The 69662-nt window shown below is 52.7% G+C and overlaps 2 protein-coding genes across 4 annotated transcripts; one reads left to right on the top strand and one right to left on the bottom strand.

Annotated features, from left to right (window-relative positions):
* Positions 1-11862: 11862 nt before the first annotated feature.
* On the top strand, positions 11863-40284 carry VPS37C (VPS37C subunit of ESCRT-I). Of its 3 annotated transcripts, XM_082845423.1 has the most exons (6): positions 11863-11893; positions 13149-13238; positions 33186-33284; positions 36302-36473; positions 37219-37301; positions 38101-40284. In XM_082845423.1, the coding sequence occupies exons 3-6, from the start codon at positions 33192-33194 to the stop codon at positions 38788-38790; spliced, it is 1038 nt and encodes a 345-aa protein (XP_082701549.1). In that variant the 5' UTR covers positions 11863-11893; positions 13149-13238; positions 33186-33191; the 3' UTR covers positions 38791-40284. The 3 variants fall into 3 exon arrangements, with proteins under 3 accessions (XP_082701549.1, XP_082701548.1, XP_082701550.1); XM_082845422.1 differs by lacking the exons at positions 11863-11893; positions 13149-13238 and adding an exon at positions 12734-12976; XM_082845424.1 differs by lacking the exons at positions 11863-11893; positions 33186-33284 and having other exon boundaries at positions 12886-13238.
* Positions 40285-46305: 6021 nt separating this feature from the next.
* CD5 (CD5 molecule) lies at positions 46306-66576 on the bottom strand (the record flags this gene model as incomplete). The annotated part of the gene is made up of 10 exons (XM_082844472.1): positions 46306-46394; positions 46929-47048; positions 47983-48036; positions 48739-48864; positions 49522-49815; positions 51828-52160; positions 52407-52469; positions 52946-53257; positions 54991-55038; positions 66525-66576. 10 exons carry the CDS (start codon positions 66574-66576, stop codon positions 46306-46308), a joined length of 1491 nt encoding a protein of 496 aa, XP_082700598.1.
* Between the last annotated feature and the right edge of the window lie 3086 nt (positions 66577-69662).

Below are 69662 nucleotides of genomic sequence, written 5' to 3'. Positions count from 1 at the left end.
TGCAGCAGGAGGAAAGCAATGCTGGGAGCTGGCTCTGCTGGGTGCCGGGCAGAGTGGGGGCGCTCCCAGCTGGAGTGGCACCGGCAGGCAGTCGTACAAATAACGCCCAACTCACACCCCGCTCAGCGGCCCTCGGGCTCCCGCTTCTCGTTCACACAACACAGACCCTCGTGAGATTGGATAATATTGAATTGCGTTCACAGCGAGGAGCATTTTCTGCTCAGCCCTTTGGCAACTTAGATGCAATGTCTTACTCTTTCTTCAGGGAACACCTGGCTGAGCGAGGCTGGGCGTGCTCAGGCAAGCTCGGATTCAAGGGATTTGTTCCCTCTTTGATGCTCAGGAAGACCTTGGAGCTTCGAAGGCTTTGACAGGGGATGAAACCACTCCTGTTCTATGCGGACTTTACTATATGGATCTGGTTGGAGAAAAAGGACAGATGCACGGGGCAAGGCTAGGCATCCCTGGGTACCAACTGACTGTGAGTTGAGTTCCAGCCACCAGGCTTCAGGGTCAGGTGCTGATTCTGGTCCCCGTGGCCACCTCTCGAGAAGGAATGGAGGAAACAGATTTTGCCCAGAGAGCAGTGTGGTCTGGGGACACCGTGATCACACAGGGGAAGGTTAGACAAGAGCATTTACTTGCCTCTTGGCTCTCTCAGTGCCCTGGAGATTCCACCAAGGAGGACGAGCAAACGGAGGGGGTCAGAGTCACTGCTGGTACCCCTGGCACCTGATGCCCCTGGTGATAACCGTCTCGTCTACACAGCCCCCGGGCCCAGAGCTGACTCAGCCCCACGACAGCTCTGGGGTTTCCCTTCTGGAGAGGAGGGAGAAGGCTTGCTGCTGGTAACTCACAAGTGAAGTGTGTGATGAGGTCATGGTTGGTGACCTTTGGCCTAGGTCCAACCGTGAAGGAAGATTGAAGGTGGAAAAGTAACCATTAATTAAGCTTGGTTACCTTGGGCCTTTGCAGTGACTATTTCTCCCATCTGGAATGTTCTTCTCCCAGCTCTTTTCATGGTTGGCTCCTTCTCAACATCTAGTGTCATTTCATATGTCCCCCCCCACCACCCCCTCCGGCAGAGAGGCCTTCCCTGGCCACTCCATTCTCCCAGGCACAGAGCCTGATCCGTTCGAGGAGCCCATAGACACTGACTGCATTTCCCGTGTGCTTTACGTGGGCACCTGAGAGCTTGATAGTGTCCCCAATTTACAGATGAGGAAACTGAGGTTGAGAGTGGTTAAGCATCTCGCTGGGGCACACAGGGCCTGTGAGTGGTAGAGCCAACATTTTAATCCAGGTCTGTCTGACTGCAAATTCCAGCCGCTCTTTAGTCCTGGGCTTGGGGGACCAGGAAGCGATGCAGAGGAGACAAGAGTGTTGGGGATGGAGGGGGTAACTGGGAAAGGATCTCATCTACTGGGAAATATTCATTCTTTCAGTGAACCCTTCTTCACAGTGCTCTGAGCCAAATCCAGAAAATCCTCGCTGCGTAGGCGGAGCCTGGAGGGCAGGGACAGCGTGTGGACTGTGCCGAGAACACAGATGCTGGGCCCAGGGGGAAGGTAGCCTGAAGCCTAGTTCGTGATCTTTTGCCACGAGCCAGTCCCCTTGGGAGCTTGTCCATCTGGAGGGCCAGCTTTTTCTGAATGGGCTCGCAGGGGCCTTGTGGTTTAGGAAACAAAACTTCAGAAAAGAAATGTGACCAGGCTGTAACGGAGACATGCTCTTGGCATCCTGGGAAGTGGATGCCTAATGTTGCCTTGGGTGGAAAGTTAGGAAGGCTTCCTGGTGGAGGTGGCAACTGAGCTGTGTCTCGATGGATAAAAGGACTTTGCTGAGTGGGTGTGGGGAGGAGGGAATGCCCATCAAAGAGGGCGGCACTGGCACTGTACTGGACTCCAGGGATTGTCAGTCACCTGGCAAGCTTAGCCCTATGGGATACATTATATTAGTCTGGGCAATATGGGCAGTAACAAGCAATGCCCAATTTAAAAATAATAACTTTTTTCTCTTACCCTCTCTGTCTGTCCATCATAAGTTGTCTGGGGCTCTGATTGGAGACATCTTCTCTCGGGGATGCAGACTGATGGAGATGTCACCGTCTGCCAGGTCACTGTTTGCTGTGGCAGGAGGAAGGGCGTGTGCCAATTCATGTGCTGACTATCACGAATGAAAAGTGTTGCCTGCCATATCAGTAAACAAAGGATGCTGCAGCCATCCAGCCATCACATTCCAGCTGCCCCCAGTGGTGAGCCTTGAGGGAACTCAGGATGGAAATAGGTTGCCACCATAGAGCCCTCAGCTACTGCAGCCAGCCCCCAGTGGTGCACCTAGAGGGGACTCAGGAGGTGAAAAAACAGCATACTTGCCCTAGATAGCTAAGATGCAGATCAAAGGAATGAATTCAATGAGTCCAGACTCTTGCATCTTCCCGGACATCAAAAAGCACAAAATTCCTCAACTTGAGATGTTTGGCTTCCTTTCATTAACAGTAATCCTTTGATGTTCCAACTACCTGGCTTTTGTTGCAAAAACTCCTGTATGTCCTGGCTCCTCCTGTACCTCTCCAGAGTGATCCCTCTGAGCCATCTGAGAGGCTGCCTCCTGGGTTTGAAGTCCTCAGAAAGTCTGCCAAATAAAACAGAATTCTCAACTTTTAGGCTGTGTATTTTTTTTTTTTCAGTTGACATAAGAAAAGCATTTGCCAGGAGTGACCTGTGTCACTGCTACCTACATTTCACCGGTGTGAACAAGCCACATGGCCACACTGAATTTTGAGGGAGTATGGAAGTGTAATCCAGCATGAGTTTAGGACAAAGACTTGAAAATCTGGACAACGGCACTAATAATGCACTAATAATGCCCAGAAAAGGAGAACAAAGAGCAGGTCCCAGGGTCGGGTGGGGGCTTGAATACCATTGTCGAGAGCATGGGATTTATCCTGTGGACGACGGGGATCTTTGAGTAGGTGGGTGAAATGTTAGACTGCAGAGAATGGAGGAGAAAAAAGGAAAGAGAGGCTAAAACATCAGAAGGATACAAGAGATGAAAGACGTTAAGAGGAAGGAAGTACATTAAAAAAAAAACCCCAGAAGCTGTAGAAATGGGGTAGGGGGAGCATTTGGACACTGAGTGAAGGTCATGGCTGCTAGCTTCCAACCCTCCATTTTGGTGGGAAGAAGGGGCGTAGACAGATACTTTGGAGGGTTGTTTGTGCTGGAGAGTCAAGACTTTGGTGGGGGCATAAGGAACCACCTCAAGACTCTTTAGTTTTTCTTGAAAACAAAGGACTAGACTCACTCTATGGTGAACTTTCAGAGTAGAACAAGGACAAAGGGTAAATGGGAAGAAGGCAGATTTAACTTTAATTTGATAACAACTTCTGTCTTTAAGTTACCATTGTTATTCCAACGATTTGCCAAGCACCTTGCAGAGATAGGCGTGTGTGTGTGTGTGTGTGTGTGTGTGTGTGTGTGTGTGTGTGTGTGTGTGTGTGTGTGATGTTTGGAAATGTTAATTTCCTTCCTGTTCTCACAGGGCAGGAAAGAAGCAATGGAAAGGTAATACTCTAGGCCAGGAGGAGGGTGGTAGTTAAAAGCTTTGTGGTGTTCTAGAACTACACTGAAGGAAGCTCCCACCCCTGCTGGTGTTTGGAAGGCAAAGTTAAATGAAGTTAAAAGGGGAGATAGGCAGAAAGAGTAAGTAGCAGGGTGGAAGGGAGGAAGAAGCTCTCTCTGGGGAAAGAGGGGTGGTCCACCCTGAGGCTCGTTCTCCTCCTGTCACGTCTGCGGGATGGGGCAGAACTTCTGACCAGAGGTCGGTGCGTACTGTAGTCTGATCACTGAGCATGTGGCCTTCAGAGGAGCTGGTGTGATCCCCTAGGACTGGTCCTTGCTCCGGCCCAGGCCTTGGGCTGTGACCTGCCCAGAGACAGAGGGCACTGGTGTGTCATCTTGCGGCGGGGGGATCTGATGGTGACACCACAGTGCCTGCACAAACACACCCCCCCTTCATTTTTTCTTCTGACACCACAATAGTCTGGAAATCTCAAAGGATTCTATGGAGGAGTGAAAAGAGTGGGATATAAGTTCTCTCTGGCCTGGAGGGGAGAGAAAATTGGACTTGAGTTAAAGATAAAGGTATATGGCATGGCTTACAAAAGGAAAATGAGCAGAACACAGCGCTTAAGAATGCAGTGCTGGAGCCCGATGGCCTGGGTTTAAGCCCAGCTTGACCATCTACTAGCTGTGTGACCTTGACAAGTTACTTACTCTGTCTATGCCTTACTTTCTCCATATTTAAATAGGGGATAATAACAGAACCAAATGAGTTAATATGTGTAGGGTGCTTTGGTTCATGGTAAGTGCTATATGAGTTTTATATAAAGTCGTCGACTGAAGAAAAAAAGCACGATGTGAGAGCTGTGAGTTAAGTTTTATTGGGGGCAAAGTGAGGGCTACAGCCTGGGAGACAGCCTCTCAGAGAGCTCTGAGAAATTTTGCCGAAGAGGCGTGTGGGGGGAGGAGGTCAGCATATACGTGATTTTGGTGAAGGGGGTACGTGCAGTCAAGCACACATTTTGGCAGACACTTGCTGCTTGTCACGAGGAGCAGGTGTCTCCGTGAATGATTTTAGTGCTTTTCTAGACATGAGAAGATGCAAGAAATAGGGCTCATAAAATCTTGCCCAAAAAATATTTATCCGAAGGCTTGTTCTGTCAATTTTCCCAGAGCACAGAGTGCCTCATTCCTGAGCTCCACCCTGAACTCCTTCCAGGGTGTGTTGAAGGTCAGCGACTTCAGTGGCTAGTGACGCCATCCTTGTAGTGCCAGATGGCGAGTGACAATCTTTAGTTGGCAAAGGTAAGCATGTATTTTGGACTCAAATTCGTACCTGTTACACCTGCTTTATGTGGGGAGCTTGTCTGGGAGTTAGCAGCTGCCACAGTGTCATGTAATGATTTGGAACGTCTGGTTCCATCTCTGGCTTTGCAGATGAGGAATCAAGGCCTAGAGAGCAGAAGGCACTTGGCCAAAGTCACTCTAGGCCAAGGAATGTAGTGACAAAACGGGGACTGGAACTCAGGCAAGTTGGAGTCGTGAGTCAGCTTCTTGCCGGCTGTGGGATCGCTGTGCGGGGCTGTCCAGCTATGGGATGAATGGGCTGCTCTGTGGGCCTCCAGGCCCGAGTGGGAGCCGGCGGAGGCTGTCTGACCTCCAGCTGGTCTGGAGGCTGCTTGGAGGAAAGGCCGTTTTTTCCTTCTGACATCTAGCTGGCCTGAGGGGTTGGGGAGCTTTGTCTGACCTCCTGGGGCCTTATCACAGCTGATGCCAAGGTCAGCGGGGATGAAAGTGGGGGGCAGCTGTGGTGTGACACGAACGGGGACCCAAACTAGAGATGGAGCCTGGCCTGTCTTGACTAAGCGCTTTATCAACGATCACACCAGTTCCTGCATCTTGCTCGTAAAAACCTTGTGCGCGTGTGTGTGTGTGTTGGGATGGGGTGGGGTGGGCAGGGATTTAAATGCCATGGTGAGATGCTCTCCACTGCGGTGAAATGCACCACTGCTCCAGCTGGTGGCTCACCCTGGTTCATCAGAAATGGTTTCCTCGAAACAGAAACAGATTCACAGTCTTCGAAAACAAATTTATGGTTACCAAAGAGGAAGGGTGGTGGCGGGGGTTGGGGGAATAAATTGAGAGTTTGGGATTAACATATACACACTACTATATATAAAATAGGTAATGAACAATGACCTACTGTATAGCACAGGGAACTCTACTCAATATTCTGTAATAACCTATACAGGAAAAGAATCTAAAAAAGAATGGGTACATGTATAGGTATAACTGAATCACTTTGCTGTACATCTGAAACTAACACAATATTGTAACTCAACTATACTCCAATATAAAATAAAAATTCAATTTAAGAAAAAGAAAAGGCTTCCCTGGTGGCGCAGTGGTTAAGAATCCGCCTGCCAATGCAGGGGACACGGGTTCAAGCCCTGGTCCGGGAAGATCCCACATGCCACGGAGCAACTAACCCCGTGTGCCACAACTACTGAGCCTGCGCTCTGGAGCCCATGAGCCACAACTACTGAGCCCACGTGCCACAACTACTGAAGCCCGCGCACCCTAGAGCCCGTGCTCTACAACAAGAGAAGCCACCGCAATGAGAAGCCCGCGCACTGCAACGAAGAGTAGCCCCCGCTCACTGCAACTAGAGAAAGCCTGCGCGCAGCAACGAAGACCCAACGCAGCCAAAAATAAACAAAATTAATTAATTAATTAAAAAAATGAAAAAGTAAAGATTTCCTCTAGAGACCAGAAGGGGCTCTTTCCCCTCGAGGGATTCCTGGTGTGATGCTGGAGAGGGCAGAGCGGGGGCAGAACACCTTGACGTTATCTGAGATTGCATTTTCCCCAGCTTTGGTGTGCTTTTGCTTCTAGTGGCCCCTTTGACTTGTCTTTGGAGGATCTAATACAAGGGCCGCTAGACACTGCGTGGCCATTAGTTGAAGGCTGAGAGGTAGGGGCCTGTGGGAGTGGGAGAGCCTTGGGTTAGGGCATTTTGAAGGCACAACTTACGTTCTAGAGTTTGCTGGGGGAGCAGGCTGGAGCTTCCCTCTCCAAGACTTGCATGAAATCATATCCAGGCTTGGTTTCATCCCTTTTCCTATTCTTGCCTCCTCTGTGCCCTCACTGGTTTCTCTGGGAGCAACTTTGAAATAAATCACTTGTACATGAAACCTCGCATCCTGCGCTACTTCTGGGGAGGCTGACCTAAGATGGTCCCTTCTTCAGGCAACCCACTGAGACCCCGACTGATATAGGTTCCCCGCCCAACTGTTCCTAGAGCATCTTGAAGCTGTTCCTACCATGTGGCTTTGCCCTTGCTTGATTTTCTGAAACCCACACTGGACCACGTGTTTCAGAGGGCAGGAATCTCACTTGACTCACTTGTAAGTCCATGTAAGTAGATCTTGTCTCTATCTACCAGACTCCAATTGTCAAAACAAGGCTAACACACAGGTTAGTTATTAGGTTATGGGTGTTGTTAGGTTACAGGTTCAACTGCTGTAATCAAAGTCTAAATAACACTGTCTTAAATATAATTTCATTTCTCCTTCATGTAATAATAGTACAGGTAGCTCCACAGTGATGGGGACCCGGTTCTTCCCTGTTGCTTTGCCATCTTCAACATGTGATGTTCACCTCTGGTCTAATATGGCTGCTCCGACTCCTGTCATTACATCTGCATTCCAGCTAGCAGGACAGAGAAGGGGAAGCAGGATGTGCCCCTTTCCTTAAACGGCATAACCAGAGGTTATAAAATTACTTCCGCTCATTTGTCATTGGCTACAATGAAGTCACAGTGGCACTTTTAGGTGAAAGAGAGGCTAGTAAATGGACTTTTTAGCTGGGTGGCCCTAGACTAGGGGTTTAATTACCAAATGAAGAAGGAGACAATTAGGAGTGCCTGTTATACCCTCCCGTTTCAGTGAAGATAAGCTGAGTTACACTATGAAGACATAAAACCCCCAAATCTCAATGGCTCAACATAACTAAGGTTTGTTTCTCACTCACATCTCGGGTGGGTGGGCAGAGAACCCTGCTCATCGCAGTCTCTTGGGGAGGAAAGCAAATGGAGACTCCCTCTGGATGCAGGGGAAGGGAGTGTGTGGCAAATTGGACTCTGGATCTTAAAGGCTTCCACTTGGAAGTGACATATCACCTCTACTCACATTCCATTGGCCAAAGTAAATTCCATGGTCATAGTAAAGCTGGGGGTGGTGGGTACATAGAAGGGCAGGGGCAGTGTGATCAGAATATTTATGATAAGTAACAATGGCCACCACCCTTCATTCTTGTGCCTATATTTTGTTCTTCTTTGCTTCTCCCCACCCTGCTCCTCAGCCTCTTTTGGTCTGTAGATACGGATTTGGATGAGATTATATGAGAGGACATATACTAGGCTGTTAATTAGTGGGAAAACGAAGCCAAGAAAGAAAGAAAAAAAAAAGTCCAAAAACTATAAGAAAGCATGTTTGTAATCACAATTCTCCATTTATACAAGATTAGGTGTATGCGTGGTTTATGCATAAATTTAATAAAATAATAAAGGAAAGAAAAATTTAAAATATAAATTCATTTATCAAACCCAACAAAATAATAATAATAAAACTGTACCAGAGTAACCACATAGTAGTATCGGGTTTAAGTTTGGATGCACGTTACAAAAAACCTAAAAGAACCATAACTTTAACAAGATAAAACTTGATTTTTTTTTTCTCCCACTTAAACAAATCTGGAGGTGGGCCATCCAGAACTTGACTGGTTTCCACCTCCAAGGTCACTTCATGGTCCAACACAACTGCAGGGGTTCCAGCCATCGCATCTGAAATCCAGACAGCTGTTTAAGAAGAAGGCGGGGAAGTCAAAGAGACTCATCTCCCAGCTGAATCACCTCCTTTAAAGCAGCCTTCCAAGAAATCCCTCTTATACATCTGCTAATATCACAAAGTCACTAGTCATGACTAAGAGCAAAGGAGATTGGGAAGTGCAGTCTTTAAGCTACTGGACACATTGCTATATAACAAAATACATTCGACTCTTGAGGAAAACCAAAAAATGGCTAATTCTGTAAGCAGCTACCAGCCTCTGCCTCAGAGACACAAAACCTTTCTGGATTGATCAGGCCAAACTACTGGGCATAGTGTGGGAGCCAGGAGGAAGGAGTAGGAGTGAGAAACCAGCCAGATGGATCTGACTTGTGAGTCAAAAAAAAAAAAAAAAAAGTCTTCACTGGAGATCTCCTGAAGACTGAATTGGGGGTTATACATACCACATGGCCAAACTTCTTTCGAAAACTGCTTTTCCAACTCAGTTCCCAAATCTCTCTCAATATCTTAGCTTCTTAAATATCTTGTTTTTGTTACCTCACATTCTGACCTACCTGTCTGCCATCCTTACTTTTGTTCACATCACTTCTCCATCCAGTCCACCAGCATAACAAAATCCAGTACTGAGGAGCTAAACAAACACTATTTAGAAGTGGGTAGAAACACAATGACCATTTCTACTTTAACATTTTTTGTTCCTGATCAAGGTCATCTGAAGGACTGAGATGTCTTGGAATAGTGAGATCCCTTGTTTCCTCTAAAATCCCAACCAAGAATGTAACTTCCTTGATGCTGGAGATGGTGTGTTTACTTTTGTATCCACAGGTCTTAGCAGTACAGGTATTCAGTGAATGTATGTGGAATGAATGAACAAGAGAAGAGAGTAAGGAGCTGCCTTCTCTTTCTCTCTCTCTCGTTTATTGCATGTATGAGGGCCACTCTGAATTATGAATGACATTGGGTATAATCGAGGCATGGTATATGGGGACATAGGTGCAAGTGATAGGGGACCAGGATCAAAGGGGGTGGGGCTAGAGCCATGGGAAGCTGAAAAGAGCCAGAAGTGGAAAATAGGAAGAAACAAGGTAGGAAAAGCAACTTTTTCTAATGCCACCTGCCTCAGATGACTTGAATCTCCTGGCACATTCCCCCCATCCCCCTCCCTTGCCCTAATTCTCTATCTTTAGTTATTCAGAAGGGCCAGCAACACCCTCCCCCTGCCCCACCCTAAGATGACTTGGCAGTGACCCAGTTGATTCAGAGAGCAGTTTGTCATTTCCTCTCAACACCCTCAGTGGAATCACTGTGTCTATCACATTCACAAGTTATTATTGTCATTGTTTTAGGAGTTTTTAGGATCTGCATAAAGAGGTGTATAAAATAGTCTTTGCCTGTCCTTATAGAAGTTGCTATCTAGAGGGAGTGAATGTTCAATTACAGAAAAATGTAGTAAATACTAAGAAAGGAAAAAAATGTTGGGTGTTTGAAGAACATACAAGGGCGGACACTTACCCAGTCTCGGGGGTACAAGAGAGGCTTTCCAAAAGTGGAGTCTAAGACCTAAAGGATGTGAGTGATAGGAAACCTAAAACAACAGTGGCTTACAAAGGTGGTTTATTTCCCTTTCCTATACAAATCCAGAGGTGGGCATCCAGCAGTGTCATGGGGCATGGGGTTCCATGGTGTCAGGACTCAAGCTCCTTCTATTTTGTTGTGTGGTCAGGTATGGCCTCTCGTCTCATGGTTGCCTCATGGTTCAAGATGACTACTCTAGCTCCAGCCATTGCACCCACATTCCATGGTCCAACATAGTACCAGTAAGTGAAAGGACTGCTGAATATAAACTCAAGCTAATCCATCAGCAGGGTCTTCTAATTTTTTACCCACAAAGTAATACAAATACAGGATTAAAAATTATATAGCACAAAAGGGTTTATAACAAAAGGTTAAGGTCATCTGCCCTGGCCCTCCCCATCCTCTAGAAACAGTTTCAGCCCAGCTTTCTGGCAGCTGCTCTCAATGGGAGCCACTCTGACATTATGTTCAAAGTGAAATGTTTGTAAAACCAGCCATGGCATCCCTCAAAAGAGTTATTGGTGTCTCAGAAGGGTTAGTACCTTGAGACTGCTTTCCCCACTGATCCCTTCCGTGGTCTAACAGGTGACCTCTCGTTGGAGAAGGGTGATCACCTGACCCAATGGCCGTTAATTCTTAGGAGGCCTGGCAGCCTATGAGGAGGCAAGAAAGAGTAAACTCTGCCCAATAGGGGCAACGGTGATTATCTTAGCCAATCAGATCCACTCTCTCTAGAATTTGAAATAGAAATTTGAGACTACTGAGAGAGTGTTAACACAAAGAATAAAGAACAGAGTCAAATAAGAAGAATGAGACCTAGAATATTGCTGTTCCTGGCACTATCACCACCCGTGGATTTTATTGTTATGTGACCCAATAATTTTCATTTTGCAGAAGCTGTTTGAGTTGGGTTTCTGTTACTAGAGACGATGGTCTTAATTCAACATCCAAATAAGGTTTTGAATTTGGGTGGCACGGTTTCCTTGGTCTAAGAAGCTCTCGTTCTGGGGTCCCATTTTTACAAAGCTGCAATTTATGGACGCTGCTGAGAGGCAAACAGGGAATGGGCTTCATCTCCAGGCCTGGTTGTCCAGTACAAACTGCCTAGAGAAGAGCGCTAGCATCAGGGCCTTGCTTCAAGGCGCCACCCTCATGATTCTGCGCAAGTGAGGATGTTTAAGGCCATCTGTTATTTTTAAAGCACTACCCATACAGAATGGACTAAATGTAACCTAGGGCCTCGGGAAACGGCTTACTTTTCGTGTGTTGTTTTGAGGAGCCCGCCAGTCAGTTCCAGACTGACAGCCACTGCTGTTTGCCAGGGGACACTTAGGACTGTGATCACTCCAGTCCCGGCGTGGGGGTTCCGCAGTCTGAGCTCAGACCATGTAGGGAGTCCCTCGGTGCTGAGATTCCACTTGTTTCCTTTCGGGTCTCCTTTGGGTCACTTTGAGCAGACCCCCACAAGGCCGAGCTCTGTTAAGAAAGGTGACCCTCTCCCGCCTTCCAGAGGATCAGCAGACGCTTGCGCAGGCGCACTCGCACAGGAGGCTTGGGTTCCGCCCAATGGGCGGTGTCCCTTCTGGGGGCGGGGTAATGGCCTGCGGGGGGCGGGCGTCCACCGTGCGCTAGAGGGATCTCGTGGGCCTTCCCGTGGGTGTGGTCCCGGGAGGCAGCTAGAGTGTGTGTGGGGGGGACGGGAGGACGGTGTCGGGGTGAATCAGAGGCCCCCGGCGCGCACAACGTGCTGCGGGACGAGTGGCGTGGGCCCCAGCACCCAGCGCCCGGACGTTGGAGGGGGGGTCACATCCGGCGGGAGGGGGCGGGCCTCGTGGACCCCGGAAGTGTGGGCTCCGGCTCCGATTTAACTCGCGACGGCGGTGGCGGCGACTGCGGCGGCAGGGGTAGGTGAGAGGGGCCCGGGGAGGGGCAAGGACCGGGATGGGGGCGGCGCTGGCAGTTGCTCCCGGCGCGCCTCCGCCTGCCCGCCTCACCTTGGCAGAGGCTGGTGATTGGGCGCGAGGGGCGCGTGACTCCAGCGGAGGGCCGGCGCCCCTGCCCCTCGCAGTGGGAGGGCGGGAAGGAGGGCGGCATCGCCCGAGCTCCCTGCGCAGGTCGCGCCTCCAGCACCCCACCCCCTCACCGCCACCTTTCACCCTCCACCCCCTACTTGAGCGTCCTGCCGGTGACACATTTGGTGACGTTAGAGCCAGTTTGCCCATTGTATAGGCGGGGAAAAGAAGCCTAAGAATGGGGTTTGACTTGCCAGACGGAGTCCAGCGGCAGAACGGGGTCTGAGGGACGCTCTGGTCTTTTAACTCTCAGGGCTATGCCCTTTCTCCAGGGCAGTGAGGTTGTGGCTTTTCAGCCTTGATTCTGTTCTTATCCTTTATTCTGGACCCGGACTTGGGCTGCCCAGCATCACTGACCACTCCCTGTTTATGGGCCTGCTGGGTACAAAGGTCATTGGTGTTTGTGAATCTCCAGTGTGTGCCTGGTTCCTCCTGAATTTAGAGAGCAGTGGTGTGTGTGTGTGTGTGTGTGTGTGTGTGTGTGTGTGTTACTGGCAGAGTTGACTCCACACCTCAGGGTTTCAGTCCCTGAGACTAGCCAGTGCTCTCTCAGCCACACAAAGTCTGGGCTCACTCACCCTTGGGAATGTCCACTCTTAGCTCTGGAAACTTCAAAAACTCACTTCCCTTCACTTCAGCAATATCCCAGTAGTACTGTTGCTGACTCAGGCCTTTTCCACCCTCTTCATTGGCTCCCTGCCTCTTACCCAGGAGTCCCATTTCCTACTGCTGTACCCAAGATGCTGCCACCTGACTGTCAGGCTGTGACTGGCAGCCCTAGAGCTGGAAGTGGTGGTGACCAAGGGATTTGGAAAGGAAAGACTTTCTTTGGCTATTGTCCAAAGCTGCGACCCTGGACAGGCCTGAACTCTGGTTCTGGATGGGAGTGAGGACTTGGAGTGAAATACTGGACCCTGAAGTGAGAGTTCTTGGCAGTCATAATGTCCAGAAAAGCTTTTTTCCTAGATTATCTGAGAAATCTGGCTTGGTGCCTTTGTAGTTTCTGTTAGGTAGAAATTTTTCTTTGTAGATTTCATCTGGGCAGCTTCTGATGGCTGTGTTTTGTTGTTGTTTGTTTGTTTTTAAGGTAGCAAAAGCTCTGATTTCTTGCTTGGCTGCCATGTGCTATTGGCAGTGTTCTGGGGGCTTTGTGAACATACTGGATTCTGGGAACACTCAAGGTAGGTGATGAGCCCATTTTGCAGATGAAGTAAGTGGATAGTAGAGATGTTAGGTAGGGTGCTACAGCCAGTAAATGGCCAAGTTGGGATTTTTAACCCATCAGTCTTATTTCCAAGCTAATGTATTTGCTGGATGTTAAGAATCATCTGTGATGCTTGTTAGAGATACAGAGCCTCACCTCTGGATATTCTTGCTTAGATTCTGGAGAGAGACCCAGGAGTTTGTGTTTTTTTGTTTTTTGTTTTTTTTCCGGTACACGGGCCTCTCACCGCTGTGGCCTCTCCCGCCGCGGAGCACAGGCTCCGGACGCACAGGCCCAGCGGCCATGGCCCACGGGCCCAGCTGCTCCGCGGCACGTGAGATCCTCCCGGACCGGGGCACGAACCCGCGTCCCCTGCATCGGCAGGCGGACTCCCAACCATTGCGCCACCAGGGAAGCCCAGGAGTTTGTATTTTTAACACTTGCACTGGGTGATTCTTACTGTAAGGCAAGTTTGGGAAGCACTGCCTTAAGGAGTTTGTAGATTTGCTGAGCTTGGAAGTGAAATTATTTCTAAGGCTTCTTGTTATTTTTTTGCTTATTGCTGTGTAATTTGCTAATCTGCCGTTAAAAGGGCATTGGGGTAGCTAGCTGTATGAATCATCTCTTGAACACTGTTGGCCAGTCCTAGTAGGGTTTTTCCAGACTGACCTAATCAGGTCAGCAAAGACCTTGTTTTAATCCGATTGGATCTCTGTTCGGAAATTCTTTTAGTTTCTCCTCAGAGTCTGGAGTTTTCAGAAGGTTCCAGTTCATTCCTGGATAGTTGCCCCTTGACAGAGAGATCTCTGTAAAGGCAAAGGTCTGTGAGGTTTTGGGAGCTTTAAAGGCATGTTTATTTAGCAGGTGTTTCCTCCACTGCATTTCTCTCCCCTTCACTGGTTTATGTCAAAGGCTTGAGCAAATACCAAACAGCTTTGTTTATTGTGATTTAGCTGGGGCTGACAAGTGGAGTCCCTGGGGCTTAGGATGGGCCAGACAGGGGAGGAGAGGGGACACTGAACCATGGAAGTCAAACGGATAACCCAGGTCAGTTATGCCTAGCCTTGAAGACATGTTAAGTACTGCTAATTTATCTGCTCCCTCCTGGGCAGAATTAGAAGTAGTGAAAGAGGCAAAGTCAGCATTATGCTGTTACTTTATTCTTCCTCTGTCCAGTGAACACTGATTTCTAATTTAATTTCTTTGTAAACAGAGGATGTACTTTGTATGCTTTGAACCGTTTTAATTTACTGTTCCATATATAAACATTTTGGGGTGTTATGTTCTTTTGATGAATTGGCCTCCTTTATCATGAAATGACCCTTTTAATCCCTGATAGTGTTCTTTGCTCTGAAATCTACTTTGTCTTGTTTTAATACAGCCAATCCAACTTAAAAAAAATTTAGTGCTAATGGATTGATATCCAGAATATTTGAAGAATTCCTACAACAGTGAAAATATAAACAACCTGATTAAAGTGGGCAAAGGACTTGAATAGACATTTCTCCAAAGAAGGTATACAGATGGCCAGTAAGCACATGAAGATACTCAACATCACTAGTCATTAGGGAAATGTGAGCCAAAATGACAATGAAATACCACTTCACACCCATTAGAATAACTCTTGTTAAAAAACCCAAAAAACACCAGAGGTATTGGCAAAGATGTGGAGAAATTGGAACCCTTATTTATATTACTGGTGGGAATGTAAAGTGTGCAGCTGCTGTGGAAAACAGTATGGCAATTCCTCAAAAAATTAAAGATAGAATTACCGTATGATCTAGCAATTCCAATTCTGGGTATTTACCCTAAAGAAGTATAAGCAGAGACTCAAACATATATTTGTACACCAATGTTTCTGGCAGCATTATTCACAATAACCAAAAGGTAGAAGCAACCCAAGGGTCCACTGACAGATGAATGGATAAACAAAATGTGATACGTGCATACAATGGAATATTATTCAGCTTTAAAAAGGAAGGAAATTTTTGACAACATGGATGAAACTTGAAGAAATAATGCTAAGTGAAACAAGTCAGTCACAAAAGCATAAATATTGCATGATTCCTCTTATATGAGGTTCCTAGAGTAGTTACATTTATAGAGACAGGAAGAGTGATGGTTGCCCAAGGCTGGGGGAAGGGAGGAACGGAAGTTAATGTTTAATGGGTACAAAGTTTCAGTCTGGGATAATGAAAAAGTTCTGGAGGTAGATGGTGGTGATGGCTGTACAACAGTGTGAAAGTATTTAATGTCACAAAACTGTACACTTAAAATGTTTAAAATGGTAAATTTTATGTATGTTTTACCACAATTAAATTGATAGGGATTTTAAAAAATTAGTGCGGTATATCTCTTTACATCTATTTACTTTTGGACTATTTGTGTCTTTATTTTTAAAGTGGGTTTCTTGTAGGCAGCATATAGATGAGTTTTGCATTTTGTGAAATCCAGTCTTAAAAATTCTGCCTTTTAATTGGGATGTTTAGACCATTTACATTTAATGTGATTATTAGTGTAGTTGGGTTTAACTCTCAAGGTCCTTCTACTCCACCGTCTTGCTCCAGGTAATATGTTTTAATTTAACATGAGCGTGTCACTTGGGCTGTTTCCTTTGCAATTCCCTCTGACAGCTGTGTTCTGAGTCCAAGATGTGCTCTGAGTCTACTTGTTGGGTAGACATCCTGTCAGAGGTTCCTCAGTGGGGTGCAGTGCCTGAGGGGCAGGCCTTGAATCTGAGGCACATGGGATGCTGGGCGCTGGGCCCTGGTGGGCTCCATCTCTGCTCTAGAGCGCAGTGTATGGGGGATCTGCTTGCATCCGGGGCCCAGGTTACGTCTCCTACCCAGGTTTGCATCTGAAGGGTTAACGACTCTAGCTGGGTTTAACTTTATCATCTTGCTGCTTGTTTTCAATCTGTTCCATGTTCTTTCTTCCCATGTCCCTTTTTTCCTGACCTCCCTGGGACTGAGCTGTTTTTATGATTCCATTTTATTTCCCTTGTTAGTTTATTAGCTGTAACTGTTGTTTTTTTTTTTTAAGTGGTTGCTTGGGAATTCCCTGGCGGTCCAGTGGTTAGGACTCGGCACTTTCACTGCTGTGACTCGGGTTCAATCCCTGGACGGGGAACTAAGATCTGGCAAGCTGTGTGGTGCAGCCAAAAAAATAAATAAATAAAAAGAAAAGAAAAAGAGAAAGAATGGTTGCTTTAAGATTTATAGTGCACATCTTTTTTTTTTCCTTCACTTTATTGCGCTTCACTTTATTGCGCTTTGCAGATACTGTGTTTTTGTTTCTTTTTAATAAATTAGAGGTCTGTGGTGATCCCACATCAAACAAATCTGTTGGCACAACTTTTCCAACAGCATGTGCTCACTCACTTCATGTCTCTGTGTCACATTTCGGTAGTTCTCGCAATATTTCAAAGTTTTCCATTTTTATTATATTTGTCATGGTGATCTGTGGTCAGTGATTTTTGATGTTACTACTGCAAAAGATTATGACTCACTGAAGGCTCAGATGATGGTTAGCATTTTTTTAGCAATAAAGCATTTTTAATTAAAATTATCTATTTGTTATATAATATCGGCCACTATTCTTGATCACTTCAGGCAGGAGAGGAATTCTTTTTCTTTTAACGTCTTTATTGGAGTATAATTGCTTTACAATGGTGTGTTAGTTTCTGCTGTATAACAAAGTGAATCTGCTATATGTATACATATATCCCCATATCTCTTCCCTCTTGCATCTCCCTCCCACATAGTATGCATCTTTAACCTGTCACAGTCTATCATCAAGTGATCTTGTACAGCACTTTACACTAACAATAGTATACTCTCATTTCCTCCCTCCTGGCCTTTATGCTGTTGTTGTCACACATTTCACTTCTATGTGTGTTATAAATCCTGCAATACATTATTACTGTTTTTGCTTTAAACAGTGAATTATTTTGTAAAGAGATTAAAAAGAAAGGAAAAGCTCTTTTATATTTACTTTTTAATATATATTAATCATTTCCAGTGCTCTTTATTCCTCTCTGTAGATCCAGATTTCCACTTCGTTTTACATTCCTTCTGAATTGAGGACTTTTAAAAAACATTTCTTATTCTGCTGGTCTGTTGGTAATGAATTCTTTTAGCTTTTGGATGTCTGAGAAAGTCTTTATTTTGTCTTTGTTTTTGAAAGATATTTTTCCTGAATATAGAATTCTAAGTCAGTTATTTTTCTTTCAGCATTCTAAGATGTGGTTCCAGTGTCTTCTGTCTTACATTGTTCTATGAGTAATCTGCTGTTGTTCTTATTTTTTTTTTCTTCTAATGTGTCTTTTTTCCTTATGGCTACTTTTCTTTTATTACTGGTTTTAAACAATTTAATTATGATGTGCCCTGGTGTAGTTTTCATATTTCTTGTGCTTGGGTTAATTGAGTTTTTGGATCTGTGGGTTTAAAACTTTCATCAAATTTGAAAACTTTTCAGCTAGTAATTTGTCAGGTATTTTCTCTATTCTCTTCTCTCTCTCTTCTTTGGGGACTCCAGTTACATGTATTTTAGGATGCTTAAAGTTGCTCCACAGCTCTCTGATTCTCAATTTATTTTTTCCCCCATCTTTTTTTTTTTTTTTTTAATTTGTGGTTTGTTTTGCGTAGTTTCTATTGCTCTGTATTTAAGTTCACTGATCTTTTCTTCTTTAGTGTCTAATCTGTGGTTATTTCCATCTGGTATACTTTTTATCTCAGACATTTGTAGTTTCCATTTCTAGAAGTTTGATTTGGGTCTTTTTTATATTTTCTATGTCTCAACTTAACATTCTCAATCTTCTTTAGCATCTTGAATATATGGAATATGGTTGTAGTAACCATTTTAGTGTCCTTGTCTGCTAATTTTCTTATCTGTATTTTTGAGTTTGTTTTACTGATTGATTTTTTTCCTCATTATGGATCATATTTTCTTGCTTCTTCGTATGTCTGGTAATTTTTGATTGGATGTCAGATGTTGCGAATTTTACCCTGTTGGGTGCTGAATATTTTTGCCTTTTTATAAATATTCTTGGCATTGTTTTGGGACACTGTTAAGTTACTTGGAAACAGTTTGATCCTTTGATGCCTCACTGTTAAGCTTTGTTAGCTGGGACCAGACCAGCCTTTAGACCAGGGTTAATTTTACCCACTACCAAGCACTACCCTTTTCAGTGCTCTACTGATGTCCTGTGAGTTAGGAGGTATTTCCACTTTGGTGAGTGGGGACACAGATTAGTCTTGGCTCAGTTTGAGGCCCAAGGATTGTTCCCTCTAATCCTGACCAGTACTGTAAACACTCAGAAGAAAACTGGAGGGGGACTCCCTGCAGATTTCCAGAGTTCACGGTGTAGCTCTCTCCTCTCTGGTATTTGACTCTGTGAACGCTGGCTACCTTGGCCTCCCTAGATTCCCAACTCTCTCTTCCCAACTTGGGGAGACTGTCAGGCTCTGCCTTGGGTACCCCCTCCTTGTGCCATGGCCTGGAAACTCTCTCTAGACAGTAAGTTGGGGCAATTGTAGAGCTCACCTCATTTGCTCCCTGCTCCCGTCCCCCGCTCCCACCCAGGAATCCATCCTCTGCTGCTAGATATCCAATGTCTGAAAACTGTTGTTTCATTTATCTTTTCTCGTTTGTAGTTGTTTGAGGCAGGAGAGTAAATCTGGTCCCTGTTGCTCTAAGTTTGCCAAAAAGTGGAGGTTCCCGTGCAGTCAGCACTTGCTGAGCACCTTGTGTGTGCTAGGCATTGACCTCGGTGCTGGGATGCAGACATGAGTGAGACGTGCACTGGGCCCTTGGGGAGCTCCCAGTCTTGCTGGAGAAACATGCTGATTCCTAGGTAGTAATTGCTGTGTGGTACTTACAGGGCACAATGGGAGGGCAGCACGAAGTCTTTGGGAGAAGGAGCAAGGAATGCTTCCCAGAGAGCTGATGGTGAAGGATCAGCAGGCATTTTCAAATTAGAGAAGGTGTAGGAAAGAAATTTTAGGCAGAGGGAATTGTAAGAGCAAAGGCAGGGCAGCAGAGCTGGGAACTCCCAGAGGGCAGGATCCTTGTTGTATTGATCTTTATAGATGTGGAATACTTGTCAGGTGATTGGAAGCATGTTGTTCGTTCTGGGAATAGGTAGAACAGAGAGTCAGGATGAAGTCTGCAGCCTGGGGGAGAGGAGGGAGGTCTAGCTGGAAGGAGAGGCTCGGGGTCTGCTGGTGCAGGGCCTTGTAGGCCAAGCCAAGGAGCACAAGATTTTGAACATGATCCTAAACACTGGTTTTTTTTTGTTTGTTTGTTTTTTGGCTTCACCAGGTCTTAGTTGCAGCACGCGGGATCTTTCGTTGCGGCATGGGCTCTTCGTTGGGGCGCGCGGGCTCCTCTTTGGTTGTGGTGCGTGGGCTCCAGAGCACATAGGCTCTGTAGTTGAGGCATGTGAGCTCAGTTGCGGTGCGTGGGCTTGGTTGCCCAGTGGCATGTGGCATCTTAGTTCCCTGACCAGGAATTGGACCCGTGTCCCCTGCATTGGAAGGTGGATTCTTAACCACTGGACCGCCAGTGAAGTCCCAAACACTGGGTTTTTTTTAAAAAAAGTTTTCAGCAGGGTGCAAGAGCTCTGATCGACTGCGTTCTCTGGAGGTTACTGGGGGATGTGGAAGAGGGCTGGAGAGGGCTGAGTCTGCTAGAACCAGGCAGGCAGCTGCTGGGGAGGCTGGCTTGGTGGACGTTCTGCACCAGGATGGAAACGAGTCCAGAGCTGAGTGCGGCCGCTGGTACGGCATTGCCACCTCTAGCCTGTTTGACGATAGCCTTTGTATAGATTCCTGCCTGAGTCCAGAGTAGATCTGAGGAGGCTCAGGCCTGGTTTCTCTTTTTCTGTGGCTACACTGTTGCCCCCAACACACCTGCCTGCCTCTGCTGGAGCCAGAAGTTCGTAGGGTCAGGCATTGCTGGCAGGGGTAGGGTCCGGAGCTGCCCCACTTTATACTAGCCTAGTATGGCCCCAGATCAGCGAGAAAACAGAGTCTCATCATCTCAGACTTTGAACAGACACGCTTGAGTGACCCCGTACAGACTCCTGTTATTTGTCCTGAGTGTGTCTTTGGCTTGACCTTAATCTTGATCCTTCCTTAAGGATGGTTGAACCTATGTGGTCAGCTTGATCTGCAGATTAGAAAGCGTGGGGTGGGGTGGAGGACTGACAGCTGCAGTGTGAGATCCCTTCTGAGTCACCCCAACAGTTGGGATGGAGGAGAAACAGATGGAAGTTCAGTGGGAAGAAGCTGAGGATGGTTTTCTTCTCAAGTCAGAGCCAGGGACCAGACAACGAGGACGCTTCTCTAAGTGGCTGGGTTGTGCTTTACTGTCAGGAAGTTTCAGGAACAGGCTGCTTGTTAGATGACCTGTTTCTTGGCCATCGTCTTGATTGAAGCTGAATGCTGTTGATCAGAGTTATATCCAGCCATCTGAGTTCCGTCGCTCTGTTGACTGATGTGGTCTCTGGAGGAATCTTAAGTTTTCTCTCCTTAGTGTCCACGTGGGAGGGGCTTGAGTTGCAGAGGTAGGAATGGGCTGAGTGTGTGAGCTTAGCCATGGTGATGAGAATCATGACCCTTTATTGAGCCCAGCCTGAGAGCTGGGCATTAGACTTCCTGGGCACTAACTCATTTCATCCTTATAAAAGTCCTCTGTTACTGACGAGACCGACGTATGGAGAGATTAAGTAAGCTGCCTCTGCCCTTTCTTGCTTCGTCTCCCAAAGACTCGTCCTGCCCTGTGCTCTGTGAGCCCACGTAGCATTTACTACGCAGAGCCCTCCTTCCCTCCCCCTTTGCCCTGCTGGTGAGGCATCACTGCTGGAGGAGGGGGCCTTGGGCAGGGTGTGGGGCGGGGAGTGTTGGGATTAGCAGGGGTGAGGGGTTAGGGCAGTGATTTTCCAGCTGCCTTCTGGCAAGGTGCCTCGGGGGCCCCCTTGAGGTCAAGGCGAAGACTGAGCTGGGAGAGTAGGGCTCTCCCCCTCCCCCTTAGCCCAGAGCATGGTCTCTGTGATCTGTTCCATGCGCTGGGGGTTTGAAAAAGTTTCGGAAAACAACAGGAGTGGGCACACCAGGCAAGTGGGAAAAGAGGATGGTGGCGGCACGTCCTGACAGCATGGCAGGCTGTGCTTAGATGGCTCCCAGCTGGAGGGTCAGGGTGGGGGGAGATAAGCAGAAGAGGGAGGGAGGGAAGGAGGGAAGAGATGGCTAGCTTCAGGGAAGGTTGGAGGGAGGTGGAAGCAGTGTTTTAAAAAAAATGAATCCAGAGGTGCCTGGCATATTAGAGGTGGGAAGACGCACTTGGAGTTTGTGGAAGGGCCAGGATGGATGCACCTAAAAGGCATTGGAACAACGACTAGATAAAACCTGGTGGTGGACCTCAGAGGTGAGGAAGATGGCCTGGAGAGTTAGAAGTTAGGGTGAGAAGCTGGAGGGTGCTGATGGAAGTGGAGGTTGGGAGGGGAGTCTAGTGTGAGGAGAAAAAAGTCTAGTTTGATGGGAGTGCCCCCTGCACTTGGCCCAGTAAACAGCTCATCATTCCTGGGTCTTCTCACTTGGGGGCCTGCCTCTGGGAAAAGAGGTGTCAGATGGAGTTATTCAGTGAACGCAAGGAGGATTCGCTCATGTAAATATCGATGTAAAGACGATACTTTCCTTCCAAAAACCTTGTCCTGAGAGATTGTACATCCCTCCTGTAGATGGGCCCCCTTTATATTCGTGGACCTTCGTTCAGATTGGTGTGGAGCCCGTTTCAGAAAGCCACATCCTCTGCTTCCCTCTGGGACCTGTTCTTTCAGAGTCCTCCCCCACGAGCCTAACTGGGTGCCTGGCAGGGTTGTCAGGCAGCATTTTACAACAATAAGTTTTATAAAGGTGTGAGAATGTATGGATTGATGCTTCCTAGCGCTTGCTTGGTGGTTTTCCTAGCACCTCCAGAAGGTTTCATGTTTATTTCTTGTTAAGTCCTCATAACCAGCCCATGAGGTTGGTAGAGATAGTCCCATTCTACCAATCAGAAGCAGAATTAGGAGGCTGAATAACTTGCCCAAGGTCATGTAGCTAGTAAAAGGTCAAGCTGGGGTTTGAATCCAGAATATTGGACTCTCAAGCCCTGAACTCTTTCCACTGCTTTTCACACTGTCTTAACTGTTCAGCATTGGGGGCTATGGAGGGAGCTCTGACTCCTAACCCCAGAAATTCCTTAGAAAGAATGAAAACTAAAGAAGTCTCCCTTCTGGAGCATACACACCAACTTTTCAGATTGTTGGGGCAGGTTAATTCGACGGTGTTCTGGGCCAGGTGAGAAGCGCATGATGGTTGGTTTGCTTTTATCAACTCCTGTGGGAAGTTAGGTGACTGAAGGCCTGGTTACTTGATTGCGTGGCTGGAATCATCCTGGGGAAAGAAAAATAGATCAGGTCAACACGTATTTCCTCATTACGCAGCGGGCTTAGAAAGGTTTCTGAGGCAACCACAGGTGTTTCTGACAAGAGGGGTGGGATGGGGCCAGTTCCTTATAACATGTGCAGATTGAACTGTGCAGGTTGCTATGGTAACAGCTTCTTATGCTACCATAGGGAGACGTGGGAAACTTACAAGAAACCAAAGGCCTTTGCAACTCTCCTTGCAGTGTGATTTCAGGCTTGAAGTAGCCGGCAAGGAAAGGTTGGCTGGTAACTGAGAGGAAGGGAGTAATTGGAGCCAGTGCTTTAGCTCCTGGTGGAGTCAGGAAAATGGAAGCGTCTGGCTCAGTCACAGTTTTGTGTCATGGTTCAGAGGTAGCGGTCATTTTGCTTGACTCAGTATTGAGCCCCGGGGGTGTCAGGAGTCGCCTCTAATCATCGGATTGCCCCCCCCCTCCAGGAGGCAGACTAATTAATACTTGTTTAGGGCGCAGGAGCTTGCAAAGGTCTCTCAGGGCCGTTTGCTTGTCCCAGGCACACACGCGATCCCCAAGGTGGGATTATCATCATGGTGCCCATTTTCCCGATGAGGAACCTGAAGTTAAGGGACTTGATCAAGGTCACACAGCTAAAAAGCTGAGGAGCCAAAACGCAAACCCAGGGCGTCAGTCCTCAAATTCTGTGCGTTTCTGCTCTGCACCCAGCCAGGAGAGAGCTGGCACTAATTGTTTAGGCAGAAGCAAGGGACAAGGGGCGCTGCAAGGCATCTCTAGGACTGGCACACCTTAACTCTGATCTGAGCACCCTCACACTTAGAACATGCGGCGTTTTGCTTTCAGTCTTTACTTTCTTTTTTTTTTTTTCTGAGTTTATCCTTGCATAGGATCTGATATCAGTTGAAACTATTTGTTGTTGAGCTGAACAGTCCCGGGATAGATCCCTGTTGAGCAAGAGCTTTCTTTTCCACCTGTTGAGGTCAGATCTGGGGGGCTGCCCTGAGGTGAGCGCTCGCCAGCATCCTCTCCCCACCGGGACATTCTGCTGCCTCCCCCTTGGGGAGTGGTGAGGAATGGCACGGCTCTGGCCTGGATCCACTAGGGGTAGTGTAGTCGCCTCTGGGCCTCACTATCTTCCACTAGATCGTGTTCGCCGTGTCCGAGGTATGTGGAGCTCGATTTCGTCAAGATAGGGTAGTGGAAAGAAGTCGAGGCCAAGAGACGCAAGCAGCAGGGGCCGGTGGCTGGAGACTTCGCGTCCCCTCCCAGCGGCGTGTGGCTTCCCAAGGCCCAGGGGCTGCACCTGGAAGCTGCCTCCTTGGTTCTGGCCGGCGCTGCTCTAGCTATGTCAGGCCCCGCACAGTGCTCTGTGACAGAAGGTGGGCTCCAGGACACCTGAGAAATGTCTGTCACCTCCCCCCTCCCCTCCCCCCACCCCTCCTGTAGAATCTCTCCTCCCCGCCTGTATCTCTCATGGAGGGTATGGTGTTGATTTCAGGTGAGGAACCACAGCCCACCCTGTGTTTGTTACAACTTTGAATTGGTGACTGAAATTTAAAGGTGGGGCGATGTCGCAGTGATCTGGATTTCTAGCCTCCCTTGGAGACCCGGCAGGTCTGGCAACGCTGGACCCCCCCTCCTACCTGCAGGAGGTGCCCGTGCTTTCAGGAGACACGGTGTCTGACATGCCTCCCTGGCCTGTGTGGGCATCTGGGTTTGTGACCTCTGTGGAGGTGAAAGCTGCAGAGGAGACAAAAGAAAGGTAGGAAGGAAGGAAGGAAGAAAAGAAAGAAGAAGAGAAAGAAGGAAAGAAAGAAGGAAAGGAAAAGAAAAAGAAATGGGAAGGAAATCTCAAAAAGAGGGGATATGTGTCTACGTATAACTGATTCGCTTTGCTGTACAGCAGAAACTAACAACATTGTAAAGCAACTATACGCCAGTAAAAATTAATAAATAAAAAAAAAGAAAAGCAAGTTTTTTTCCCAGGGGTTGTTAGGAAACGGTGATGCATTTTCTCTTCTTGGTGGAGGGAACGCAGATTAACACCTGCTCGTTTCCCACCTCGTCCCGGTCTCATCTCCTTAGAGTGGGTGGTGTCGCCCCGCAAAGAGCTGTCGTCGCTATACCTGTGCATGCCGTGCAGCTGCCTCCCCTTCTCAGCTGTCCTCACCCCGTCTCCGGCCTTGAGCATCTGCAGTAGCTCCCACGACGGCCCGGCTGTCACCTGCCCCTGACCTTCTGATTCCTGTCCCAGCACGAATGGCTCCAGCGATGAGGACCTGTGGGCTTCTCACGCCCCCAGCCCTCAGAGCTGACCCCCTCCCCACTTCTCACTCTGCTCTCACCTGGATTCACCATGATTTGTTGTGAAGTGTTTCATTTTTTGAAACCAAACTGCGTTCCTAGAGAGTTAGCATCAGTTTTTACATAAGGCTGTGTCTGGCACATAGTCAGAAGTCAGTAAATATTTATTTCCATCCCTCTGCGCCTATTTATCCTTCCTCCCTTTATCTGGGGCCTTGGTATATCTGTTCTTGGTATATAGTAATTGCTCATTAAATGTTTATTCAGTGAAGCAGGAAGAAATGAATGAAGGCTGAAACAGTAGAAGCAGCCCCGTCCTCAAGTCCCTGTGTCTTGCCCACCAGCAGACTGCCTCGTTCTCTCCCTGCCTCTGGCTGTTTTTCTGCAAGCATTACCCTGCGCTGTCTGTGTGCCGGCCTCTGCCGGGCCCTGGAAATACAAAGGTGAACGAGAATTCTCCTTGCCTTCAAGGGGCTTGCCTCTCCTCACTTCAACTCTTCTCCCCTGGGGCAGACCTCGGGTACCACCCGAGAAGTACCCATCATCCTCCTGGGCACCGTGGTAACTGGGAGGGGATCTAGCTCAGGACCTGAGTGCCCAGGGCTGAGGTCGTTGGACTTGTCAGGCCTCCAGAAACAAAAGTGTCTGGACTCTGCGTCCCTAAATAGCTTCGCAGTAACCCCCCAATTCTCTATACTTGGTGGCATCCCTGGTGGTCGTGGCCACTTTTAGAAGCTCTGGTTTGGATTTTTTCTGCCACCTTGGATGATCCAGAAGCAGAACACTGACGGTGACAGATGCCCAGACTTTGGGGGCACCTCCTTTATGGGCCTTGGGCAGAATATTGTCCTGTTCTCACGGCCCCCAGCCCCCCAACCTGTTTTTCAAATTATGAGAAGCGCTTGTTGCTCTCAGCCTCGGGCCTCATCCTTGGGTGACGCAGGATCAGGTGATGTCTGTGAACTTCTGAAAGAAAGGCACCGGTAACGTCCAGGGGTGGACAGTGCTGAGATAAATCTTGTAAGATGGAACTTGCCCGCTCCTCGGGCCTGAGATGTTGTCAGCGGGCACAGATGTGAGCCACCTCCACCCGGGAGGCAGGCACCGAGGAGGGCCCAGGCGATCCGTGACTTGCATGGGTTTGTAATCTCTGCATCTTGGATGACCTTATAACGAAATTCTACCCTCATCGCTCCCCTGTGTCGTTTGTGAAATCAAAATACCGGAGATGGGAAGGGACGCTAGCCTCCGGTCGTTCGACCCCAGCAGTTTGTACGACCTTGGGCAATACAGCTGTTTATAGGACCTTGGGCAATACCCTTACTGTTTCTCTCTGGCTTTCATTTCATCGCTGAAGTAGGGGTGATTATGCCCTGTGTTCACTTTACTTACTAGGCTGATTATATAAATTAATGGGAGAGTTTGCAAAGAGGGCTTTGAGCTGTGGGACCATCAGGGTCCCATTTGACAAGTAAGGAAAATTGAGTGGGGCCCATTTGGGTGCGGGATCCTGAGCACACCTATTCCAGAAGAAATGGGGACGGGTGGCTCTTCCCCATGCCAGCAGCCTCTCGTGGAGCGGTGTGAGTGGAGGTGGCCGGGTGGGCAGAGCCTGGCGGAAGGAGCAGTGGCCGGGTCAGGGCTCCTAGCTCTGGTGTTCCCTCTCTTGTCTCCATAGGCAAGTTACGTGCCACTCTACCTTAATTTCACCAGCTGTGAAATGGGCATCGTAGAATTGAGAGGGATGCTGAGTTAGAAACCAGAAAAGGTGGAATAAGAAGAAAAGCACTACAGCCCACAGCCCACTATGGCCGAGTACATTTGACCTGAAAACTCGCTATATGGAAAGAGGTCCGCTTCCAGTAGTATCGAGGACTTCGGAATATGCAGGCTGACCTCGAGAGTTCATTCTAATGACCTGCATGAAATGAAGGTATTTCATACCTGAAGTTCTTGAGGCATTTCAGACATGCATGGCCTGCTTTGAAGTCTGCAATGAAAGGGAATTGACACAGGAGAGAGGCTTTTTATGACCACAGGGCTGAGATGGTCTTTCTTCTTTCTGTATTTGAGAGTAGCGCTCTTTCCCAATCAGGGAATGGCAGAGATAGTCATCCCCGAAGGGTGAGGAATGCCAGGTTCAAGGCTTTGGCGCATACCAGCAGAATGGAATCCTCTTCCCTGGCCAGGGGGCCTGATCCAGGGAGATCGTGGTCTAATTAGGGGAGCTGTGGGTTTCATTCCTTGCCCTTTTGGGGTGAGTTCTTGCTGTCTAAAAGACACGATTGTCCAGATCACCAGGTAGATAGATGTTTCAGGGATTTTTGCCGCGAGGAGTTTATTTTTTTCTAAGCAACAGTTTGTTTCTTTTCTTTCTTTTTTTAAAAAAAATATTTATGTATTTATTTATTTATTGGCTGTGTCGGGTCTTCGTTGCGGCTCGTGGGATCTTTCATTGTGGTGCACGGGCTTAGTTGCCCCGCAGCATGTGGGATCTTAGTTTCTGGACCAGGGATCAAACTGTCATCCCCTGCATTGCAAGACCGATTCTTAACCACTGGACCACCAGGGAAGTCCCACCACGAGAAGTTTAAAGCCATCAAACAGAACCAGGTGTGGGGCTTCGGCTGGCAGAGGAACGTTATCATTTGGGCCGGTGGTTGGAGGGGAAGGCATCTCAGGGGGCCGTGTGTAGTGGTACAGGGGGTCACACACTTCAGGACACCCTGGAATCACCCTTGCTTATTTATTTCTTGATTGGCCACCATTCTTTATTGAACACAGGGAAGTCTCCTTTCTTGCTAAATATCTACAGTGACTTAGTACCAGACTTTGATGAGTTACATCCTTGCCTCTGCTCCTGTCCTTGTGGAAGCAGCAGCCTCACACAGGTTTCAGCAACATCAGGGACTTTGTGTGACCTGGGACTCTCAGGCCCAGGGGGAAGGCTGGGCGGCTTTGTCTTCTCAGACTCACCTGCGGACGCCCGCATGCACTACAAGTTCAAGAAGGATGGACGTGCACACGGGACACATAGAGGCATCAGTACTACCCTTTGGTCAGCCCCATTAGTACAACAATTCAGTATGTTGTAAAATACTTGAAAGTTTTATAAAGATTTTTTTTTGGTGACTTTAATCAAAACATTTCCCTTTTGCGGGGGCGGGGGGGAAGTGGCTAGTGAAGGCAAGCCCGTCTGGGAAGCCAGGCCCCTCGGGGCTGCAGGGTGGGTCCTACACCAGCACCTCCTGTGCAGTCAGATGAGCTCCCTGGGCCTTCTGGGCTGAGAGGCCCAGCGTAGGCCCCCTCGGCCTCTCCCTGCCTCGGCCTCTCCCTGCCACGGCTGGCGTGCAGCGCGGCTCTCCTGGTCTGCTCGAAGCCTGACGTGGCGGGTGTGCTTGTCGTATGGGTCTCCCTGTGCAGGGGGCAGAGCTTGGGCTGTCCTCTCCAGACTGTAGCCCCCACGTTCTGCTGGTCAGTCTGGACACTGTGGTGGCCTCACGTGGTGGCGCTCAATGTCAGGCCGTAGGCATCTGAACGGTAGTGCATGTGGGGTCCTGGCGGAGACTTGGTAGAAATGGCACAGGGGGATTGAGCCCCCGATTCTCATCCTGCCTCTCAGGGACTCGTTGACAAATCCCTTCGTCTCTGGGGTCTCTGCTTTTCCTCTGTCAGATGAGGCTACACCCGCCTGAGTGCCCTCAGAGAGGAAGGGGCAAGAGGACGACAGATGCTAAGCTAGCTGGACACAGGTAGCTCAGTAAAAAGGAAAACTTCATTAAAAATTAAATTAGTTAAATTATTATGCGGAGTGAAATAAGTCAGGCAGAGAAAGACAAGTACTGTATGATTTCACTTATGTGTGGAATCTAAAAAACAAATGAACAGGCATAGCAAAACAGAAACAGAGACATAGATACGGAGAACAAACAGGTGGTTACCAGAGGCAGGGGTGTGTTGCGGGGAGGAGAGAAATAGGTGAGGGAGACTAAGAGGCACAGACTTGCAGTTGCAAAATAAATGAGTCAACGAGTATCAGATGTACAGTGTGGGAAATATAGTCAATAACTAAGTAATATCTTTGTATGGTGACTGAGTGTAACTAGACTTACCCTGTTGATCTTTTTGAAATGCACGGAAATGAATTACTATGTTGTGTAATAGGACTAACAGTGTTGTAGGTCAGTTATGTTCAAAAACAAACAAACATACAAATAAACTCATAGAAAAAGAGATTCGTGGTTACTAGAGGCAGGGGGTGGGGGAGGGGGAATTGAATGAAGGCAGACACAAAGCACAGACTTCCCATTGTAAGATAAGTAAGTACTAGGGATAATAAATAGATCATGATAAATATAATTTATAACAATTTTATAGATTTTTACTTATAAAAATGTAATTTATAATAGAGGCAACATAAGTATAATTAGCACTGTATGTTATATATGAAAGTTGTTGAGAGAAAATCCTAAGAGTTCTCATCACACACACAAATTTTTTTCCTCTTTTTAAAATTTTATATCTGTAGGAGGTGATGGATGGTCATTTCATGATGTATGTAAGTCAAATCATTATGCTGTACACCTTAAACTCATACAGTGCCGTGTGTCAATTATATCAATAAAAGTGGAAAGAAAGGAAGGAAGATGAGAAGCTTCCTGGACTAGTTAAGGCACTGCCAATTCCTGGCCTGGTGACCTTGGGCACCTCTCAGGGCCTCGTCTGTGAGGTTGGATAATAGCGAGACTCACTGTGTAACGTGGGTTTGAGGGTCCTGGTAATGGCAGAGACCTACATAGTGCTCACTGCGTTCCAGGTACTGTCATTTTACAGGTGGAGAAACTGAGGCACAAACAGATTAAATAACACAGCTAGTAAGTGGCAGAACCAGGCTTCAAATCCAGGCAGTCTGGCTCCAGAGTCCATTCTCCTAACATCTAGGCCAGTGGTTCTCAAAGTGTGTTCCAGGGACCCCTGGAGGTGTATCTCTGAGACCCTGTCTGGCCACCTATGAGGTCAGACCAGTTTCCACAACCTAAGATGTTATTTTCCTTTTTACCCTCTTTCTCAAATGAGTACAAGGGGAGTTTTCAGAGGGTTCACAACACGACATCCTTCTGATGGCTAGTGTGTGTGCTTTCATATTGTGTTTTAAAAATCTCTCACTTTTAATTTCGATACATATATCAATAGCTAAAATCCACAGAAATGAAAACTCTCTGGGGTCCTCCGTAATGTTAGGAGTGACAGGTGTCCTGAGACCAAAAGGTGTGCCTTTGGCTCTCGAGGTTGCGCTGCCTTAAAGGTGGTCTCATCCAGCATGGATGTGGTAAATGGTTGGGGAGAGTTGGGGCCCGTCCTGGGGAACTGCGGCTCTATGTGGGGCTCTCCCACTGGGTGTGTGGTGGGCACGTCTGGACCTCCCGGGGCCCTCGCGGATGGCACTGCTGACGGTGCCGTTTGTGTGCGGCCAGCCAGCTGCCCACCCTGGAGCTTCCATCCTCAGTCCAGGGGTGTCTCTGTGCTCAGCCCTGACTGTGGGAAGGAGCAGACACCCTTCTGTGGCAGATCCCGCTCTGGGTGGAGCCAGGATGGGTGCCGTTGAGGCCCAGCAAGTTTGGGCTGTGTTGGAGGCCTCAGTAACAAATCAGTGACTTCTGTGGTGTTGGAGCCTTTTGCCAGCATTGTTCTAGGCCAGGCCTCACGCTGGCCAGAGCTTTGCCTGTGTCGACTGTGGCACGAACCCATTTTACAGATGAGGAGGCTGAGGCTCAGGGTGGGTCCACCGTGCAGGGCCCCACAATGGCAAGTGGCAGGGCCTAGGACTCAGATGAGGTGAGTCTGATCGAGTCCAGGCCCCTGATGTTCCGGATCTTCAGAATGTTTCTCCGTTCCTCCTGCGTGTCCAACTCGTGGTGGACTCACTGGGTTTGCAGTGTAATAGGGTGGGCCTCCCCATTTCTGCTCCTTCCCCAGGCCCCTGCAGTCTGCTGTGCCTCTGACCCAACCTTTAGCCCAAGGGTTTTGGGAGCAGCAGAGTGAGGTGTAGACAGAGTGCAGAATTTTGACTCTGCCATGTGTAACCTTTCTGATCCCCACCTGCCAGTGGGACGGTGCTGCCCCCTCGCAGGAGTAGGAGAGACAGCGCGTTTAAAACTCACGCTGCGATGCTCAGTAACCAGTGGCCTCCGTTTCACACGACTAGCAACGAGCTGTCGTCTTTCTCAGAATCTGGCCCCGGATCAGCTGCATCGGCGTCTCTGGGAGAGCTTCTGGATTTCTGGGCCCGACTCTGGCCTACGACACAGGGCTCTGAGGGTGGGGCTGGGGCACCTGCATTCTCAGCACGTATCCCCCCGGGTTTAGGTGCCCATCGAAGCTTGGCATTCCTTGTCTTGGAGGTTGGGGGGCGACATTCAGCCCTCAGTAGGTAAAAGAAAGTGGGGGTGACCTTGTTTGGGTAGCTCTTTATCAGTAGGGTGACCATGGAATTTGTTGTCTAAACCGGGACACTTTTTATTTTATTTTTTTTGGCCATGCCGTGCGGTAGGTGGGATCTTTGTTCCCCAACCAGAGATTGAACTCACACCCCCAGCAGGGGAAGCGAGGAGTCTTAACCACTGGACCACCAGGGAAGTCCTGGGACACTTTTGAGTGTGAAAAGGGGCACCTTTTATAGCTACACCGGGACATGAGGGGTAAACCCGGACCCTCCTGACAAATGGGGTCGTGTGGTCTCTGTTTATTGTTTTCTCCTTTATCTTTCTGCTGCCCTGGGAGATGCCTTCCCTTACTAGTCCAGACGAGGAAGCAGGCCTGGAGCTCACCTCTGGCTGCACAGTCATAACCCTGGGCCTCGATTGCACGGTGGCCCCTCGGCCCAGTCGTCACTCCCGCTGAGCCCTGGCGCCAGGGGTGGGGGCTCTGGGTTTCTGTAGTGTTGGCATCTTCGGAAGATTGACAGAGCCTCTGTGATGAGAAATGAGGACGATAAGACACACATCTAGAAAAGATAAAAGCATGAAAGGAGAAGATCCTGTCAGTAGAAGGGAAGCGAGTCCTGGTGCTTCCTCTTCTCGCTGGGGCTCCATCCTGGGGCCTACTTGTGACCCCTGTGTCACACAGACATCAATCGATGTTCCTCTGGGCAGAGCGACAGGGAGAGGACCTCTGAAACCAGGTCTTCTGTCAAAGCAGGCGTCCCATTCAGGTCGGTCGATTTCTTTTCCTTCTGGTGGCTGTAGGGCCAACTTGGTGGTGATTTTTTTGTCCTTCTCTGACAAGGGCACGCATGTGACAGTCTGGTTTTTTAAAAATAAATTTATTTATTTATTTTTGGCTGCATCGGGTCTTCATTGCTGCACGCGGGGCTTTCTCTAGTTGTGGCGAGCGGGGGCTACTCTTTGTTGCGGTGCACGGGCTTCTCATTGCCGTGGCTTCTCTTGTCGCGGAGCACGGGCTCTAGGTGCGCAGGCTCAGTAGTTGTGGCGCGCGGACTTAGTTGCTCCGCGGCATGTGGGATCTTCCCGGACCAGGGTTCGAACCCGTGTCCCCTGCGTTGGCAGGCGGATTCTTAACCACTGCGCCACCAGGGAAGTTCTGACAGTCTGTTTTTGTGGCCCGTGGAGTGGATGGCTGTTGCAGAGAATGCTTGAGGGAAACGCAAGGTGGTTGGTGCACGCTAAACATAACCGGCAGGGAGGCTCCTGAGCCTGTGATGTTAAAGCCAGCAAAGCCCCCATGTGGAGGGTGGGTGTATTTAGGGTTCAGGCAGGAGTGGACACCTCCCAGAGTGTGTGCTGGCCTCAGGGCTCACAGGCGGCCTTGGGCCAAGTTTAGTCTCTGCCCCTGGCTGTCAGCCCCCCTCCTCCTGCGTCTCCTGTCTGTTCCTTGGGGAGCTTCATCTGGCACTGCCGGGAATCATGGTTTTTGCCTCTGACTGCCCAGTGCCTCCGTGTAGCCTGCTGTTCATGGTCTGGGTGGAGGAGCAGCTTCTCGGTCTCCCTGGGGACGGGGGTGGTTGGGGGGCCGGACTCTGACCCTCCTTGGTCCTCCCTGTGGACTGGAGGCATCGTTGGGAAACTCCAGTTGGGCCTTTGACAGACGATGAATATGGGCTTGGGGGTCCCTTCCCCCTGAGCAGTCCCTTCCTCACTTCAGTGTCGTTCTGTGCTCCCAGGGAAAGATGGAGACCCTGAAAGACAAGACCCTGGAGGAGCTGGAGGAGATGCAGAACGACCCGGCGGCCATCGAGCGGCTGGCCCAAGACTTCCCTGAGGTAGAGGAGGGCTGTCACGGGGCCAAGGATAGCAGATGGGACTGAGGCCCTTCTTTTTTAATTTAATTTTATTAATTTTTATTGGAGTATAGTTTTTACAATGCTTTACAATGTTGTGTTAGTTTCTGCTATACAGCAAAGTGAATCAGCTATACATAGACATATAGCCCATCTTTTTTGGATTTCCTTCCCGTTTAGGTCACCACAAAGCATTGAGTAGAATTCCCTGTGATATACAGTAGGTTCTCATTATCTTTTTTTTTTTTTTGCGGTACGCGGGCCCCTCACTGTGGTGGCTTCTCCCGTTGCGGAGCACAGGCTCCGGACGTGCAGGCTCAGCGGCCATGGCTCACGGGCCCAGCCGCTCCGCGGCATGTGGGATCTTCCCGGACCGGGGCACGAACCCGTGTCCCCTGCATCGGCAGGCGGACTCTCAACCACTGCGCCACCAGGAAAGCCCCTGGTTATCTATTTTATATATAGTGGTGTGTATACGTCAGTCCCAGTCTCCCAATTCGTCCCAGCCCTGAGGCCCTTCTTAAGGACACTGGCTTGTTGGGGGTTTGGGCCAAGTTTATCTGCCTGTTCTGTGGCCTTCACCCTGGCCAGGCAGAGGAGCCCCTGGGGTCTCAGTCTAGTTCCTGGGCCCTCTGGGAGTTCTGGGGGCGCAGTGCCAGGAAGTCCAGGGCCCCCGCGCCAACTCTGGCACCTGGTGCCTTCCGGGACCCGCATGCCCCAGGAGCCCCCACACTGTGGCTCCAGCCTGGATTTGGAGGTGGTTCTAAAAGCACTGGTACCGTTTTGTAACCGCCTTTCCCCAACCGCCTGGCCTAGCCCTGCGTCTGCAGGAGGAGCCGTTCTGGGGCTGGGATTAGGCTCATCTCCTGTTTAATCCCTTCCCTATCATAACAGACACCAAACCGTCTCAGCTCCTAATCGTGGTCCTCACGGGAATAAAACAACCCTTCTGAACGTGCGGAGCTTTACACTTCATAAAGGGCTCTCCCCGCCTTTTCCGGCGCCTTGACCCCGTGACTCCCCTGCGAGGTCGGAAAGGTCAGGTGACCAGCTGTGGCCACAGAGCTGGACGTGCCCACGGTCCAGCCTGTCCGCGGCTCTGCACGCTGCCGCCTCCGCCCCCGATGCTTGGGAGACACGGACACAAATAATGCCAAGCTCGTTGGTTGGCCTTTGGAATGTGTTTCCATTTTTGCTGATGACAAGGGAAAGATGAAGGAGGGCAAGCTCCCTAGACTTTCAAAACCCCTTGGACTAGGTTCCTAGCACGGGCTATAAGACGGTAACTGAGTCACCACGGGATTGTGAGGGGAGATGGGAGCTCTTTGAGTTTGGGGTGTGGACTTTGCTCAGAGAAAAGAGTAGGGGACCTCTCTCCATGTGGAAGAGTGTGAATATCGGGGTCTTCTGGTGGGGTGCTTGAACTGTCTTATTGACTGATCAGGTGAACCCCTAATGGAGAAAGATTTGGGGGAGGCTCTGGGGAAAGGGGACAGAAACGGGTAGGACCAGGTTTAGGGGAAGATGACACGGCATAGATTTACTGGTTAAGATCCAGGGAAAAGGCAGTGGAGGTATACAGAGGACCTGTCCACTGAGGATCTGGGGCCCTGTAAGGGGCAGCTGAGCAGAGGGCTTCCGGCCCCCTCTCTGTGTCAGACACACAAGAAGAGGAAAGCTCTCCCGGCTGATGAAAGTGAGACTGGCCTCCGCAGTGCGGGCGCCCCTGAGTCAGGCTGCTTTGCTCAGTGGCTCCCCAGGGCACTGGTGGCAGCAAGGCAGACAGCCCGGGAGTGAGGGCAGACCTGAGAGGCTGTGGTCAGGCCGCATGACTTCTGGTAGCCGTGGCGTCTCTCTTTCCAGCCTGGAGTGGGTGAGCAGGCTCCAGGCCCACCGCAGAGCGCAGCACTCGAGGCCCTGTGGCTGGGGAGCGGCAGGATGGCAGCCCCCGGAAGCCCCCTCCTCCAGGACGCCCATGGCCTCCCTGCGTCTGACTGGGGACGAGCCAGTCAGGCTTGGCTCGCCATGTGCCCACCGCGGTGGAGAAGCTGCCCAGTGGCTCCCGCGTGGAAGCTGGTCTTGCCAAGCTGTGCCCTGAGCCCTGCTGTGGGTGCTGGTGCCACTGGTGCTGCTGGCGTCCCTGTTCCCTCAGGGGTGTGGGTCTGACTCTCTGCCCTCCTGTCAGTAAAGAGGACCCCCTGACAAATGGACAGGGCTTCAGGTGAGAGCAGGTCTGGGAAGGGTTCCCGAGGCTGCCGCCTTACCGGCTGGTGACAGCAAAGACCTGGACGAGGAGAGAGTGCTGCTCAGCTTGGGGGCGTGCTTTCAGTGGGGCACATCCAGGTGCAAAGGTTGGCATCAGAGCCTCGGGGGCCACGGGTCGCCTGTGCTGGTGGGAGTCCTCAGCTGCTCCTGGGGACTCCCCTGCGGTTCTTGGGGGCCTCTGTGTTAGCTCATCTGAGCAGCTTCTCTGTAGGACACACCTGTGGAGGAGGCAGGGACAGGTCCCTCTGGAGTCAGTGTCACGGGCTGGCCCTGGTGTTCTCACTCCTCACACTAACTTTATTTGGGGGCTTCGTTGCGTGTCTGGCCTGTGGTCAGGTCTGGGCCACATCAGTGCACCTCAGAGGAGGTCTCTTGACTCTGAATCCTGGGGGCAGGTGGTTGGGACTTGGTCCCTTCCCTCCTAGGAAGGCTCTGACTTTCTCCGCCCCCCTCCCTGGAGCTCTGCACAGCCTACGGGGGAGTCTCCTCCCGCTCGTCTTGTGGCCCTTCGCATGCATCCACCACGTAGGCTGTGGGGTTAAGGATTCGGTGAGGTGTCTGGTTTGGAATGCTTTGCTCAGAGTTGGAACCTGGGTCCGTCTGACTCTAGTTGGGGGCTGAGTGTTGCCCGGCCCCGCCATGGTGAATGACGGGTCCCGGAAGCCCCAGGTCCAGCCCCCTGCGAGCTGAGTGGTGGTGTGGCGGGTCTCACGGTCAAGTGTCCTGCTCTGTAGGTCCAGGACCTGCAGCTGGAGCGGGAAATGGCACTGGCCACCAACCGGAGCCTGGCCGAGCAGAACCTGGAGTTCCAGGGTCCCCTGGAGATCAGCCGCTCGAACCTCTCGGACAAGTACCAGGAGCTCCGGAAGCTGGTGGAGCGGTGCCAGGAGCAGAGGGCAAAGCTGGGTGAGCGACCGGCCCCGGGGGTGTGCACCGGGGGCGCCTCTGTCCACTCAGGGTCCCCGTTCCTGGTGGGGCTGGGGGAGCTGCTGGAGTCCCGTGGAAGGACAGATTCCCTCTCCCTCCCCAGGACAGGAAGGGGCCAGCAGGTACTGTGGGTCACCATGTCCCCAGCCCTGGCTAAGTGCTTTAACAGCCATCTAAGGGTAGGTACTGTCATCATTCTCGTGTCATAGATGAGAGGAGTGAGGCTCAGGGAGATGCAGGAACGTGGCCAGGGCTCCACAGCTACGTAGAGGCGGAGTTGGGATTTGAATCCAGAGAGCATGCGTCCTGGGCTGCTGCTGGCCACTCAGCCAGCCCCGCTCTGGTGATTTGTGGAGCTGGTCTGGGCTCTCTGTGTCCCAACCTGCTGTCTGTGAAGGTGAGGGGCTGTCCTGTTCCTGAAGGTGGGGGACTTCACGCTCAGGCAGATGAAGTAACTCCCTGAGAGGAAGAACAGGATTGGGGGGTGGGGGGGTGGGCTCCAAAGCCTGAGGTCTCTTGCTTCCTGGGCTGGCGTGGAGGGGCTCAGCTGAGCTCCTCTCTGCTCAGGAAGGGAACCGACCGAAAGTGGCTCTGCCGCGGACCCCAGGGCGTTGGCTGGACCCCCAGCACACAGGACCCTCAGAGAGCCTTGCAGAAACCTTGGCCGCCACCACGGAATCCAGAGGCACTTTTGAAATGTCAACCTTTCTGCCCTTCCTTCCAGAGAAATTTTCTTCAGCACTGCAGCTAGGGGCCTTGCTGGACCTTCTGCAGGTAGAAAGCATGAAGATTGAAGAAGAGTCTGAGGTGAGCTGGCCGTTGACACCCCCTCTTCCTTGAACAGTTGCCCCTGCAGCAGGAGCCCTCGTCCTGAGCACCAGTGTCCGCAGGGCGTGGGGCCAGGGCTTTAGACACGGCAGCGGTGCATGGCCCCTCCACCGGAGTCCCAGTGGAGGCCCTTTTGGGTGCAGAGAACAGGAACCCAACATCACTGGCTGAAGCAGAAATGGGCGACAGATAGCACAGCTGCGGGGCAGCTGGCAGGCCTGGGTGGGAGGGCAGTGCAGTAGGAGCCCTCCAGGGCTGAAGCCAGGCCCCCAGCCCCTCCCCACTCCTGGGGCTGCCGGGTCTCTCCCTTCTGCTTCCCTCTGGGCCTCTCTTCACTCTCTGTGGGCAGACTGGCTCTCTCCACATGTCCATGCTCTGGGTGGAAGATGCTTCCAGGTCCCACAGCCCCTGGGCTGGGCTGTGCTAGTGACCAGGGGCCAGTGTCCATGTGGCCAGTCGACACACCGTGTAGCAGCTGCTGTGAGCCTGGCACGATGCCGGGGTGGGGACGGCGGTGGCCATGACAGGTGGTCCCCGCCCTCTGGGGGCTGATGTCCTGGTGAGGGAGACAGAATAAATAAACACACGCTTATATAATATATCAGCAGTGAGAAGAGCCATAGAGAGAAATTCCCAAAGCGGGGGGTGGGCCAGAGAAGACAGGCAGCTCCTGAGCCTGGCTGGGGTGGGAGGGCCGCAGCTGACCTCTGACCCGGGGGTATTCAGGTGGCCTCGATCCCGGCAGACCCCTGTTGCCACTGGAGCTTATGTCTTCCAGGCCATGGCTGAGAAGTTCCTGGAGGGCGAGGTGCCCTTGGACACGTTTCTGGAGGACTTCTCCTCCATGAGGATGCTGTCCCATCTGCGCCGGGTTCGCGTGGAGAAGCTCCAGGATGTGATGAGGAAGCCCAGGGCCTCCCTGGAGCTGCCTGGGGATGCCCCTCCTCCCCGCCCGCCTCCCCCATCTCTCCCAGGCCCCCAGGCGACGCCCCCAGTCGCCGAAGATCAGCAGGCTCCGGAGGCCCCTCCCTACCCGTTGCCCTACAGCCCCTCTCCAGGCTTGCCCGTGGGCCCCACCGCCCAAGGGGCGCTCCCGCCGGCCCCGTTCCCTGTGATGTCCCAGCCCTCTTTTTCCTACAGCGGGCCTTTGGGTCCCCCGTACTCATCAGCCCAGCCAGGACCCAGGGCTGCCGCGGGCTACTCCTGGTCCCCACAGAGGAGCACACCGCCCCGGCCGGCCTATCCCGTGGCCCCCACTTGTGCCTCCGGCCCTGGGTACCCCGTAGCAGGGGGCCGGGTCCCCGGTCCTGTTTATCCTCAACAGCCCCCCTACCTCTCAACAGGAGGAAAACCTCCGTACCCCACGCAGCCCCAGCCCTCAGGCCCCCTTCAGTCGCCCTATCCCCCTGGGCCTGCCCCTCCCTATGGGTTTCCACTGCCTCAGGGTCCTGCCTGGCCTGGGTATTAGGCGCGGTCCTGGCCCTTGGCCCTTCCCTACTTCCACCTGTACCACAACCTTTGGCCGCCCCCCGCCGAGATTCGAGGGTCAACTGGAAGTGGAGTTGGCTCCCCGTGGACTTGTGTCATGCGTGGGGGCCTGGAGGGACTTGGCTGAGAGCACACAGGCCTGGCAAGGCCCCGGGCAGTGTGACTGGCTTGGCTGTGCCGGACGGCCCCAGTGCTTGCTGGCCTCCTGGGGGAGGGGCGCGCCTGCTTTCGGTGACTGCCTTTGGCTTTCCTGGTTCTCACCAGGCAGGGCGTTCGGTCCTCTCTGTGGGCTGCTCACCCCCTCCCTCTCCTCTGGGATTTGGCACGTTCGACCGAGGTACCCACGCGAAGGGATGCAGCTCTCTGTGCGTCTTGGGTCCATTCAAGGATGGCCTGCCCCACGCACCGTGGCAGGGTTGGATCAGGGAGAGAGAACAGAGTTAGGAAAAACACTTAATGATTTTTAAGTCACGCAAAACCATAATTGAACTCCGACAGGCTGATATCAGTTGAGCCTGTCCTGTGTGCTGGTTTGAACGACAGCAGCAGAGCCAGTGCAGTGAGCGGGCCGGGGATTGTGGAGGCGGACCCCAGCCCTTGCTCGCCCTGGTTGGAGGATCCGGGGGCTGCCTCAGACCCTCTGGCTGGAGGAGGCCCAGGAGACTGCAGCCACTTCGGGAGCTCATTTAGGAGTGGAGGGCCGAGTCACCTCCCCGGCCACCTCTCTTGTCTGGCGTCCCCTGCTTCCGGTTGACTTCTGAGGCCCACCCCGTCCGTCTGCTCCCTTAGTGCCTTGAGTCTCGTTCACAGCAGCCCTCACTTCATCCCCTTCCTTTGGCTGCCTGATGTAACTCTTCTCCACCCCCAAAAGCCCTCCTGAGAGAGACATCAAAAGATACCCTAACAGTTTCTTCCCACGTGGTGCTTTGTAAAACTCCATCACTGCATCAGAGTCGTTTCTTTGCATCTCCCTCGTCTTCAGAACGTATAGGGCAGGGATTGTGACTCTGAGCCACATGCAGCCCCCAGCACGTTGGGGATTTTCAGCGCATTCAGTAATAAAAACGACAGTAGACCAAAGGGGGGGTGTGATGAGCAAAGCATTACCTTGGTTGCTGCAGGTGTGAACCAGGTCTCAAGGGCAGACTCTGGAGCTGCTATCTGTTAGGAAGTCATATGTGCCTTGAATTGTCCACTACTCAAGTACCCAGCATCTGGTGGGCCTGGGGTGCTGGGGGCCAACGAGGAAACTCGACCTTCTGGTGCCTGCCCCCCTCCCCGGCCTGCGTGCCATCAGTGGGTGCATGTGACGAGATGCTCGATTAGCCCTGTCGGTCCCTGACCAGCTGTGCTTGCTTCTCATAAGTTATTTATACAGAGAAATCACTAAGGGACTCTATTGGTTCGAGTGCTTCTGAACTGGATGAACGATCGCTGGTATGTTTGTATTATATAATTAGTTGCCATAATAAACTTTGATGAGTTAAAAGTGTTGTGGTTCCAGTGAATTTGAGAAGTGAAGACGTGGCTGCCAGCGGGGGGCATTGATTTTGTCAACTGAAAGAAAAATGCACAACGTAAGCCTCGTGGATTTCAGTTTTATTTGGAGACCTTACTGCAGACTACCGCCTGGGGAACAACCTCTCAGTAGCTCTGAGAAACTGCTCCAAGGAGTTAGGGGGAGAAGCCAGTATATACATGATTTCGGCTAAGGAACAGGTGCAATCAGGCACCTCTAGGTGTCACCCTAGAGTCGTTTCAGCTCTTCTGTGTGTCCCCGTTTCTCCCTCTGGCAGTCTAAAACCACTGTGGGCACACAGAGAGAGCCCTGGATGGCCAATCCCTATGTGTGGGTCCCTGGATGAGCTAGTTTTTAAAATTAATGAGTGGGTTTCCCTATGGGACTGCTGCACGGTATGAGGATTCGCTTTCATCGCTTCCGTAAATTTCTCAGTTGCCTGAGAAAGTCGTAACTGGCCGGTAAGAGCCGTGTCCGTTTTTGGAGCCGAAAGCTCTCATCTGGTATCTTCGCTTTTGTCCTGACAAACCCTGTCAAATTGCCAATTTGATGAAAGACATCAGGCTGGCCTCCTACCTAATCACCCAGTCAGAGCCTTCCCGGTGTCTTTCAACCGGATAGTTATTCTGAGTGTCTTTCAACCGAGCACTTTCTCTGTATCTTTCAACTGAGAAGTCAGGTACCTTTTTTATCTACTACCGAATGGAACTCAGGATGGCCAACCAAGATGGGAGCTCTGAGACTCAGGAGAGACTCACCCAGTCGTCTGGACTCACTGAGGAGGCAGAAGGCACAAGGGGCCTTCGTTGGTACCAGGGCTCCAGAGGATTGGAGAGTTCAGGTGGAGAGAAGTCTGCTCTGGGTCCCTCTGTGGTCACCAAAACTGTCAACTGAAAGAAAAGCGCACAGAGCAAGAGCTGTGGGTTTCAGTTTTATTGAGGGGCCTTACTATATATGGACTATTGCCCAGGAAACAGCCACTCACTAGCTCTGAGAAGCCAGCATAGATATGATTTTGGCTGGGGAGTGTATGCAGTCAGGCACACATCTTGGTTAAAAATGACTCTGCTAGTCGCGAGGCTCAGACATCTCAGTTAATGATTTTAGTGCTTTTCTGTGTATGCATGGGAAGGTGCAAGAATCTGGGTGCATTAAACTTTTTTCCGGAGGCATCTCTATCTCAGGAGCTTGTTTTTCCAAAGCACAAGTGCCTTTTTGTTTTTTCGTCCTGACTGCATTTCAGGGTCCACTGTCGGTCAGCGACTGCACTGGCTAATGACTTAATCCTTGTAGAACTGGATGGTGGGCAACGTTGTTTGTTTTGCGATTTCTTCTGTAGCCTTCAGGCTTCTTTGGTTCATGTTCACAGAGCCCCATCTTTCTGAATATTGTTTCTGGAGCTGCTGCCCTCCCCTGCCCCTTCACCCCCAGGGCGTGGCTCTTACAGCATTTCCCTTTCCACTTTTGCCCCGTTTTTTTTTCCACCTGAGGCATTTTCGCGCTGGAGCCTGCACATTTGCCCTGTCCTGGGTGGAGAGCTTGGGCGGTGAGAGGCCACAGCGCTCCACTAGCGGGCATGCGAGCCTCAGCGGAGCACAGATGGGGCCCCATTCTTGCCACCTGCTGGGCTGACCGGGACTGTCAGCTTGTCCACGAAGGACCCCCAGCTTGGGTTCGAATCTTCGCATCCGGTTTCTAAAGGCGGATGGAGGGGCAGCAGGCTGCTAAACTGGCTGTGCAAGCGGTTTTCTGCCTCACCCAGCCTGCCTCCCTCTCCAGCTCCCCCTGAGCTCAGCTGCTCATCGTGAGGCCTGGGAGGGCGTCTTGTTCTTTCAGCAGGAAGGGCAGCTTCAGGGGAGTCAGGAGACCAGGTTTCTAATGGACCCCTGAGTCAGCCCTTCTGTTTCCTTCCCAGCAAGGTGACGAGGGCAGGCTGCCTGTGGAGGATGCCCAGAGACGCTGAGAATCTCCAGCGTTGACTACTCAGTGGGGCTGCACCTTGTATTAACCTTCGATGTGCATCCTCTCAGCAGCCCTTCGACCCCCAAGTTTAAACAAGGGGAGGAGACTGCAGGTGGGTAGTTCAGTGGGTCACTCAGCCTGGGGAGGGGGGGCAACCCTCGCACCTGCTGTGATCTGGCTGCAGGGGATCCTCTGAGATGCCACTGTGGTACCAGAAATCGTCAGGCTTCAGGAGGCCACAGTCCTGAGAAAAGCTTGGGTAATCTGTGCTGCGAATCCCCCTGGACTCCGGTCAAAGGGTTACCGCCCTTTGCCCCCTCCTGAACTCTGACCTTGCCTTGCAACCGTATCAGGGACTGAGAACGCAGGACACCAGGGAGAGCTAGGAGACCCCTGGGCTTTGCAGGAAGAAGCTGAAAATCTCAGGGCTGGGGGAGGGGCCACAATCAAGTCGGTGCTTTGCGTTGGTCCCAGAGTGGTGGTCGGGGGTACCAGGGGCCGAAGAGAGGAAGCAGCACTTTCTAAGCAGCTCGGCGGAGAGCTGCTCTAGCTGGTCACTCAGGGCGTGCCACCCCTGCTGCTCTCGCCTCTCTCTCCCCAGGCCCTCCCCACCCCTTCCTCCCTGTCCTGCACCCGCCACATGAAATCACTGGGCGTCCTCTGCCAGATCGCCGTGGGCTACTTTTTTTTTTTTTTTTTTTTGCGGTACGCGGACCTCTCACCGCCGTGGCCTCTCCCGCCGCGGAGCACAGGCTCCGGACGCGCAGGCTCAGCGGCCATGGCTCACGGGTCCAGCTGCTCCGCGGCATGTGGGATCTTCCCGGACCGGGGCACGAACCCGCGTCCCCTGCATCGGCAGGCGGACCATCAACCACTGCTCCACCAGGGAAGCCCCCGCGGTGGGCTTCTTGCTGCCGTGGGGGCTGCACGGGGACAGACCCTAAGTGTCAAGTTCAGAGCCTCACAGAGATTCCTAGCGCGGTGAGAAGGACACTTAGCTGCGGCGAGGCCGTTTGAAATGCCCTTTCAGTGCCACTCGGTACTCCCAGACCCTAGCGGCGTGACAGGTTTGAAGCTAGACCCGGTCCTTGGTAGTGCGAGTGAGCTTTCCTCTTGGGGTCCCCAGTTTCCTTAACATGCGGAGAACGTGCTAGAATCAGGTTGCCCGTGAGGGTCAGGTAGGCAACGATTTAGGGGAGTGGGCCGGGGCAGATGAGCGCTGCCCTCTCTGGCTGAGGTAGCGGGTGTATCCTCGGCTCTGCTCTGGGCTGGGGGTGGAGGGGTTGGGGGCCGCAGGCTGGCACGTGGCCCCAGGGGTGAGCCCAGGCCACAGTAGGGCATCCTCTGCGGCTGAGGGAGACCGGGCAGTTGCTCATCAGAGGAGCGGCGCCGACCAGTGGCCTGTGGGCTGTGTCTGCCCACCGAGGCTGGAACTTGGCAAAGGTGCTTCCGAGGCTGAGGCAGTTCCTATTCAGTTGCTTAACCAAACATCTTTTCGGAAATGCATCACCCAAGCCCACCACCACCACTTGCAAAACAGTTTTGTAGAGAGACTTTCTGCTCAACGCAGCTCTTTTTTGGGGTGGTGTGTTTTTAAGTAGGTCATGGTGGCTGTGAGGCCACTGAATGGTGGCCCGACTAGAGATTAAAGAGCTTTTATCCGGAAAGGGGCTGGTGAGAGACATTTGGTGCCTCGGGCCCTTTGCCCCTCCCTGAGAGCCGCCTCCCACTTCCCTTTTGAGGAGCCCCTTCAGTATAGGAATCTCTGCCAGGTGACTCCTGGTACCCAGGTGACTAGGTGTCCCTGTTTCCGGATTCCCTGCGTGGTCAGGGGCAGAGCCACACCCTGGGCTCTCTCGGGACAGAGTCCTGAGCAGGGGGTGGGTGAGGGCTCGGTTGGAGGGTGTCAGGGGGGCCAGAGGGCTCCCAGGCGCTTCTGGCATGCTTGTGATTCTGTGAGCAGCCCCCCTCATCCCCACCATATCCTTCTAGGAGCTTCCTTTTGCTCTCCCAGAGTTGCTCCTGTGGCTTGGACCATTGATATCTCCTGGTGGATATGGGGCCAAATCGAGTGGAGCAAGGCCCCAGCCCCGAGATGTCTTCTCAGGGCCCAGCGAGGCCCGGCCAGTCCTCTCCCTTCACTAGACCCTTAAGTTCCGAGTCAGATGCCCTCCTCTGGCTCGTCGTTCAGGAAACCCAGGCACTGCAGGACTAGGTATGTGTCTAGGCTTGCTCTGGAGTCCAGGGGACTATTTCAGTTAAGGGAATTACTTAACCCACAGGAATGTTCAGTCCTGGTCTCTCACTCTCAGGTTAGAAGGTTAACTGATTGGCTGAAACGACTTGAACTTTGGACTTTTAACAGCTGTGTGAACCCAAATCCCAAATCGGCTAGGATTTCCTAGGTACCCACTTTGTGCAGGGCCCTGAGGTGGCACTGGTGCCCTTTGGACTTGACAGCCAGTGGTCCCTGCTCTCGGTCAAGTGAGGGGCTGCAAGGGGAGGAGGCACAGATCGAGGGCTGGTGATGGGGCTCTGGGTCAGGCAGCCACACGTGCTGGCTGGTGGCTGCTGTGCTGTGTTAGGTCCTGTGTCAGTGTTGCACCCTCTGACCATGAGGCTGCAGAGCCCTCGCCCCCTGGTAGGTGCCCCTTCCCACTGGCACCCCCAGAGGGATCCACAGGGGTGGACCCTGGATTGAGGAGGCCGGGCACTCTAGTTCTCAGGAAGCAGAAAAATCATTATTTACAAAGAACATATTAAAAATGCACGAGAGAAATCAGCCCTTGCCTCCCACCACCCGCAAGGTGTGAGCATCCTCGTGGAGCCTCATGGGTCAGAGCTGGAGAAGAGAACTGAGTCCCCCAGACGGGGCAGGGAGCTGCCCAGGTCCGGACCCCGTGTGTCTCTGCTTGGGAGGGATGCCTGCTTCCAGGCTCTGCCCTTTCGCAGCTTCCACACCTGGAGGGCGGCCAGCTGAGCTGCGTTGGGGTCTTCGCCTGGGCTGGTGAAGATGTGGAGAGATGTGTGAGCTGGCCTGCCTCTGCTGGGCAGTAGGACGTGTTGGAAAGTCACGTCCATGGTCCTGCCGGGCAAGGACCTGGACACTGTTTTCCAAGCAGTGACTGCAGAGTATTCTCAGGACAGAAGGTCTGGCTCTTGATGTTTGTTCCTGGGTCCCGGTTCTGTGTGGTGAGAAGGAAGTGTGTCGGCGGAGGAAGCCTCATACTCTGGAGATGGTTCAGGGAGGTGGGGGACAGGCCCAAAGCCCCCAGCCCAACGTCAGGGATAGCAGCTTCTCCTTCCTGCTGGTGTAAGTCCATCAGGATACTCTCAGGGGTGCTTTTTTAAAAAAAGTCGAGGTATAGTTGATTTACAATATTATGTTCGTTTCAGGTGTACAACATAGTGATTCAAAAAGCTTATAGATTATACTCCATTTATAGTTATTATAAAATACTGGCTATCTTCCCTGTGCTGTACAATACATCCTCCTAGCTTATTTCTTTTATACATAGTAGTTTGTACCTCTTAAACTTCCCCTACCCTTAGGGGCTCTTTTATGTAGTCTTCTGAGATGGAGTTTTTTTTTCTTTTTTCTTTTTGCGGTACGCGGGCCTCTCACCGCTGTGGCCGCTCCCGCCACAGAGCACGGGCTCCGGACGCGCAGGCCCAGCGGCCATGGCTCACGGGCCCAGCCGCTCCGCGGCATGTGGGATCCTCCCGGACCGGGGCACGAACCCGCGTCCCCTGCATCGGCAGGCGGACTCTCAACCACGGCGCCACCTGGGAAGCCCTGAGATGGAGTTTAAGGTCCATGACCCCTCTGCTCAAATGGCCAGAGCGGCTCCCGTCACCGAAATTGCTGACGCTTACTCTTTTCCTTTATAAGGGTCCAGGTGCTCGTCCCCCAGCCCCCCACCAGGTCATGGCCGGGCAGGGCGAGCAGAGGTGAGGAACCAGGTGGCTGGTTCTTATTTATCCCCAGGGCTCTGCGGGGGCCGGGCTCACCTTTTACAGCCTCTGAGCCCCGTGCAGATCATAGTCACTGTCAGAGGAGTTATCGGGCTGGGTAGAGACACGACGCAGGGCCCCTTCCAGAGCTGTGGACAGAAAGGAGGCCATTTGAGCAGGGTTATCCCTCCAGGCTACACAGAGAGAGCCCTTCAGAGCCAAGAGCCCTGCGGGGGCTGGAAGATCACAGAGACTTTCTGAGCTGCTGGCTCAACGGCCCTGAACTTGTTGTGATCAAATCAGCTAGTGTCCTCTAACGATGCTGAACGCCAGGCTCCCCGTGGCTTAATTGCCAGTGCCAGTCAGGGAGCACTCGATACAGGGCTCTGCGGGCCACTGACGGATGCTCTGTTCTGCCTCCAAGGGATCCGAGGGGCCTCATTTATTGAGAAACAGGTCCTTCAGGTCACAGCGGTGCTGGGGTTAATGACATCCCGGCACATTCTCTCTAGCTGAGTGGCCCGTTACGGCTGTATCCCTTCCATACCCTGCCGTGACCGGCTGTCAGAGGGGGGCCGTTTGATCCTTCTGCCCCCTGCTCGGCCTCCCTTCTTTCTCCAGGCGATCATGTGACCCTCTGCTCGGCCCTGCCGTCATTCCTAGGAGCGCCAGCTGGTGCTTACCTGGAAAAGCTGAGATTTGGGAGTTCCTGGGAGGCTGACTGTATTCGTTCTCCAGGTGGGAGGCCGTGGGGTTCTCAGCCTGGGACCGGACAGTCACCGTGTGGTTGCGATGGAAAGACACTGAGCGGATGTGGGAGATAGTAACATTAGACATGATGCTCTGTCCTCCTCCCCAACAGGGGCCCAACTTGAATTTCCTGTTCCCACTGTGTAACGTGGGGGTGGTGGTGCAAGAGCCCCCTGAGCTCCTTCAGTGCAACCCTTTTTCCCTTTCTTCCCCGGGAGGCTCATTCTAGCATCGCTCAGGCTTTTAGAGCAGCTTTGGGTCGGCTGGCAAGCTGACGGGCGGGCAGGCCATCAGTCAGACAGTCAGTCAGTCATCAAACATTTATCAAGCCTGGAACTGGAACACGAGTGATAGGGCAGATATGGTCTCTGCCCTCCTGGAACGGGGGGGCTTTATATTGTAAGAAAGACTTGACAACACAGCGCCTTCTTGAAGGAATTGGCCCTTGACACACAAAGTGGGGGAGAAGGTGGAGTAGAGGCAGGAGGAGGGCTGTGGTTCTACCCACAAAGGGGGCTCTGGCTGTGGCCAGAAGGAGAGAGGATGGAGACCAGGGGTGGGGACAGGGCCGGCTGCATCCAAATGTCTTAAAACTGGCCTTGTAAATTGTTCCACGATAAAGACGTTCCATGATGAATCTAGCTTGGACAACCCTTCTTAACATACGTCCGCTTTGGAGATGAACCATGCAAAAATGCCCACGAAGGTTCTGACAAGTCCTGAAGTAAAGAACCGTGTCTGGCTTTGCTTAACTCACTGATTTCTGAGTCTCTTTGATCACGGGGCCCTCTTCTCTGAGTACCACCCATTAACACCTGTGGCTACAGTCACACCTTAGATGAGCACAGGGGAGCTCAGAGGCCTCAAGGAGCCACTGACTCTGTCCACGGTCGGCAGTGACCCGTGACCCTGCTTCACGGCCTCCTTCCTGAGTCTCGTGGCTACTGACCTGGGCCAAGGGAGGATCCTGCCTCCGGGGCTACTTACTGTTCTGGTTCAATCCCGTCGGGCCAATCCACTGGCGCTGCTTCTTCTGGCGGACTGAGTGACAGACAGGAAAGGCACATGGTGGGGGGGAGGGGGGTTGAGACAGGCGTGGGCAAGGGGGGCGGGAGCCAGGGAAGGAGGGAGGAGGTGGCAGGTGCATGCTGAGGGGCCGGTTCTCCAGGAGAAACCACCGCGGGGTGCTTAGAACCAGAATTAAGACCTGGGAGGGCAGCAGGGACCCAGCCATCACTGCCCACCTCTGGCAGTGGGCAGCCTCTCTAATCTCACACCCTTGTCTCCGAATGATTTCCTCCCGAGTTCTGCAAGGCCAGGATGATACCCCCTACCTTCACAAGGTCTGGGGTCGCCCATTTGTGGTATGAGGAAACCAGAGATCAGGGAGGAAGTGGTTCGATTAGCTGCTAAGTGGTGGAGCCGGCCTGGGGCACGTGTCTTCTGGGGTCAGACCGTCTGGACCCACCACAGTCTAAAGAATACCCTCCCTTTGGGCTGGAGTGGGTCCCAGCTGGGGCCCTGGATGTGGGCGAATCAGTGATTTTCCTGATTTTCTGTTTGTTACTTGGTGCGGAGAAAGGCCGGTGGGCAGGAGAGGGGCAGGGCTGGGTGGTGAAGCAGAGGTGCTCCCGGCCGGCTTTCTGGAGGTGGGAACCCTCCTCTGTGGGGCTCGTGGGCAACCCGTCCAGTCTCCCCACGCAGGGGCTTGAAAGGGAGGAGGTTCGGGGCACCTACACCTACATTTCTTCACCAGCTTCTTGTAGGCGAGAGGGCCACACACCACCAGCAGCATTACCGCAAGCACGAGGGCCAGGATGACGCTTGCCACTGTGCCTGCACCCAGGCCCGCTGGGCGTGTGTTCTGGCCTGCAGGAGGCAGAGTTAGGTCAGCCCCAGCCTGGGAGGCATCAAAACTGTCCGTTCAGAGGGAAGCTCCTGGCTGGCTGGCTGGCTTCCCCCAGTAACTCACCAGCGTGTGCGGAAGGCAGTTTTCTATCTGCTGTCTCTCCACCCGTCTCTGAAATTCTCCGCTACCCGTTCATTTATCCGCCATTTACTATGTAACAGTTGATCATCGGCTATCACTTGCCCCTCCTGTGATCAACTCTTTAAGTTTCCACCATTTTCCAGTTACTATGAGTGATCACCTTGCCATCATATACAAATAGCCAGCCAGCCATTCATCGCTCTCTCTTCTGTGTGAGTCAATTACCATTAGTGCAGCAAATATGTACCCCCCTCCCTTGCTTTTCTGCTTTCCATCTGGAAGAGCAGAAGACGGAAGGAGGGTTCTACCATTCATTAGCTGCCTGACAATGGCGGCCAGTCTCCTATTGACGGTTCGTGCTCACTGCTGCCTGAGCACTCTTGTCCCCTCTCCCCTCATCTGTCATCCCTCCATCCTTCCCCAGGGCTCTCTCTTTAGTTCCTGGGGCCTGTTCTTCAGAAATGTGCTCATCGACTGAGTCTTAGAAGGAAGATCCAGAACTACCCTCCACCCACCGTGGGCTGGGCCCAACTCACAGGTGACAAACACTCTCTTGCAGTGGGATTTTTTCTGCAGAAGCTGGTGGCACTGGGACAGCTTCCCCGGGGGACAGAAGAACCCCCCGGAGGTCTTCTCGCCGGTGTCCAGCAGCTGGTAGGAGCTGACGTTGCCGCACTGCTGCTCCCGGCACACGTCCTCCCACCTCGCCATGCCCTTAGCTGAGGAGCTGTCGCACAGGGCGTCCCACTGCTTGCCCTGGCGCACCTCCACGGAGCCTTCACACGTGCCGCTGCCCCCCACCAGGCGGCTCTGCACCTTGGGCTGGAAATCTGGGGGGAGAGCAATGGGAGGTGAGGTGGCGGGCTCGGCAGGAGCTCCCTGGGCCCCGAGCTTGCATGCCTGGTCTCTGGGACCCCGTGACACTGGCAGAGTGGGGGCCCTGGCAGGGCCTGGCGCTCGGGGGTCTGGGTACCACGTGGGACTGCCTTCCTTTCTGCCTTTCCCTTCTTCTGGCATCCTCTCTGGCATTTTCCCCATCAAGCCCTGTCCCTGGCGCCTCTGGGCAGCTGCAGCAGCTCGGGCACGTTCGGTGAAGAGGCTGGCAGTGCCCGTCAGCAGCCACCAGCAGGGAGTCGTCCCCCACCCAGGTGGCAGTAACAGAAGTGGGGAAATAGGCCCCACCTGGGTCCGCTTCCCTCTTTGAAACGTCCTCTCATTCTCTTGCTGCTCCTTGAGAGCTGGGAGGGCTTTTCAGAGAGGGGAAACTGAGGCCCAGGGATGGGAAATACCCCCTGCTCTGAGAACTGGAGATTCGCAGGTGGGACTGAATCCAGGAATCCTGCTGCCCAGGCCTCAAGCCTGGAGGGACCAGCTTTCATAACAGGGCCTGGTCCAGCAGAAACTGATTCATTTCTGCTTATCAGGGCTGGGCCTGGAGGCCCACATGTGCTCGAGTTAGAGCGAGCTGTGATCGCAGCAGCTTTGGCCAGTTTCTATAGCAACATCCATCTTCAAAGCTCTAGTAAATCTTCTATTTAGAAAAAAAAAAATCCAAAGGCAAGCCTTCTGGGTATGGTTTTGCAAGTTGTAGCCTACAGGAGGGCTCCTAGCAGAGGGGTGGGTGGGCCTGAGAGCCAGCCAGGTTTTTCCATCAGGCCAAGAGATCCTTGGGGGCTGCTTCTGCCTGGAGGGGGCAGCATCTTACTAATTCACACCATGTGTCCAGTGGTTTGGGGGCATCCCTGCCTGCAGGATAGCCCAGTGGTCCAGAGCAGATGCTTCCCAGATGGGTGCTCATGAGTCCCTGAGACTTTGCTGAAAGGCAGATCCTGATTGGTAGGTGGAGGGTGGGGCCTGGGACTCTGTAGTTCTAACCAGCCAGGTGAAGCCAGTGCTGCTGGTCCGGGATCACACCTGGAGTAGCCAAGGCTTACACAACAGGCTCTGGAGTGGTGCTCCTTGAGGGGAAACCCCAGCTAGTGCTCCATGATACTGAGGAAGAAATTTAACCCCTCTGAGCCTCAGCTTCCTCATCTGCAAGGTGGGGCTAATAATAGCACCCACCTTCTAAGCTTGTTGTGAAAATGAAGGAATGCCCTGACTAGTCCCCAACGTGATGTAAGCACTCAGGAAGTATGACTTCTTAAAGTCTGGGCTTCACTAGACCATCTGGTGATAGGAGCCCACTACGTCCCGAGGCCTGCTGTGGTTATCCTTATTTTGACCTGTGGTCCCTTTCCCTGCAGTTTCCCCATTGATCCTCGTTTTGGGATCCCCCAGACCAGCCTCTGGGCTCCTGGTCTCAACCACACCGGCATCGCCAGTCTCTTCTGGTCAGTGGCCTGTGACTCGGGAGCCTCTGCAGGAAGCCCCCTGGGGCCCTGCTCTGGCTTTTCTCTACCTGCTGTGCCTCAGAGACCTCCTAGGTCTCACCATCGCTCCAACATCACCTGTCCCCGGGATTTATAAACTCCCCTCCTGCAAGCCTGGTCCCCTCCAAGCGCTCCATCCTGCTTGGGCCCTTGACACAAGCCACAGTCCACCAAACTCACCAGCTGACCGTGCCTCCTCCTGTAAGTCCTGCCACTTCCCCGTGTGGCAGCCGAGCCAGCGGTACATTTGGGCTTGTTCTGCGTTACTTTGCAGAGATGCCCGGGGCGTTGGGTGTGAGTGTGGCCTCCCCACCCCATGGCCGCCCTACCTCTTAGAGGCCAACGATCAGCCCCCATGTCCCTTGTGTTCTCCGTAGCGCTAGTGCCCTGTGCTGCACGGAGGGCTTTCAGGAACGTGTGGTGACTGACCACATGGGGGCGCCCGTGAGTCTTGGCACGGTCCCACTCACCAGAACAGATGAGGCCAAGAGCTTGGCCTCCCGCCTGGGGCTGAACTTTTCTGAAGCACTGCTCCAGGGTGGCACATCTCCTGTTCTGGATCCTCCACCGGATTGGCAAGGGACCGCTCTCTCCTGGCTCTAGTTTCCTGGCTGCCTCGGTCTCTGGCAGAGGCCTCAGGAAAGAGCCACACTGGAGGGCTGCACAGATGAGGTTCCCCAGGTCCTGGATCCCGTCCTGGGACTCGATGCCGACGGTGCCACCCAGGCTGCCGCTGTAGAACTCCACCAGGCCTGCACACCGCAGGCCCCTGGGTCGCGCCACCAGCTGCAGCCTGGGAGGAGCTGGGAGGTGGGGAGGGACCTGAGTGCTGACGACCAGCAGCAGGACCTCTCTTGCTCTGTGGTTCTAACACACAGACGGGTGGATGACTGGCCAACGGCCCCGGGAGGTGGTGAGGTCCCAAATATTGCATGGAACATGCGCTACAACTTTTCATGCTTATCTGAAATTTAAATGTAACTGAATATCCTGTGTTCTTGTTTGCTAAATCCGACACCCTACCCCCAGGGCCCTCAGAATCCTTTTACCTGTGGGCTCCGGAGTGGTTATGGGCGGGGGGCTCGTGGGAAGAGGTGTTGTCCTCAGTGGCTCTGAAAAGAGATGCTCTGGTTAGGGAGGGGGCCGGGACCCTGGGAGGGAGGAGGGAAGAGTAGGGGGTGTGGGGAGAGTTGGGGTCAACAACCGGCCATGTTGAGAAAGACCTGGAACTCATGATGTAAGTACCACGGGCCCCATTAAGTCCACTTGACCCACACGTTGTGTCTAGGCCTCCTGCGAGGCAGGCAGTACCGGCCCGTTTTACAGTTGGGAAAACAGAGGTTAAGAGGAGACAATGAAGTTAACTGTTGGCAGAACCAGCTCTCGACCTTTTCCTTCCCCAGACAGGTGCCAGCACGCCCTCAGTACTCCTCCTCCAGTTCCCCAGCAGTGTATGTTTCTGAGAGGGTAGTTGTAAATCGGGGACCCCTTCCACCTGCCTGCTCAGGGCCCAGATCACAGGCGTGGGCAGCCTCCTCGGGGCTGGTGCCCAGGCCCAGGGAACCCACGGGGCCAGCTAGTTACCCACCTAAGCAGATCAGGGCCAGAGGGTCCCCCTGATTTGCCTTGCTGTCGCTGCAGTTGGAGAAGGACCCCAGTTGTCCGCGGCAGGTGATCTGGCTCTGGGGTCGCTTCCCTTTGAAGTGATGGAAGTGGGAGAGGAGCAAGGGCTCCCTGCATCGCAGCTTCTGGCAGAGCTTCCAGGCCTGACCGGAGTCCTCCCGGTGGAACGGGCGCAGGCCCCAGCTCTGGCTGTGCACCGTGTACCACTCGTCCTTGTAGTTGACCTCCAGATGGCCCTGGCACCGCGAGCCGGAGCCACTTAGTCTCACTGTGAACCCTAGGGGTCAAAGAGGTGGAGGGGGCAGTCGGGCTGGAAAGGGCCCTCCATGGGGGCCCCTCCCTGCACCTTCCCCATCTGGACCCCACCCCTAGCAAGGCTCCCGTTGCCCACGGGCTGCCTGCTTTGCTCCTCCTGTGAGCGTCGTCCTCTGGGACCTTGCAGGGACTTTCCAGAAACTCAGGCTGATGCTGCCCCTGATCTGGGCAGCCCCTTGAAACCAGGCCAGGAGGACGGGGCTTGAGACCTCAGAGCCCAGGGAACTCGGGGCAGTGAACGAGGGGCTCTCAGCGCCCACCGTCCTGCAGAATCGCCCCTTCCTGGAAATTCTGTTTCAATAGACCCCAGATAGGGCCCGAAGCCTGATCTTTTTCTCTCTCTAACTTTTATTCTATTTTTTTCTGTTCATTTTTTTAATTGAAGTCTAGTTGACTTACCATTGCTGTGCCAATCTCAGCTGTACAGAAAAGTGACTCAGTTATACACATACAGACATTCTTTATTTAATATTCTTTTCCATGATGGTTTATCCCAGGAGATTGGATACAGTTCCCTGTGCTATACAGTAGGACCTTGTTCTTTATTCATTCTAAATGTAACAGTTTGCATCTACCAACCCTAAACTCCCAGTCCATCCCTCTCCCTCCCCCTTTGCCCCTTGTCTCTAACTTTTAAAATCAGTTTTATCGAGGTACAATTCACATACAGGGACATACACTCATTTTAAGGACACTTGTTCAATGGAATTTGACAAATGTATGCACACCTATAGCCCCCGCCATGCTCTAGAAGCGAACACGCCCATCACCTGGAAGTTGCCTCATGCCTCTTCATAGTCGATTGCCCTGAATCCAGCCTCAGGCAGCCAGTGATCTGCTTTCTGTTACTAGAGATGAGCTCTGCCTGTTCTCAAATGTTATATAAGTGGGACTGTACAGCAGGAACCATCTTGCTAGAGTTTGGAGCTAGGATACCATTGCAGGCTTCCAGGTCCCGGCCCAGGGCCTACCAAGCCCTCTGTGGCCCCTTTTGGTTGCCTGGTAGCTTCATGAGATCCTCTCGCCACATTTGTCACCAAATACATTCAGCATGATGTTATCTCAGGAAATGTGAAAAAGAGAGGTCTGTGGTGAAGTGAGTCTGGGAACTGCTGAATCTGAAAATGCTTAACTGAGTTCCTCATTGCAGGACTTCTCGGAGCCTTTACTAGGCCAGTGTCCCCTGTCAGGAGTCTGCAGTGGGTGATGTAGTGTTGCCTACCCTTCGTCCAACGAGTTCTGTGGAACCCTGTTTGGGAAACACTAGCCTCTAGGCTTAAAGTCCAACCTCTAAGGCAAGACATTTCACACAGTTTACAATCTGGTGCAGCCTCTCTCTGCAGCCCCAGCGGCGAATGTCTCTGGCCAGGGAGCATCTGGCAGGACTGGGCAGGAAAAGGACTTTGCAAGGTGCAGTTATGGCCAGTATCTTTTCTGTGCCTGGTGAGTGGGTCATAATAATAATTAGCACGACACCCAGCATTTGTGGGGTGCTTTACAGCCATCCAGGGCATCTATCTGCAAATGGGCCTCAAGTGTGCATGCACGCATGTGTGCGTGGGTAGGGGGTGTGGGCTGCACTCTCTCTCTCTCTCTCTCTGTAAGGTGCAATTCGCTCCGATGGAGGGATGGCAGGTCCCCCTACAGCCTGGTGGGATCGTTCCCCGCCCCCCTCTCCACGTGGCTCGTCCTTACCTTGGTCCTCTAAGTTGAGCCCTCTGAGGCCTCTGAGGCAGGAAGTGACTGCAGAAAGGAGAGAAGAGGGTCAGGAAGGGAAGTCTCTCTCCTGCTTCGCCTCACCTCTAGTCACAGCCTGATCAATGGCATTTTTCCTCCAGCCACTGTCGTGGGCTTCAGGGGCAGGGATTTTCATACTACAGACGGCAACCCTTAGGTGGGTCATGAAACCAGTTTAGTGGGTTGCAACCATCAATTTTCCTTCTTGTTTTAAAACTTTACTTTTTATTATTATTTTTTAATTAAAAAAATTTTTTTTGTGGTACGCGGGCCTCTCACTGCTGTGGCCTCTCCCGTTGCAGAGCACAGGCTCCGGACGCGCAGGCTCAGCGGCCATGGCTCACGGGCCCAGCTGCTCTGCGGCATGTGGGATCTTCCCGGACCGGGGCACGAATCCCTGTCCCCTGCATCGGCAGGCGGACTCTCAACCACTGCACCACCAGGGAAGCCCAAAACTTTACTTTTTAAAAGAACATGCAGTAAATTCCATTTTCTTTTAGTGCACAATTCTATGAATATGAACACATACACAGATCTGCATAATCACCGTAACCATCAAGGCCATACAACAGTCCCATCACCCCCCAAAATTCCCTCATGCTGTCTCTCTGTAGTAATATGCAGCATTGCAACCATCAATTTTTTAAAAATCATGTAGTAACACAACCATCGTTTTTTTTTTTTGCGGTACGCGGGCCTCTCACCGCTGTGGCCTCTCCCGTTGCGGAGCACAGGCTCCGGACGCACAGGCTCAGCAGCCATGGCTCACGGGTCCAGCCGCTTCGCAGCACGTGGGATCTTCCCAGACCGGGGCACGAACCCGTGTCCCCTGCATCGGCAGGCGGACTCCCAACCACTGCGCCACCAGGGAAGCCCACAACCATCGATTTTTAAAATACTGAAACGGACTAGAATAGAAATGTCAGAATGCATCGTGTTTTGTGAGGATACGGCTCACTTTGTGTGTGTTGGGTGGCAATATAAAAACATCCTGAGTGTTGCTTTCAGTCAAAAAATGTTTGAATGTCATAGTTCTAGAGAGCTGAGAACTGAGCCGGAACGGGAACCCAGAACATGTGTTGTTACTTTCTAGAATTCCCAAGGCAGGATAAGAATTATAGCAATTTCTCTTTAACAGCTCCCAGTTCTAGAGGAGGAAATCAGAGCTCAGAGAGGCAAAGGGGCTTGCCCAAGATCACATGGTCAGTTGGTGAAGGAGCCCAGTGGACTTGGGTCTGGGGGGAACTGGCCTCCCCTCTGTCCTGGCTCCTGCCTGGGCGCCTTCAATAGGAATGTGGGCCATTGGGCAGTCCCTCCTCCTCGAGCCTCGTCTGACTGTGGAGCAGGGGTGTCAAAGTGGCTCGTTGTCCGTGGCCATGTGTCCGGCTCACGTGTGGCTGGGGCGGAGGTTTGATCTGGGTGGGGACGGGTCGGGTGGCACGCCTGTATGGCCTCAGAGCCCACCCTCCACGTTGGCTGCCTGGCTTTATCAGTCGTGGAGCAAGTGCTTGGTTTCCATCTGCCCCAGGCTTGCTTCTCAGTTGGGAGCTGGGCACAGCATCGGTCAGGGTGAGTACTTTATATAGTAAAGGGCTGTGTTTAAGTTTCTTTTGAGAAATTGTTGCTGGGTGTAAAAAGTCCCGTTTTTGCCTGAGTGTTCTGAAGCTGGTGGTAGAATTTTAAGGGGAGTCATGCCCCACCAGCCTGCCCTCTCCCTCCAACCAAGACTCCTTGTAATTAAGTTGTGGCCTATGGTAAGTTTCTTCCATCTTGGCAAGAGCCCGCCATGGTTGCCCCGGGAGTCCTGGGCCTTGGAAGGGGAAGGTATTTCTCACACAGAGGGCATGTCGGGTCCAGAGCAGAGGCCAGAGCTCTGGCCTGGGTTGGGAGGGGGCTGGCCAGCTGTCAATCGTCTGATCTATTGCAATGGGCAGGGCAGCCTCAGGAGGACATGGTGGAGATGCCCGGCTAGCTTGGTGAGAGAGGAGGCAGGGGGCCTTTGTCCAGCCCTCACCTCTCACCCCTGACCTTCCACTCCTACCTCCCTCCGTCCCAGTTCCCACCATGAATGGGGCTGTACACCTTTAGGGATTCATTTCTTTGGCTAAATCCTGAGGGCACTTATGGGGATAGGGGACCCAAAGGTCCATTCTTTGGTGCTGAATGTTGCAGGATAGGTTTTCTGGCACTGATGCCTTTCTCTGGGTCTGAGTACGAGCTCTGCCACTTCCCTAGCCCCTGTGAGCCTCAGTTTCATGGTCTGAGGCTCAGTATGGGAGCAAGAAAGGGACCAGCTTCATAGCAATGTTGTGAGGATGAGATGAAATAATCTATGCAAAAGACAGCCCAGTGCCTTCCTGGCTGGCGTTCAGTTCAACACCAGAGCTGGTGTTGCTGGTTGTGGAGCTGGCTGGGCCCAGGGCAGGGGTGGGCGGGACTGCAGGCCTGCTGGGGAGTTTTCCCGGGGGCAGGGGTCCTCGTCTGGACGCTTGGAGAGCCAGATCCCAGGGCTCGCCACCTCCCTTTCCCACCTGGGGCCTTCACAGTCCCAAAGTCACCACAGTCAACGTCTGTTAACAGCAGCTACCAATTATTGAACACCTACTGTATACTCAGCCCTGGGCGAGGGGTCCTTACGGGTATCGTTCATCTTCCACACGGCCCCACAATTTGAGTTGAATATGTTCACAATATAGCTGTCGGGAGAGGCAAGTGCCCTGTCCCGGGTAACACCGCCAGCAACAGGCAGGACCTGGATTTGAACCACGAGTATGCCTTCCAAACCCATCTCTCTGCCTTCTGCCATCCAGCTGGGCCTCCAAAGTGTCAAGTTCAGGGAATGAACAAATGAGCAGAAATGGACATGACCTTGACCCTGACCCTGGTGCTGGAGTCCCCAGACCCTGAAGCCCCTGGGGACAGGGACTGGGCCTGACCATCCCTGCGGATCTCACACAGAACAACCAGAGAACATTCTCAGGAAAGACTGAACAACCTGAGAACCAAGAAAAATTCTAAAAAAGAAAATGCTCTGTGGAGAAAAGGCATCTATGCATTCCAGGGCTTCGCCTCCCTCTGGGAGCCTGACTGGCCTCAGGTGAGCAGCATTTCTTGTCTTGTCCCTCCATCACCGTCACTGTCACCACCCACCATCGCCATCACCACCATCACAACCATCAACACAGTCACTGTCACCATCACCACTACCACCATCATCACCATCACCATCACTGTCACATCATCATCACCATCAACACCGTCACCACCACCATCATCAACACAGTCACCGTCACCATCATCAACACCATCACCAACACCGGTACTGTCACCATCACTGTCACCATCGCCATCACTGTCACCATCACCATCACCACCATCACCACCACCATCCTCAACACTTTTTTTTTTTTTTGCGGTACACGGGCGTCTCACTGCTGTGGCCTCTCCTGTTGCGGAGCACAGGCTCCGGACGCGCAGGCTCAGCAGCCATGGCTCACGGGCCCAGCCGCTCCGCGGCATGTGGGATCCTCCCAGACCGGGGCATGAACCCGTGTCCCCTGCATCAGCAGGCGGACTCTCAACCACTGCGCCACCAGGGAAGCCCTCAACACTTTTATAGTTGTACTTTCTCCTAGACACTTTTATACATTAACTCTCTCAAACCTCACCACAGCTCTGTGGAGTTGGCACTATTATTTTGATCTCCATTTTATAGATGAGGGAACAGAGAGATTAACTAACTTGCTAAGCAACTGATGAAGAGTGGGCCCAGGACTCCAAGCCAGGCCATCTGGCACACAGTCTGTGCTTTTGACCGCTGGGCCCAGCTGCCTCCCTTCCCTTCAGAGGGAAGGCTGCCACGGCCTGCTGTGTGTTTCACCAATTCCTGCATGTTCCCGGCGTGCAAACCTGATGAAAGAGAGTGAACTTGTGATTCCCTTCAGTCAGTGAAACATACTGTGGGAAGACTTTCCATGAACTTGCTGTGTGATCTTGGCAAGTCACTCAACCTCTCTGGGCTTGGTCTCCTCGTCTGTAAAGTCAGGAAGTTAGAGTCCACCCTCCCTCACCTTCCTTTTGGTTCAAACTTCCATGATCTATAATCTTCAGCTCCTGATGTAGCTCAGCGGCAGGCAGGCAGGCAGGCGTGGGCAGGTGAGATGTGTGACTGACTGGGAGCCTTCCTGGGTGCTGCTTCTTCCTGTCTGTCCAGGGATCCTTTCAGGTTTTGATTGTCCACAACTTATTCATTCTTTCAGCTGCTTCTCACAGGGATCAGACCAACATCCTCCTTCCCCTGAACGCTGCTGACTGTGCTCGGGGTCCCTTTGACCCCTTCCCTGGCTACAGCTTAGCCCAGCCCCTGCGTGCAGCCCGAGGCCCAAGGCTTTGCTGCTGCAGAACCTGCAAACAGAAGCCTGGGGACCCATGATACCAAGAGGGACAGGAGGCACAGAAGCATCCTGCCATTCCCCAGTCTCTCATCCAACACCACACCCCGAGCAGCTGGGGCCAGGCCCCTTCCCTCCCCTGCCAACCTTTCCTTGGAGGCCCCACTATTTAGGGCTTAGACTGGCCAAGCCAGGGAACGATCAGGGCCAAAAATCCAGAGAGACAGTAGGAAGGCTTTTTCACTCTCCCCTCCCCCCTCCCATGTCTGCCTTTGCAGAGATTTAACCATTTTGACTCTGCCTGCCCTGATGAGGTCTCAGTGAGGAGTAAATGAATTCCTGAAAGAGGCTCTGAGACATTTACGAGCTCACCCCCTTCCTCCCCTCTCCTCTTGCATCCCCCCCCATTCTGGATGGTTCTCTCTTTGGTTCCCTGTACAGCAATACTCTGGGCCACGTCAGGCCACAGATGAGTTTTATTTGCTCAGCACAGTGTTATAATTTTTTTTCTGGAGCCCATTGTTTTGTAAGGTTTCTTTCTGTTTTGTTTCTCTTTTTCTTTTTTGGGCCGTACCGTGCCGCATGCAGGATCTTAGTTCCCCGACCAGGGATCAAACCTGAGCCCCCCTGCAGTAGAAGCGCAGAGTCTTAACCACGGGACCTCCAGGGAAGTCGCTTACTTTTCTTTTTTGTAAAAAAAATCCCAAGGTCCAGATATTTTTGAAAAGCAATATGCTTTGGCCATGTGGGGCTGCATCCCCATGAGCCCCCAGGGCAGCCTGTTCTGTCCTGGTTTGCCAGCACCCTCGGGGCAGCCTACTGCCACCCTGCATCTGGAGAGCCTCAGCTTCAAACACATGATGGCTTCTGCAGCAAAACATATGAATTTTCACAGTAAGTGGGATGTGTCAAGATTATAAGCAGTCTCCTATTCATTCAGGTCAGGATTTGCACTGTAAACGTTTGCCAGAAATTTGCAAATTTGGGGGGGGGGTTGGAATTGCAAATGAACGTTGGTGGACCCGTATTATCAGTCCCGCTTCACAGCAGAGCCAGAACTTGGCCCAGGCTGCTGGCTTCAGAGCTTGTACACTTGATGCCACCTCTGACCCACTCATGGGCCTGCCTGGACCCGTGAGCACCTATGCTTGCAGCCCTACACACTGAGAAATGGAGACAAGGGTGTGGCCTGCCGAGGGTCCAGGGGGCCCCAGGATCCCAGGGAGAAGCTGGGACTTTACGGATGATAATAATAGTGACAGCGACCTCTGACCCCGTGCAGACCCCAAGGGTTTTTCACGGGAGACCCCATTTCTTCCTGACTGCCTCAATCAGGGGGGGCTGTCATCACTCTGTTTTCCGGATAAGGAAACTGACAGACTGATTTAGTGCGGTTTGGAAGTCTGATGTTCCATGTCTTCCGTTAACAGTGATTCCCTTTAATAGTCCATAACATTCTCATCAATTTACAGCAAACACAATTTGTCAGCTGCCTTTTGGGGGCATTCCGGATTTTCCTTCCCTCCTCCTCTGCTGAGAGGCTGACTCGGAAGGCCAGGAACTCCGCTTTTCTGAAACGACTCTCATCAGTGGGGCTGTGTTAACCTGAGTCTGTATCAGGGCTTCAGGGAAACAAAGATCTCAAAGGGCCGAAATTCCGTTTGTCGGGTTGCGCACCAGACGAAGTGGTCGGTTTTTGATCAGGAACCTTTTTATGTGCAAAACTTGTAGAAAATCACACTGGGCTTATGCCAGGAGGAGCCTGGGGGCTGGAGCCTGCAGAAGGAACAGCGGATTCAGGTCTCTAATCTCGCTCACCCAGGGTCTGCGCCGATGAGCGACGGTGCGCAGCTTGTGGGCACAGTGGCCTTCGTATCTGAATTGCAATTCCACGCTCTCCCTGGTGGCCTCGTGTGTTTGATTGAATTTGCATGAGTTTCACGCCACCGTATGTGACTCCACTGTCACAAGGACAAGTCCTCCTTTCTGTTCAGAGCTTCACATATCCCAAAGCCCGCACAGGGGCTCGTCCTTTCCATGCACAGCCCTGTGAAGAAGGGACCGAGCTCACCCCTATTTTCAGATCAAGAAACCGAGGTTCAGAGAGGCTCAGTGACTTGCCCAAGGTCACACAGCTCGCTGGTGGTAGGGTCGGTGAAGAAACTCCGTCACCATCACTTGACAGGGCCCCATGGGACTCTACCACTGGGAGACCCCAGAGCCCGCTCGCCCATGGTACAGAAGGGGGAAACTGAGGCCAGGGAGAGGGAGGGGCTCACTCCGGAGGGGAGTCTGTGGCAGTACAGGGGACCCGTGCTGCCTCTGCCAGTTGCCACCAATCTCCTATCCTGTTTCTACCACATCTCTCCCAGCTGTGCCCCAGGGACAAGGGAGTATCAGGGTCCCTGTGGGAGCCGTATGGGTCAAGCCCCCCAGGGGTACATACCAATGATGAGGGCAGGGGTGGTGACGGTAGTAGTTACAGAGGAAGTGACACAGGGCCACGATTCCCTGTCTGCAATTCAAAGTCTAAAACCAAGAGTCTTTTCTGATGCATTTGGCAGGAAGGCATTTGTGCCTTCAGTGTGCGAATTCGGTTTCACTGCAGAAATGGGAATGTGTTTCATTATGGCATGTTGCCCAGTCTGGAAAATTCTGGGTTCCCAAATGCATCTGGCCGGAGGCTCCAGGTAACAGCTTGTGGACCTGGAGAGGCGAGAGTTCCAGTTTCTCTCCAGGGCACTCTTCCCCCTTTCTCCTCTGCTTGGCCCCTGGGTGCCTTGAGTTCATTGGAGAAAACGCTCTGTGCTCATGGAGGCTTCCACAGCTGCCTCGCCACCAGCCTGTGTGTGACGGCCCGTCTGCCTGCAGCCGTCGTCCCCAGGTCCACATAGCATGGTGCTATTTCCTACATGTATTTACTAAAATATTATCTTCTCGTGAGACCCACTGCAACTTCCTGGGATACAGCATGGCCCCCGAGCTCCCAATCCCCAACCTCACGTCACTTCGTGACCTCCTAACATCCATATGATCATTGATTTAGCTTCTGTCTGTCTGTCTCCCCATCACACCCCAACTACGATGTCGGATGCACCTGGACAGGAATTTTGATTGTTCATTGCTGTGTCTCCAGCACTTAGAACAGTACCTGGCACATAGTAGGTGCTCAGTAAATACTTGCTGTCTGAATGAATGAACCAGATTTAATGATAGCAATTATCCTTTGAGATGGGCACAGTGGTTATCCCCATTTTATAGATGAGAAAGCTGAGTCTCAGAGGGGTGTTCTTGTCATTTGTGAGTCGCCAAGCAGAAATCGAACCCAGATCTGCGTTGCTCCAAAGCCCCACAGGCCTTCACACATGTCTGCACGCAACACAGGCACACATATAGCAGGTACACACACAGCACACACACACATGCTCACCAGGCACCCACAGGCACCCACATGCATGCACACAGAACAGGTGTTCAATCAATTTTGTTGGGTGGAGTTGAAGTCCCTCCCTGGTCCCCTGGTCACTGCAGAGAAACCCCTCTGAACTGTAGGCAGGCGCTGGTCAGAGTGACCAGAGGGGACAGTGCCAGCCCCCGAGCCCCCAGGTCCCTCTGCTACCCGCTGGGGGTGGGGAGCTTGGGGTTGCTAGGGGCCTGATTCTTTGCACTCAGAGCCAGCAAGGGCCTCAGCTCTGCAGCTGAGGCCGCGGGCCGGATGGCGGGCTCACACTGGGCGTCCCCTCTCCTCTCCTCTACTGTAGATGCCCAGCCCCCCTCGGCCTGTCCTGCCCGTTGCCTTCACCCTTGATGTCCCCTCTGCCTGGGACACTCCTCCCACTTTTCTCTGCCTGGCTGGTTCCTTCCATCATTCGGGTCTCAGACGAGACATCACCTCCTCAGAGAGGAGCCCCTCAGACTGGAAGCCCCTTCGAACGTGAACTTGGTTAATGAGTCTCAAACATTGCGGTTTCCTTCGTTGCACTGATCACGATATTTAGAAATTTGTAAATATTTCGGGTGCGCCCTCCATGAGGGTGGACCCCTGTGTGGATCACGGCTGTATCCCCAGAGTTTTACACAGAGCTGGACACCTAGTAGATGCTCAATAAATGTATGTGGATGAATAAATGAATGAATAACTAGCCTGTGCAGGAGGACTGGGGGAGAGAAAGACTGATGGCCAGGCTCGAGGCCTCCCCACCAGGTCCTGACACCTTGTTTCTTGCTGACTCTGATAATAATGATAATAAATTTATATAATAAGTAAATTTATATGATAAATTATATAATAAATAAAATAAAAATTATACATATAAAATTATTATATATAAATAATTATAAAAATTATATAATAAATGAATTTATTATTAATGCTTACTGAGCACTTACACAAACTGACGTTCCTATCAAAGCTCTGTATTCATTGATTCACTTAATCCTTATAAACCGCTATGAGGCAGGTCCTATTATTATTCCAATTTTGCAGAAGAGGAAACTGAAGCTTACAGAACGGGTCCATGGTCACCCAGCTGGCAAGGGGGGACCAGAATTCAAACTACCAAGTCCGTGACTTTCTCAAGCCTTAGTGCCAGCTTCTGGAGTCCCGGTGGCTGGGCCGGAGCCTCTGGGCAGTGATCAGGGCTGCCTCCATGCCTCACCTTCAGCAGGTGAGCCCTGGGCATGTTGGAGCTCAGGGCAGCTGCAGAGGGAAGCAGGCTGTGAGCATCTTCATGTACCAAAGGTCCCCAAGCCACGGGCACAAACTTGATAGCCAGCCAAGAGGCCGCAGTGTTCCCAGGGCTCTGGCGGTGAAGCATCTCTACTTGGAATGTCTTGAAGGGCGCCTGTGCTGTTTGCCCCCAGCCACAGCCCTGACCCTCGGTGTCCCCAGCCCTCGGTGGCTGCCTGTCTGCTGGTGGTGGTTGTGTCCTGCAGCCATTTTCCTACTCGTGGGAGTGGCTTTGGTGTGCCTTCGCTCTTGGCTAGGGGTACAGAGGAGCCCCCACGAGAGCAGAAGCACTGCGCTGGGGTGGGCTCTGCAGCTCACTAGCTGCTCCCCCTGGACCTCAGTTTTCCACACTGTAAAATAGGGACAATGGGCCCACCTGCTTCCTAGGATGTTGTGAAGCTTTCAGAAGAAAATGGCTTTAAAAGTATTTCTTGGGCTTCCCTGGTGGTGCAGTGGTTGAGGGTCCGCCTGCCGATGCAGGGGACACGGGTTCATGCCCCGGTCTGGGAAGATCCCACATGCCGCGGAGCGGCTGGGCCCGTGAGCCATGGCCGCTGAGCCTGCGCGTCCGGAGCCTGTGCTCCACAATGGGAGAAGCCACAACGGTGAGAGGCCCGCGTACCGCAAAAAAAAAAGTATTTCTTAAGCTGTGACCTGCTGAACAATGGGAATGTTTTTTATCCACCAGTTACACACACACACACACACACACACACACACACACACACACACACACACATACACACACTGGGAATCCTGAGCTCCTGGGCTTCCAGATGGTTCCCACACTCTGGTGAAGGCACTGCCTCCAAGGCTTCCTGACTCTGGGCTCCATTAGGCTTAGTCCTACCAGGAGCCTCGCCCCTGATGGGGTTCAGGGGGAGGCCAGCAGAGCACTCCCAGGGGGCTTCGCTAGACTCCTGCCCTGCTGGGGTCAGAGGCCACAGGTGAGGGGTCGGTGGGGAGCTTAGGGGCCTGGTCCTTGGAGTCTCCAGGGCCAAGGAGGGTCCCGTAAGCAGCGGGGTCCATCTGTCAGCCTCTGCCCTGGGGACAGAAGGCACTTTGCACCTCCTGCAGCTCCATGGAAGAGTAGCCGTGAGGACACGTGTGCACATGTGCCATTGCCACATGCATGGGAGAAGGCAAGTCTACATTTGGAGGCCATGTTTAACCCATGAAAACACACACACGTACACACGCACACACACACACACCTCTCACACACACATACTCACACCTACACACCCGTTTTCTAGGAGGGACTGAGGCCCCCCACCAGGCAGGCAATGTCCCCAAGTCCTTTCCCTTCAAACTGGGAAACTGCAAGCTGCCGCCTGTTCTCACCTGTTCCCGTCCCGAGTCAGTCAACTCTCTCACCCTGCCACACCTTCCAAACCCTTGAGAAGTGGTCAGATCTTACCCAGTTCACCCCCCCTGCATTTTATAAATAAGGAGACGGAGGCCCCGAGAGGCTCGGACCTATCTGAGGTCATACCCGGCCAGGCTTGGACCCCAGGGCTCAGGTCACGAAGTACCCTCCCCTCCCCGCCCCTCCCGCTTGCTCAGGACCCTCCCCACTGGCCAGTGTCGGTGACACCCCAGCAGCAGGGCTCCGGTCCTGAACTAGCGTCCCAAGGCCTCAGGGATGGAGGACTGCCCTTTCCACCGTCTCCCCTCCAGCAAACAGTAGGCCCCAGACTCACCCACCCCAACCTTATCCCCAGACAGCTTCTCCAGAGGCCCCAAGTCAATTCTACAGTGGCCCCCGGGGAAGTGTTCAGAAGCCCCTCCTCCGGGTCTGGAGTGACAGCAGACCCACGCCTGGCTGGCAGGCCTGGCTGAGACCCCCTCTGGGATGAAACCAGTAACTAGGGACAAAGGTGTGCGTCTCTGGCATCTGCTCGACGGTGATCCGGTCCCCACCCTGCCCTGGCCGCTGTGCCCAGAGCATCATCGGAACTGCCCAGGAGACGGCAGTTTCCTGTCCCTGGAGGCATCCAGGTAACGGCTGGACACTCCTGGGGTTGGGGGGGTAGCAGCAGAGGGAAGCCGGCATTGAATGAGGGCTGGACAACTTGATTTCTAGGCCGAGAGTCTGATCTTGGCATGGATTCCACCTCGAAGGGGACAGTAAGGTCCCCAACAGTGCAAGAGAGAAGCAGAGGTGGGGCCCTGGGGGTGGGACAGGCGGGGCCAAGAGCCGAGCTGGGGCTGGGGGAGAAGACAGGGATCCTGGTGGCCCCAGCCCTCCGTGCTGCTCCAGAGAGGTGACATGCGAGCCTGAGTCAGACTGAGGGGATCTGACTCCGGCATCTTCTTCTCTGTACCCTGAGCCCAGGTACCCCAGAAGACACCCCAGAAGGGGTACTCACCCAGCAGCCCTAGCAGGTACAGGGCGGCCAGCGGCGGATGTCGAGACCCCATGGGTGCGGCCTCCTCTGCCTCAACCTCAGCGAGCTCGGCCCCTGTAGGTGAGGGTGTCTGGCCCTGTGTCTGCCTCTCCGGGAGAAGGGGGAGGGGCGGGCAGGCTCACGCAGGGGTGGGACAGGGGAGCAGGCAGTGTGGGGCCTGTGTCATCGTGTTTGAAGTTGAAACTGTCAACTTCCTCCTGGGTAAAACCATCTGCCCCAGTTCGAATGGCGGCCCTGATCTCTGCCAGCTTCCTGCCCGGGGTGCCTAGGCCTGGGCCAGTGCCCTGACCCCGCCATGCTGGGACAGGGCTGCGGCCTGGGGGAGCCCTGAGCCGGGCCGAGGGGAGGGAGGCCTGCGGGAGGGGTTTGGGAGAGACGGGGGACACGTCTCTGAGCTGTGCTGGGGTGATGAGTGAGAGGTGGGAGGTGGTGGGCACCGCCCCCGTCCTTGCAGCAGAGACTCCGTGATGAAAAACCAAACCAAACCCTCCATCTCTGCTACCGGGATGAGGTAGGAGTTGGAGGTGAATCCCCGCAGGTGGCATTTTACTAGCAAACACAGGAGAGGGCTCCTCCACGGACCCTGGGCTTGCATCAGGGTGTGTATGTGAGAGCTCAGTGTGGATGGCGTGATCTCTGTGTCGATGTTGCTGAAATAAACCCCGGGCTGCTGAGGAAGAGGAGGGGTGCTGGGCATTTTGCAAAGCCGATGGGGTAGGCCAGCGACTGACCAGGGAAAGGTTCAGCCTCTCTGGCGCCTGGGCTCAGGTCCCTCACTCCAGGGTAGACGGAGCCCAGACCCAGGCTCCTTGGGGCTTCTCGCAATCCGGGCCATGCCAGGGGTGAAGTGGCTCAGGGACATGACAGTAGCCGAATATGAAGAGTTGGAGGGTAAGGGTCTGAGCCAGGCCTCCCAGCTGCACGCCCCCCATCTCCACATCCCCTCCGCCAGCAGCTGGAGGCCCTCTAGGGCTGGGGGGTGGGGGTGTCCCTCCCTGGGCCCGTGAAGTTGTCTCAGCAGCTACCCAATAGCCTCCACTCAGCTCCCAGCATCCAACACTCCCCAGTCTCCTCTAATACGGGGCCGGGAGGGTGTTGGGGTGCTTGAATCCATTCCCTAAGGAAAGGGTCAAGGCCTGGGGTCAAGCCCTGTCATAGGTGTGATCGGGGAGGCACACCCACCACCTCATACAGGATTCGGAGGTGCTTCCTCCCCTCCCCAGAGGTGACGTGGAGGCTTCAGCCGGCCCTTCCTGGCCCCGCGCCTTCCCACTCCCCCCACTCCCCTTACCCTCCCAACCCACCCACTCTCACATCCATCCTTCCCATCCTGTGACTGGAAATCCCAGACTTTTCATTCCCTCCTTCAGTTGTTCATCCAGCAAATCTTTGCCCCATGCTAAGCACCAGAGATGCAGAAATGGAGACACATGGTCCCCACTCTGCTTACACTCCGAGGACCCTCTGGATAATTTTTCTCTTAAAGACTCGGTGTTGGGAATTCCCTGGCCGTCCAGTGGTTAGGACTCTGTGCTTTCACTGTTCGATCCCTGGTCAGGGAACTAAGATCCCACACACCGCGTGGCATAGCCAAAAAAAAAAAAAGACCCTGTGTTTAGGAAGCTTTTATTGGTCACACTAGTGGTGTGTATTAAGTGGCCCTTCGTGACCCTGTTACCACACTCAGTTTACATAACTGCAGCCGGGAAGGGAGAAGGGGTTTTTATTGAGCACCTACCCAAGCTGGGGGGCGTGGCCTCTTCCCAACCACCATGGGAAGTGGGTGGAGTTTTCCATTTCACAGACGAGGAAACTGAGGCTCAGAAAGTAAGGTACTTGGCCTCAGGAGGTTAAAACTAAGATTTGAACCCACATGTCTCTCACTCCATAACCCTTGCCACTACCCTCCAACCTCACTTACTGAAAGCAAAGAAAGCAAACAAAAAATTTGGCTTTTTATTTGATCTCAGAGTCTTTGTTACAGACAAGGGTATGGTTTTTACTCTTTTCTGTTAGTTTTTGGAAAATTGAAAGCAGCTCAGGACCTCCGGTGGAAGGGATCCCGACACTCCTAAAGCGTCCATTCCCTCCCCAGCCGCTGTCCTGTGGGCGCCCCCCTCTGCCTCCTCAAGCCCCGCCCCCTGCCGCCCCCACCACCACCACCGGTGAGCCTGCCTTCCACCCCTCCCAGGCCTCCAGGCCCACTGTTCCCACTCAGACCCCAGATCCCTGGCGGGAGTTTCCTGTCCCCAGCGCCTGTACTTTCCATGACACAAGAGGAAGTCGGCTGAGCCGGGGTTGGGTTTTCCAGGCCGCCTGGCCGGGGTGGAGGCCAAGGGTGGGGGTGGGGAGGGGGTTAGCACCCCACCCAGGGCCGTGTCAGTACCTCGTCGGCCTCCGCGGGAGAGGCGCCTGCCTGCGCTGCCCGGGCCCACACCAGGTAACCACGGGGGTTGCGTGTGTCTGCCACTCAGTCGTCCAGTGCTGCCTCGGCCCCTCTGGGCTCCCTGACTCCCCAGCGCCCACAGGATTTGCCCTCTCTGCCAGGGCAAAGGGGCCACAGGGGACACGTGTAGAAGGGGGAGGAGCTGAGGGTTGGAAGGGAGGGAGGGGCAGCGGGAGGAGATGAAGGATGCGGTGAAATGTGACTGGTGCCTAGTAGGTCCTCAGTGTTTGTTGAATGAATGGATGAATCCGTGGGGTGGTTCCCAAAGACCCGGGATGGCCCGGTGGCCAGAGGAGGTGTCTCTGCTCTGCAGTGGGCGGGAAGAGCCCTGCACATGTTTGTTTGTTGAATGACTCAGTGACCTAAATCCTCGCAAACCTGTACTTGGAAGCCTGGAGGGGGTTGGGGCATGCGGGTGGGGAGCAGGCTTGGCAGCAGCTCTCCTCTACCTCCCACCTCAGGAGGTGCACCCCTCCCCCAGCTTTGCTCCAGCTCAATCAGATCATTAGTGGGGGGCCGGGAGGGGGGAAAAGGAGGGGCGTAAGATCTGATTCTGGATCTGGGTGGGCAGCTAAGGGGCATGCAGATGTGGTGGAGGGGTCCCACCTCTGCCCTATATGGCCGCTCAGAGCCTCAGCTGACTTATCTGCAAA

Source organism: Leucopleurus acutus (genome assembly GCF_964270905.1).
Source record: "Leucopleurus acutus genome assembly, chromosome: 8".
NCBI lineage: Eukaryota > Metazoa > Chordata > Mammalia > Artiodactyla > Delphinidae > Leucopleurus > Leucopleurus acutus.
The sequence above is the reverse complement of the archived record's forward strand: the minus strand, read 5'-3'. Positions and strand labels throughout refer to the sequence as shown.

Bases quoted from the DNA above. Each gene is read 5' to 3' on its own strand.
- VPS37C (XM_082845422.1), top strand. From the start codon at position 12,938: ATGGGAGTGAGGACTTGGAGTGAAATACTGGACCCTGAA. The intron at 36,474-37,218 runs GTGAGCGACCGG...CCTTCCTTCCAG, and splicing joins GGAGCAGAGGGCAAAGCTGG to AGAAATTTTCTTCAGCACTG. The intron at 37,302-38,100 runs GTGAGCTGGCCG...TATGTCTTCCAG, and splicing joins AGATTGAAGAAGAGTCTGAG to GCCATGGCTGAGAAGTTCCT.